The sequence below is a fragment of the Aegilops tauschii genome, chromosome 1 (assembly GCF_002575655.3).
Source record: "Aegilops tauschii subsp. strangulata cultivar AL8/78 chromosome 1, Aet v6.0, whole genome shotgun sequence".
Classification (NCBI taxonomy): Eukaryota; Viridiplantae; Streptophyta; class Magnoliopsida; order Poales; family Poaceae; genus Aegilops; species Aegilops tauschii.
The window spans coordinates 313882152-313954240 of NC_053035.3; the positions used below are offsets into that span (position 1 = coordinate 313882152).

Consider the following 72089-nt stretch of genomic DNA (forward strand, 5'->3'; position numbering starts at 1 on the left):
CCGGAACCCCTTCCAGCACTCTGATAAATACCCGGTACATTCTGAAACCTTTCCGGTGACCAAATAGTATCATCCTATATATATATATATATATATATATATATATATATATATATATTTACCTACGGACCTTTCCGGAGCTCCATGTCATGTTCGTGATCTCATCCGGGACTCCGAACAACATTCGGTCACCAATTCACATAACTCATATAACACTATATCGTCAACGAATGTTAAGCGTGCGGATCCTACGGGTTCGAGAATGATGTAGACATGACCGAGACAACTCTCTTGTCAATAACCAACAGTAGGACCTGAATGCCCATATTGGTTCCTACATATTCTACGAAGATCTTTATCGGCCGAACCTTTATGACAACATACGTAGTTCCCTTTGTCTGTCGGTATGTTAATTGCCCAAGATTCGATCATCGGTATCTCCATACCTAGTTCATTCTCGTTACCGACAAGTCTCTTTACTCGTTTTGTAATACATCATCTTGTAACTAACTCCTTAGTCATTTTGCTTGCAAGCTTCTTGTGATGATGTATTACCGAGTGGGCCCAGAGATACCTCTCCGTCATAAGGAGTGACAAATCCCAATCTCGATTCACGCCAACACAACAGACACCTTCGGAGATACCTGTAGAGCATCTTTATGATCACCCAGTTACGTTGTGACGTTTGATAGCACACAAGGTATTCCTCTGGTATATGGGAGTTGCACGATCTCATGGTCGAAGGAATAAGTATTTGACATTAAGAAAACAGTAGCAATAAACTGAACGATCATATGCTAAGCTAACGGATGGGCTTGTCCATCACATCATTCTCCTAATGACGTGATCCCGTTATCAAGTGACAAATCATGTCTATGGTTAGGAAACCTTAACCATCTTTGATCAACGAGCTAGTCTAGTAGAGCTCACTAGGGACACGGTATTTGTTTATGTATCCACACATGTATTTAAGTTTCCGGACAATACAATTCTAGCATGAATAATAAACAATTATCATGACTAAGGAAATATAATAATAAACAACTTTATTATTGCCTCTAGGGCATATTTCCATCAGTATCATAGCCAAACAAAAACCACAATAGTAAACCACCACAAGAGGTAGGCTCGTGATGAAAGATGAAGGAACATTGGTTGGGGCACCCCTTAGTGTGCTTATTGTGAAGCGGATCTAGTGACATTGCACCAGAAAAACGAACACCTTGTCGGATTGGATGTCTCTAAAGACGAATGCCCACAACCCCCTCACCAACGTTAGCCATGTCGTCCGTTAGACAAAAAATGTTTGGATGACCTTTGTTCATACAAACGTTGGCACCAACTAAGCCCGAGCTCATCATGTAGTAGACAAACCACTAGGTCGGGGGAGCTAAAGGCACATTGCCACGCGCCCCTGTGGGCAGGCTGCTAATGTTGTAATGACAATGCAGAGACATTGCCATGCTGCAATGCTTTCGCTATCAACACCGTTACAAGGGTGACACCGGAATGCTGCAGGAGAAACTAGGTGTCGCAAACCGCCACTCGTTAGCGGAAGCACAGGATGTTGCGTGGCAACTGACTGATGCTGTGAGGCGATGCTGCGATGGTCGTCAATGCTACTTCGAGGGGATATTGTGACGGGTGGCACCGGTACTATGAGTAAATGTTTCAAGGGTGCCGCCATGCTACGAGGCCCTTAGATTTGTTGTGAGTCGTGCGGTGGGCGGTGTCGCCGAGCCGATGCTGCGAAGGGCGCCTTCGCAACAAAATTTACAATGCAATGTGCAGCAACGTTGATACGACTAGGACGATATGCGATGCAGTGGCGGACGACACTTCGCGAGTGAGGCCTAGCGGGATTGGACAACGATACTGCAACGCCACAGGGTTGTGAGGGTGGCAACTGCTGGATGCTGCAAGACGATGCTGCGACAACTGACGGTGATGTGGTGAGGCAATGATGCGAGGGGAGTGGCCGACACACGAGGCGATATTGCAAGGGAAGCAGATGAAGCGTGCGAAGCTGCCGCCGTCAGTGCTCCAGGTCGTGTACTTTGCAAGGTCGGCCTTGGCTCGCCGCCGGGCTATAGATCGCAAGGCATTGCTGCAAGGCGCTTGGAAAAACATGGCTCAAGGGTGTGAGTTTGCGAAGAAGAAGGAGAGGGACGACGAGCCGATCGAACGGCCGAACGCAAGTCAATCAAACGACTATCAAGGCGACTGATATTTCACTCGCTACAGCGGGATGGCGCCTAGTGCCGGCCTTGAAATAAAAGGGGGAATGTCGAGCCACAAGCGGCGATCAAAATCTGAAGAGGAAGAAGCTTTAGTCAACTAGTGTGCCGTGTCCCAAACAATACGGCAACATTTTTTGTTTTTGAATACATGAACTCAAACGCTCTTGGTTGAAAAATAAATTGAGCGGAGAAAGACTTTTTTTAATAGGAAAACCTTCTGACATGTTGTTCGCACACGAAAACGTTACCGTGTACCCTTGACGCCGGGGGTGATGCACCATAGCTCACGTTGAAGGAGACCCGTCCGGAAGCGCGGTACGCAAGCAATCCGGCGGGTGCTTTTGAGGACCCGAAACCCCACACGCCCGGGAGGGACCCCGTCAGGGCGCGCGGAGGCTATGGGCTGCCCTAGGTCGACCTGATCTCCCCTAGGGCCTCGAGGTTCGCCGCCCTGTAACAAGAAGAACAGACGAAGAACGAGGAAGAAGAAGAACTAGGGTTAAGGAGAAAAGATAAAAGATAAAAAGTGGTAGATGATGTGATCGATTGTGTGTTGTTCAATCGGCCGCCACCCCTTAGGTATATAAGAGGCGGCTGGACTTCCCGTGCAAAAAAAGGCTTGGATTCACGTCCAAAACCCTAGTCAAATTCGGATTGGTTTTGTCCGAACTTTCCAAAACTGTTCGGTTTAAACTGGCTGCACCTTGCAGGTAATTTTTGAGGTGGTATACGACCTCGGATGAAAATGAGCCCAAACGCAATCTTGACCGTTTCGACGAGACGAACAACTTTCATGTTGAACGTTTTTTCATGAGAGGTCATCTTGAGGGTCAAATCGCTCGTCCAAAACACCTGTTCCCTCGCGCTACCCATCAGACATGCGTCTGGTAGGGCGCGCCACATCTCGCCTCATGACAGGGCTGCACTTCGATTGCTCTAACTTTTACATACTGATTCGTATTTGGACGATTTTTATATCAAAATCGATAATCTCCACGAGACGAAGACAATTCATGTAGATCATTTTTCCATACGAGGAAGTCTTGGGGACGTAATGACCTGAATAGTGTTCTGAATACAAAATCTCAGCATTTCGAACACAACTTCGGCCTTTGAGATGAGATCGGATGGTGATGGCCCAAACTTTAAAGATGTTCATATCAACAATACGAAACTTTTTTATGTAGACAACTTCTTCATTTGAGGCCATATTAATTAAGTTCTTGATCGTGCCAAAATCTGGTGTCAACACATGCCCCCCTGTTTTTCGGCAAAACTTGCGTGCTGAAAAATAATTTGCAATGTATTTGTTCTAAGAACGATGTCAATAGTCCATCGGCCATTTATATTTCTCAGGGCAATAATTATGTATCGGCCATGTTTATGCTAAGGGCGATAGTTATTTATCGGCCATGTCTTTGCTTAGGACGATAGTCATATATCGGTTGTTGCTTATTTGAACCTCTTGATGCAACTTGGATGAAAACTTCTCAACTTATATAACAATCCGATGACAAGGTTCCATAGATATGTATCTCAAAGCCATCCTCCGAACCATATTATTCACCCTTTCGCTAGGATTTTGCAAACAATCAAGAATGAACTTCCTCCAATCCTTGCTTTGTCCAAGATAAATTATAAGTGATTCGTCAAAACATTGATAACCCTTGGATATTTGTTGCACTACTCATAACGAATCACCGAAAGCCTCAACATGTATAGCACCTATAGCAAGTAAAAGAGTCAATCCGAATAACAATGCATATTCGGCCTTGATTAATCGTGCATAAAAATATTCTAAGCAACATGAGGCTTCAAAAATAGTACCATAAAAAGATATATAAACAACACCAACACTTTGGCCATTGCTATGAATTGAACCATCAAAACATAATCTCCATAGTACTAGAGAGACAAGGCTAATATCAATATTATGCATGACTTTAATCCGATGTTCAGTAATAAAATCAGCTATGATTTGGCCTTTTATAGATCTTAAAGATGCATAAGCCAAATCATATCCAAACAAAGTATAAGCCCACTAACCAATTCTGCAGCTATGAATTGGTCTATGCAGCATATGTTCAATGACATCGGTCATGATGTCTCAACTCCATTCAATCGTAATATAGGCATACATATAAATTTCCAAGAGCACGTACCTTGTCTCGCTCTCCATTTGAACTAAAGACGATGTTAGAATACTACACCGGCCATGCATTGACATACTCTTAGGACAATAGATAAATATCGGCCATTACCATGTAAACTTCGCTCAAAGCACATATGGCCGAAACAAACAAATTAAATGACAAATCAAGTATTTCGGCCCATTGGATCAGCAACAAACTTGTAGCTAATCAAATGTACAGTGACTTGGTAATACCCTTTCATGATGTAAGAAATTATATTGCATCCATGAATTAAAATAAGCCCATTGAGGGTTACCACTCATACCTGATGACGAATTCCATGGCATAGGCATTAATGGCATAGTTGAAGAATATTGATAATGTGTAGACCGAAGATGCTGAAACCTTCGGCTTGGTCCCTCATGGTTTTCACTCTTTTCCTTCTTCACCTTTACCGCACTTCTTATAATGGAAGCTTGAACATAATTCTTATTTTGAGCACTTCTTTGGGAACCCATGCCATGTTCCTTTCTTCAAGTTCTTGTGCACTAAGTTTTTGTAATTTCTTCTTTTGCCAATATTGAAGGAAATATGCCCTAGAGGCAATAATAAAGTTATTATTTATTTCCTTATATCATGATAAATGTTTATTATTCATGCTAGAATTGTATTAACCGGAAACATAATACTTGTGTGAATACATAGACAAACAGAGTGTCACTAGTATGCCTCTACTTGACTAGCCCGTTGATCAAAGATGGTTATGTTTCCTAGCCATTGACATGAGTTGCTATTTGATTAACGGGATCACATCATTAGGAGAATGATGTGATTGACTTGACCCATTCCGTTAGCTTAACACTCGATCGTTTAGTATTCTGCTATTGCTTTCTTCATGACTTATACATGTTCCTATGACTATGAGATTATGCAACTCCCGTTTACCGGAGGAACACTTTGTGTGCTACCAAACGTCACAACGTAACTGGCTGATTATAAAGGTGCTCTACAGGTGTCTCCGAAGGTACTTGTTGGGTTGGCGTATTTCGAGATTAGGATTTGTCACTCCGATTGCCGGAGAGGTATCTCTGGGCCCACTCGGTAATGCACATTGCTATGAGCCTTGCAAGCATTGCAACTAATGATTTAGTTGCGTTTTGATGTATTACAGAATGAGTAAAGAGACTTGCCGGTAACGAGATTGAACTAGGTATTAAGATACTGACGATCGAATCTCGGGCAAGTAACATACCGATGACAAAGGGAACAACGTATGTTGTTATGCGGTTTGACCGATAAAGATCTTCGTAGAATATGTAGGAGCCAATATAAGCATCCAGGTTCCGCTATTGGTTATTGACCGGAGACGTGTCTCGGTCATGTCTACATAGTTCTCGAACCCGTAGGGTCCGCACGCTTAAAGTTCGATGACGGTTATATTATGACTTTATGTGTTTTGATGTACCGAAGATAGTTCGGAGTCCCGGATGTGATCACGGACATGACGAGGAGTCTCAAAATGGTCGAGACATAAAGATTGATATATTGGAAGCCTATATTTGGATATCGGAAGTGTTCCGGGTGAAATCGGGATTTTACCGGAGTACCGGGGGTTACCGGACCCCCCCCCCGGGGGGGTTTAATGGGCCAAGATGGGCCTTAGTGGAGAAGAGGAGGGGCGGCCAGGGCGGGCCGCGTGCCCCCTCCCCTCTAGTCCGAATTGGACAAGGAGGGGGGCGCCCCTTTCCTTCCTCTCTCCCTCCTCCTTCCCCCTTCTCCTACTCCAACTAGGAAAGGAGGGAGTCCTACTCCCGGTGGGAGTAGGACTCCTCCCTGGCGCGCGTCCTCCTGGCCGGCCACCTCTCCCCCCTTGCTCCTTTATATACGGGGGCAGGGGCACCTCTAGACACAACAATTGATATCTTGATCTCTTAGCCATGTGCGGTGCCCCCCTCCACCATAATCCACCTCGATAATATCGTAGCGGTGCTTAGGCGAAGCCCTGCGTCGGTAGAACATCATCATAATCACCACGCCGTCATGCTGACAGAACTCTCCCTCAAAGCTTGGCTGGATCAGAGTTCAAGGGACGTCATTGAGCTGAACGTGTGCTGAACTCGGAGGTGCCGTGCGTTCGGTACTTGATCGGTCGGATCGTGAAGACGTACGACTACATCAACCGCGTTGTGCTAACGCTTCCGCTTTCGGTCTACGAGGGTACGTGGACAACACTCTCCCCTCGCGTTGCTATGCATCACCATGATCCTGTGTGTGCGTAGGATTTTTTTTTAAATTACTACATTCCCCAACGGTGGCATCCGAGCCTGGTTTTATGCGTAGATGTTATATGCACGAGTAGAACACAAGTGAGTTGTGGGCGATATAAGTCATACTGCTTACCAGCATGTCATACTTTGGTTCGGCGGTATTGTTGGATGAAGCGGCCCGGACCGACATTACGCGTACGCTTACGCGGGACTGGCTCTACCGACGTGCTTTGCACACAGGTGGCTGGCGGGTGTCAGTTTCTCCAACTTTAGTTGAACCGAGTGTGGCTATGCCCGGTCCTTGAGAAGGTTAAAACAGCACTAACTTGACAAACTATCGTTGTGGTTTTGATGCGTAGGTAAGAACGGTTCTTGCTCAGCCCGTAGCAGCCACGTAAAACATGCAACAACAAAGTAGAGGACGTCTAACTTGTTTTTGCAGGGCATGTTGTGATGTGATATGGTCAAGGCATGATGCTATATTTTATTGTATGAGATGATCATGTTTTGTAACCGAGTTATCGGCAACTGGCAGGAGCCATATGGTTGTCGCTTTATTGTATGCAATGCAAATGCCCTGTAATGCTTTACTTTATCACTAAGCAGTAGCGATAGTCGTAGAAGCATAAGTTGGCGAGACGACAACGATGCTACGATGGAGATCAAGGTGTCGCGCCGGTGACGATGGTGATCATGACGGTGCTTCGGAGATGGAGATCACAAGCACAAGATGATGATGGCCATATCATATCACTTATATTGATTGCATGTGATGTTTATCTTTTATGCATCTTATCTTGCTTTGATTGACGGTAGCATTATAAGATGATCTCTCACTAAATTATCAAGGTATAAGTGTTCTCCCTGAGTATGCACCATTGCGAAAGTTCTTCGTGCTGAGACACCACGTGATGATCGGGTGTGATAGGCTCTACGTTCAAATACAACGGGTGCAAAACAGTTGCACACGCGGAATACTCAGGTTAAACTTGACGAGCCTAGCATATGCAGATATGGCCTCGGAACACTGAGACCGAAAGGTCGAGCGTGAATCATATAGTAGATATGATCAACATAGTGATGTTCACCATTGAAACTACTCCATCTCACGTGATGATCGGACATGGTTTAGTTGATTTGGATCACGTGATCACTTAGAGGATTAGAGGGATGTCTGTCTAAGTGGGAGTTCTTAAGTAATATGATTAATTGAACTTGAATTTATCATGAACTTAGTACCTGATAGTATTTTGCTTGTCTATGTTGATTGTAGATAGATGGCCCGTGCTGTTGTTCCGTTGAATTTTAATGCGTTCCTTGAGAAAGCAAAGTTGAAAGATGATGGTAGCAATTACACGGACTGGGTCCGTAACTTGAGGATTATCATTATTGCTGCAAAGAAGAATTACGTCCTGGAAGCACCGCTAGGTGCCAGACCTGCTGCAGGAGCAACACCAGATGTTATGAACGTCTGGCAGAGCAAAGCTGATGACTACTCGATAGTTCAGTGTGCCATGCTTTACGGCTTAGAACCGGGACTTCAACGACGTTTTGAACGTCATGGAGCATATGAGATGTTCCAGGAGTTGAAGTTAATATTTCAAGCAAATGCCCGGATTGAGAGATATGAAGTGTCCAATAAGTTCTACAGCTGTAAGATGGAGGAGAATAGTTCTGTCAGTGAACATATACTCATAATGTCTGGGTATAACAATCACTTGATTCAACTAGGAGTTAATCTTCCGGATGATAGCGTCATTGACAGAATTCTTCAATCACTGCCACCAAGCTACAAGAGCTTCGTGATGAACTATAATATGCTAGGGATGGATAAGACGATTCCCGAGCTCTTCGCAATGCTAAAAGCTGCGGAGGTAGAAATCAAGAAGGAGCATCAAGTGTTGATGGTCAACAAGACAACCGGTTTCAAGAAAAAGGGCAAAGGGAAGAAGAAGGGGAACTTCAAGAAGAACAGCAAACAAGTTGCTGCTCAGGAGAAGAAACCCAAGTCTGGACCTAAGCCTGAGACTGAGTGCTTTAGCTACGGACCTTTCCGGAGCTCCTTGTCATGTTCGTGATCTCATCCGGGACTCCGAACAACATTCGGTCACCAATTCACATAACTCATATAACACTATATCGTCAACGAATGTTAAGCGTGCGGATCCTATGGGTTCGAGAATGATGTAGACATGACCGAGACAACTCTCTTGTCAATAACCAATAGTAGGACCGGAATGCCCATATTGGTTCCTACATATTCTACGAAGATCTTTATCGGCCGAACCTTTATGACAACATACGTAGTTCCCTTTGTCTGTCGGTATGTTACTTGCCCAAGATTCGATCATCGGTATCTCCATACCTAGTTCATTCTCGTTACCGACAAGTCTCTTTACTCGTTCTGTAATACATCATCTTGTAACTAACTCCTTAGTCATTTTGCTTGCAAGCTTCTTGTGATGATGTATTACCGAGTGGGCCCAGAGATACCTCTCTGTTATAAGGAGTGACAAATCCCAATCTCGATTCACGCCAACTCAACAGACACCTTCGGAGATACCTGTAGAGCATCTTTATGATCACCCAGTTACGTTGTGAAGTTTGATAGCACACAAGGTATTCCTCTGGTATATGGGAGTTGCACGATCTCATGGTCGAAGGAATAAGTATTTGACATTAAGAAACCAGTAGCAATAAACTGAACGATCATATGCTAAGCTAATGGATGGGTCTTGTCCATCACATCATTCTCCTAATGACGTGATCCCGTTATCAAGTGATAACTCATGTCTATGGTTAGGAAACCTTAACCATCTTTGATCAACGAGCTAGTCTAGTAGAGCTCACTAGGGACACGGTATTTGTTTATGTATCCACACATGTATTTAAGTTTCCGGTCAATACAATTCTAGCATGAATAATAAACAATTATCATGAATAAGGAAATATAATAATAAACAACTTTATTATTGCCTCTAGGGCATATTTCCATCAGTATCATAGCAAAACAAAAACCACAATAGTAAACCGCCACGAGAGGTAGGCTCGTGATGAAAGATGAAGGAACATTGGTTGGGGCACCCCTTAGTGTGCTTATTGTGAAGCGGATCTAGTGACATTGCACAAGAAAAACGAACACCTTGTCGGATTGGATGTCTCTAAAGACGAATGCCCGCAACCCCCTCACCAACGTTAGCCATGTCGTCCATTAGACGAAAAATGTTCAGATGACCTTTGTTCATACAAACGTTGGCACCAACTAAGCCCGAGATCATCATGTAGTAGACAAACCACTAGGTCGGGGGAGCTAAAGGCACATTGCCACGCGCCCCTGTGGGCAGGCTGCTAATATTGTAATGACAATGCAGAGACATTGCCATGCTGCAATGCTTTTGCTATCAACACCGTTACAAGGGTGACACCGGAATGCTGCAGGAGAAACTAGGTGTCGCAAACCGCCACTCGTTAGCGGAAGCACAGGATGTTGCGTGGCAACTGACTGATGCTGTGAGGCGATGCTGCGATGGTCGTCAATGCTACTTCGAGGGGATATTGTGACGGGTGGCACCGGTACTATGAGTAAATGTTTCAAGGGTGCCGCCATGCTACGAGGCCCTTAGATTTGTTGTGAGTCGTGCGGTGGGCGGTGTCGCCGAGCCGATGCTGCGAAGGGCGCCTTCGCAACAAAATTTACAATGCAATGTGCAGCAACGTTGATACGAATAGGACGATATGCGATGCAGTGGCGGACGACACTTCGCGAGTGAGGCCTAGCGGGATTGGACAACGATACTGCAACGCCACAGGGTTGTGAGGGTGGCAACTGCTGGATGCTGCAAGAGGATGCTCCGACAACTGACGGTGATGTGGTGAGGCAATGATGAGAGGGGAGTGGCCGACACACGAGGCGATATTGCAAGGGAAGCAGATGAAGCGTGTGAAGGTGCCGCCGTCAGTGCTCCAGGTCGTGTACTTTGCAAGGTCGGCCTCGGCTCGCCGCCGGGGCTGTAGATCGCAAGGCATTGCTGCAAGGCGCTTGGAAAAACATGGCTCAAGGGTGTGAGTTTGCGAAGAAGAAGGAGAGGGACGACGAGCCGATCGAACGGCCGAACGCAAGTCAATCAAACGACTATCAAGGCGACTGATATTTCACTCGCTACAGCAGGATGGCGCCTAGTGTCAGCCTTGAAATAAAAGGGGGAATGTCGAGCCACAAGCGGCGATCAAAATCTGAAGAGGAAGAAGCTTTAGTCAACTAGTGTGCCGTGTCCCAAACGATAGTGCAACATTTTTTGTTTTTGAATACATGAACTCAAATGCTCTTGGTTGAAAAATAAATTGAGCGGAGAAAGACTTTTTTAATAGGAAAACCTTCTGACATGTTGTTCGCACATGAACACGTCACCGTGTACCCTTGACGCCAGGGGTGATGCACCATAGCTCACGTCGAAGGAGACCGATCCGGAAGCACGGTACGCAAGCAATCCGGCGGGTGCTTTTGAGGACTTGAAACCCCACACGCCCGGGAGGGACCCCGTCAGGGCGCGCGGAGGCTATGGGCTGCCCTAGGTCGACCTGATCGCCCCTAGGGCCTCGAGGTTCGCCGCCCTGTAACAAGAAGAACAGACGAAGAACGAGGAAGAAGAAGAACTAGGGTTAAGGAGAAAATATAAAAGATAAAAAGTGGTAGATGATGTGATCGATTGTGTGTTGTTCAATCGGCCGCCACCCCTTAGGTATATAAGAGGCAGCTGGACTTCCCGTGCAAAGAAAAGGCTTGGATTCACGTCCAAAACCCTAGTCAAATTCGGATTGGTTTTGTCCGAACTTTCCAAAACTGTTCGGTTTAAATTGGCTGCACCTTGCGGGTAATTTTTGAGGTGGTAAACGACCTCGGATGAAAATGAGCCCAAAAGCAATCTTGACCGTTTCGACGAGACGAACAACTTTAATGTTGAACTTTTTTTATGAGAGGTCATCTTGAGGGTCAAATCGGTCCTGCAAACCACCTGTTCCCGCGCGCTACCCATCAGACATGCGTCTGGTAGGGCGCGCCACATCTTGCCTCATGACAGGGCTGCACTCCAATTGCTCTAACTTTTGCATACGGATTCGGATTTGGACGATTTTTATATCAAAATCACAATTCATGTAGATCATTTTTCCATACGAGGAAGTCTTGGGGACGTAATGAGCCGAATAGTGTTCTGAATACAAAATCTCAGCATTTCGAACACAACTTCAGCCTTCGAGATGAGATCGGCTGGTGATGGCCCAAACTTCAAAGATGTTCATGTCGACAATACGAAACTTTTTTATGTAGACAACTTCTTCATTTGAGGCCATATTAATTAAGTTCTTGATCGTGCCAAAATCTGGTGTCAACACATGCCCCCCTGTTTTTCGGCAAAACTTGCATGCCGAAAAATAATTTGCAATGTATTTGTTCTAAGAACGATGTCAATAGTCCATCGGCCATTTATATTTCTCAGGGCAATAATTATGTATCGGCCATGTTTATGCTAAGGGTGATAGTTATTTATCGGCCATGTCTTTGCTTAGGACGATAGTCATATATCGGTTGTTGCTTATTTGAACCTCTTGATGCAACTTGGGTGAAAACTTCTCAACTTATATAACAACCCGATGACAAGGTTCCATAGATATGTATCTCAAAGCCATCCTCCAAACCATATTATTCACCCTTTCGCTAGGATTTTGCAAACAATCAAGAATGAACTTCCTCCAGTCCTTGCTTTGTCTAAGATAAACTATAAGTGATTTGCCAAAACATTGATAACCCTTGGATATTTGTTGCACTACTCATAACGAATCACCGAAAGACTCAATATGTATAGCACCTATAGCAAGTAAAAGAGTCAATCTGAATAACAATGCATATTCGGCCTTGATTAATCGCGCATAAAAATATTCTAAGCAACATGAGGCTTCAAAAATAGTACCATAAAAAGATATATAAACAACACCAACACTTTGGCCATTGCTATGAATTGAACCATCAAAACATAATCTCCATAGTACTAGAGAGACAAGGCTAATATCAATATTATGCATGATATTAATCCGATGTTCAGTAACAAAATCAGCTATGATTTGGCCTTTTATAGATCTCAAAGATGCATAAGCCAAATCATATCCAAACAAAGTATAAGCCCACTAACCAATTCTGCAGCTATGAATTGGTCTATGCAGCATATATTCAATGACATCGGTCATGATGTCTCAACTCCATTCAATCGTAATATAGGCATACATATAAATTTCCATGAGCACGTACCTTGTCTCGCTCTCCAATTGAACTAAGGACGATGTTAGAATACTACACCGACCATGCATTGACATACTCTTAGGACGATAGATAAATATCGGCCATTACCATGTAAACTTCGCTCAAAGCACATATGGCCGAAACAAACAAATTAAATGACAAATCAAGTATTTCGGCCCATTGGATCAGCAACAAACTTGTAGCTAATCAAATGTACAGTGACTTGGTAATACCCTTTCATGATGTAAGAAATTATATTGCATCCATGAATTAAAATAAGCCCATTGAGGGTTACCAATCATACCTGATGACGAATTCCATGGCATAGGCGTTAATGGCATAGTTGAAGAATATTGATAATGTGTAGACCGAAGATGCTGAAACCTTCGGCTTGGTCCCTCATAGTTTTCACTCTTTTCCTTCTTCACCTTTACCGCACTTCGTATAATGGAAGCTTGCACATAATTCTTATTTTGAGCACTTCCTTTGGGAACCCATGCCATGTTCCTTTCTTCAAGTTCTTGTGCACTAAGTTTTTGTAGTTTCTTCTTTTGCCAATATTGAAGGAAATATGCCCTAGAGGCAATAATAAAGTTATTGTTTATTTCCTTATATCATGATAAATGTTTATTATTCATGCTAGAATTGTATTAACTGGAAACATAATACTTGTGTGAATACATAGACAAACAGAGTGTCACTAGTATGCCTCTACTTGACTAGCCCGTTGATCAAAGATGGTTATGTTTCCTAGCCATTGACACGAGTTGCCATTTGATTAACGAGATCACATCATTAGGAGAATGATGTGATTGACTTGACCCATTCCGTTAGCTTAGCACTCGATCGTTTAGTATTCTGTTATTGCTTTCTTCATGACTTATACATGTTCCTATGACTATGAGATTATGCAACTCCCGTTTACCAGAGGAACACTTTGTGTGCTACCAAACGTCATAACGTAATTGGGTGATTATAAAGCTGCTATATAGGTGTCTCCGAAGGTACTTGTTGGGTTGGCGTATTTCGAGATTAGGATTTGTCACTCTGATTGTCGGAGAGGTATCTCTGGGCCCACTCGGTAATGCACATTATGAGCCTTGCAAGCATTGCAACTAATGAGTTAGTTGCGTTTTGATGTATTACGGAACGAGTAAAGAGACTTGCCGGTAACGAGATTGAACTAGGTATTAAGATACCGACGATCGAATCTCGGGCAAGTAACATACCGATGACAAAGGGAACAACGTATGTTGTTATGCGGTTTGACCGATAAAGATCTTCGTAGAATATGTAGGAGCCAATATGAGCATCCAGGTTCCACTATTGGTTATTGACCGGAGACGTGTCTCGGTCATGTCTACATAGTTCTCGAACCCGTAGGGTCCGCACGCTTAAAGTTCGATGACAGTTATATTATGAGTTTATGTGTTTTGATGTACCGAAGATAGTTCGGAGTCCCGGATGTGATCACGGACATGACGAGGAGTCTCGAAATGGTCGAGACATAAAGATTGATATATTGGAAGCCTATATTTGGATATCAGAAGTGTTCCGGGTGAAATCGGGATTTTACCGGAGTACTGGGGGTTACCGGAACCCCCCGGGGGTTTAATGGGCCAAGATGGGCCTTAGTGGAGAAGAGGAGGGGCGGTCAGGGCAGGCCGCGCGCCCCCTCCCCCTCTAGTCCGAATTGGACAAGGAGGGGGGCCTTTCCTTCCTCTCTCCCTCCTCCTTCCCCCTTCTCCTACTCCAACTAGGAAAGGAGGGAGTCCTACTCCCGGTGGGAGTAGGACTCCTCCCTAGCGCGCCTCCTCCTTGCCGGCCGCCTTTCCCCCCTTGCTCCTTTATATACAGGGGCAGGGGGGCACCTCTAGACACAACAATTGATCTCTTGATCTCTTAGCCGTGTGCGGTGCCCCCCTCCACCATAATCCACCTCGATAATATCGTAGCGGTGCTTAGGCGAAGCCCTGCGTCAGTAGAACATCATCATCGTCACCATGCCGTTGTGCTGACGGAACTCTCCCTCAAAGCTTGGCTGGATCGGAGTTCGAGGGACGTCATCGAGCTGAACGTGTGCTGAACTCGGAGGTGTCGTGCGTTCGGTACTTGATCGGTCAGATCGTGAAGACGTACGACTACATCAACCGCGTTGTGCTAACGCTTCCGCTTTCGGTCTATGAGGGTACGTGGACAACACTCTCCCCTCTCGTTGCTATGCATCACCATGATCCTGTGTGTGCGTAGGATTTTTTTTTTGAAATTACTACGTTCCCCAACGGTGGCATCCGAGCCTGGTTTTATGCGTAGATGTTATATGCACGAGTAGAACACAAGTGAGTTGTGGGCGATATAAGTCATACTGCTTACCGGCATGTCATACTTTGGTTTGGCGGTATTGTTGGATGAAGCGGCCCGGACCGACATTACGCGTACACTTACGCGAGACTGGTTCTACCGACGTGCTTTGCACACAGGTGGCTGGCGGGTGTCAGTTTCTCCAACTTTAGTTGAACCGAGTGTGGCTACGCCCGGTCCTTGAGAAGGTTAAAACAACACTAACTTGACAAACTATCGTTGTTGTTTTGATGCGTAGGTAAGAACGGTTCTTGCTCAGGCCGTAGGAGCCACGTAAAACTTGCAACAACAAAGTAGAGGACGTCTAACTTGTTTTTGCAGGGCATGTTGTGATGTGATATGGTCAAGGCATGATGCTATATTTTATTGTATGAGATGATCATGTTTTTTAACCGAGTTATCGGCAACTGGCAGGAGCCATATGGTTGTCGCTTTATTGTATGCAATGCAAACGCCCTGTAATGCTGTACTTTATCACTAAGCGGTAGCGATAGTCGTAGAAGCATAAGTTGGCGAGACGACAACGATGCTACGATGGAGATCAAGGTGTCGCGTCGGTGACGATGGTGATCATGACGGTGCTTCGGAGATGGAGATCACAAGCACAAGATGATGATGGCCATATCATATCACTTATATTGATTGCATGTGATGTTTATCTTTTATGCATCTTATCTTGCTTTGATTGATGGTAGCATTATAAGATGATCTCTCACTAAATTATCAAGGTATAAGTGTTCTCCCTGAGTATGCACCGTTGCCAAAGTTCTTCGTGCTGAGACACCACGTGATGATCGGGTGTGATAGGCTCTACGTTCAAATACAACGGGTGCAAAACAGTTGCACACGCGGAATACTCAGGTTAAACTTGACGAGCCTAGCATATGCAGATATGGCCTCGGAACACTGAGACCGAAAGGTCGAGCGTGAATCATATAGTAGATATGATCAACATAGTGATGTTCACCATTGAAACTACTCCATCTCACGTGATGATCGGACATGGTTTAGTTGATTTGGATCATGTGATCACTTAGAGGATTAGAGGGATGTCTGTCTAAGTGGGAGTTCTTAAGTAATATGATTAATTGAACTTAAATTTATCATGAACTTAGTACGTGATAGTATTTTGCTTGTCTATGTTGATCGTAGATAGATGGCCCGTGTTGTTGTTCCGTTGAATTTTAATGCGTTCCTTGAGAAAGCAAAGTTGAAAGATGATGGTAGCAATTACACGGATTGGGTCCGTAACTTGAGGATTATCCTCATTGCTGCAAAGAAGAATTGCGTCCTGGAAGCACCGCTAGGTGCCAGACCTGCTGCAGGAGCAACACCAGATGTTATGAACGTCTGGCAGAGCAAAGCTGATGACTACTCGATAGTTCAGTGTGCCATGCTTTACGGCTTAGAACCGGGACTTCAACGACGTTTTGAACGTCATGGAGCATATGAGATGTTCCAGGAGTTGAAGTTAATATTTCAAGCAAATGCCCGGATTGAGAGATATGAAGTGTCCAATAAGTTCTACAGCTGTAAGATGGAGGAGAATAGTTCTGTCAGTGAACATATACTCATACTGTCTGGGTATAACAATCACTTGATTCAACTGGGAGTTAATCTTCCGGATGATAGCGTCATTGACAGAATTCTTCAATCACTGCCACCAAGCTACAAGAGCTTCGTGATGAACTATAATATGCAAGGGATGGATAAGACGATTCCCGAGCTCTTCGCAATGCTAAAAGCTGCAGAGGTAGAAATCAAGAAGGAGCATCAAGTGTTGATGGTCAACAAGACAACCGGTTTCAAGAAAAAGGTCAAAGGGAAGAAGAAGGGGAACTTCAAGAAGAACAGCAAACAAGTTGCTGCTCAGGAGAAGAAACCCAAGTCTGGACCTAAGCCTGAGACTGAGTGCTTCTACTGCAAACAGACTGGTCACTGGAAGCGGAACAGCCCCAAGTATTTGGCGGATAAGAAGGATGGCAAGCTGAACAAAGGTATATGTGATATACATGTTATTGATGTGTACCTTACTAATGCTCGCAGTAGCACCTGGGTATTTGATACTGGTTCTGTTGCTAATATTTGCAACTTGAAACAGGGACTACGGATTAAGCGAAGATTGGCTAAGGACAAGGTGACGATGCGCGTGGGAAATGGTTCCAAAGTCGATGTGATCGCGGTCGGCATGCTACCTCTACATCTACCTTCAGGATTAGTTTTAGACCTAAATAATTGTTATTTGGTGCCAGCGTTGAGCATGAACATTATATCTGGATCTTCTTTGATGCGAGACGTTTATTCATTTAAATCAGAGAATAATGGTTGTTCTATTTATATGAGTAATATCTTTTATGGTCATGCACCCTTGAAGAGTGGTCTATTTTTATTGAATCTCGATAGTAGTGATACACATATTCATAATACTGAAGCCAAAATATGTAGAGTTGATAATGATAGTGCAACTTATTTGTGGCACTGCTGTTTAGGTCATATTGGTGTAAAGCGCATGAAGAAACTCCATACTGGTGGACTTTTGGAACCACTTTATTATGAATCACTTGGTACTTGCGAACCGTGCCTCATGGGCAAGATGACTAAAACGCCGTTCTCCGGAACTATGGAGCGAGCAACAAATTTGTTGGAAATCATACATACAGATGTATGTGGTCCGATGAATGTTAAGGCTCGTGGCGGGTATCGTTATTTTCTCACCTTCACAGATGATTTAAGCAGATATGGGTATATCTACTTAATGAAACATAAGTCTGAAACATTTGAAAAGTTCAAAGAATTCCAGAGTGAAGTTGAAAATCATCGTAACAAGAAAATGAAGTTTCTACGATCTGATCATGCAGGAGAATATTTGAGTTACGAGTTTGGTATTCATTTGAAACAATGCGGAATAGTTTCGCAACTCACGCCACCCGGAACACCACAGCGTAATGGTGTGTCCGAATGTCGTAATCGTACTTTACTAGATATGGTGCGATCTATGATGTCTCTTACTGATTTACAGCTATCATTTTGGGGTTATGCTTTAGAGACGGCTGCATTCACGTTAAATAGGGCACCATCGAAATCCGTTGAGACGACGCCTTAAGAACTGTGGTTTGGCAAGAAACCAAAGTTGTCGTTTCTTCAAGTTTGGGGCTGTGATGCTTATGTGAAAAAGCTTCAACTTGATAAGCTCGAACCCAAATCGGAGAAATGTGTCTTCATAGGATACCCAAAGGAAACTGTTGGGTACACCTTCTATCACAGATCTGAAGGCAAGACTTTTGTTGCTAAATTTGGATCCTTTCTAGAGAAGGAGATTATCTCGAAAGAAGTGAGTGGGAGGAAAGTAGAACTTGATAAGGTAACTGTATCTGCTCCCTTATTGGAAAGTAGTTCATGACAGAAACCGGTTCCTGTGACACCTACACCAATTAGTGAGGAAGTTAATGATGATGATCATGAAACTTCAGATCAAGTTGTTACTGAACCTCGTAGGTCAACCGGAGTAAGATCTGCACCAGAGTGGTACGGTAATCCTATTCTGGAGGTTATGTTACTAGACCATGACGAACCTACGAACTATGAAGAAGCGATGGTGAGCCCAGATTCCGAAAATGGCTTCAGGCCATGAAATCTGAGATGGGATCCATGTATGAGAACAAAGTGTGGACTTTGGTTGACTTGCCCGATGATCGGCAAGCCATTGAGAATAAATGGATCTTCAAGAAGAAGACTGACGCTGACGGTAATGTTACTGTCTATAAAGCTCGACTTGTTGCAAAAGGTTTTCGACAAGTTCAAGGGATTGACTACGATGAGACTTTCTCACCCGTAGTGATGCTTAAGTCTGTCCGAATCATGTTAGCAATTGCCGCATTTTATGATTATGAAATTTGGCAAATGGATGTCAAAATTGCATTCCTGAATGGATTTCTGGAAGAAGAGTTGTATATGATGCAACCAGAAGGTTTTGTCGATCCAAAGGGAGCTAACAAAGTGTGCAAGCTCCAGGAATCCATTTATGGACTGGTGCAAGCCTCTCGGAGTTGGAATAAACGCTTTGATAGTGTGATCAAAGCATATGGTTTTATACAGACTTTTGGATAAGCCTGTATTTACAAGAAAGTGAGTGGGAGCTCTGTAGCATTTCTGATATTATATGTGGATGACATATTGCTGATTGGAAATGATATAGAATTTCTGGATAGCATAAATGGATACTTGAATAAGAGTTTTTCAATGAAGGACCTCGGTGAAGCTGCTTATATATTGGGCATCAAGATCTATAGAGATAGATCAAGACACTTAATTGGACTTTCACAAAGCACATACCTTGACAAAGTTTTGAAGAAATTCAAAATGGATCAAGCAAAGAAAGGTTTTTTTTGCCTGTGTTACAAGGTGTGAAGTTGAGTAAGACTCAATGCCCGACCACTTCAGAAGATAGAGAGAAGATGAAAGATGTTCCCTATGCTTCAGCCATAGGCTCTATCATGTATGCAATGCTGTGTACCAGACCTGATGTGTGCCTTGCTATAAGTTTAGCAGGGAGGTACCAAAGTAATCCAGGAGTGGATCACTGGACAGCGGTCAAGAACATCCTGAAATACCTGAAAAGGACTAAGGATATGTTTCTTGTTTATGGAGGTGACAAAGAGCTAATCGTAAATGGTTACGTCGATGCAAGCTTTGACACTGATCCGGACGATTCTAAATCGCAAACCGGATACGTATTTACATTGAACGGTGGAGCTATAGGTTGGTGCAGTTCTAAACAAAGTGTCGTGGTTTTGTCACGGCAGATGTCCTAGTGAAAGGACTTAGTCGTGAGGCCAACACATATATGTAGTAGCTTGAGAGGGGTTGAGTGGAATCGAGAGACGCAACACAGGACAAAGATTTAGACAGCTTCGGGCCCCGGGAAACATCATCCGGTAATAACCCTACATGCTATTTGTGGCTAGGTCTCATTATCATCATGAGGGAGACGCCGTAAACCGGCTCTTTGTGTCTAGCCCTAGAGATTGTTTCTTCTTGTCTTTAGCTTGTCCCTCTTTGGGGAGCCCTGCCCCTCCTTATATATGATGAAGGGGCGGGTTACATGTGGAGTCCTATTAGGATTAGGACTAGTCTATCTCTAATACAAACCGGATACAAGTCCAGGTCTTAACTCCTTGTAAGACAAATATTCCTCACGCCTTTCCTCTTAAAGCGGCCCACCATAATCATGAACCGGCCTTCTGGGCCTTGGGCCTTGTCACCGTCTGTCCCGCCCACCGGGTTACCAGTGAATCATAATGTTCAGTCAGGTTGCTTGTAAACCGTCTGGTTTGTGCGGGTCGCCGATGAATCGCCAAGTATCAGTGGGGTCTCAAATAAACCGCCAAGTCCGGCCGGGTTGTACTCTGCGGCCGGTTTACGCCGCGGGGTATATCCCCGACATTAGCCCCCGGTTTAATTTGGATTTATCCATGTTAAACTGATCCTGCAACATAAACACAAGAACGAATTTGACAGATTATGATCTGGGTTAAGAATTCTTGTAAACCGTCTCCTGATCATCCTTAATTCCTTGTCATTTCCTTCTTCTAGAAAATCCAGGTCAATAAGCTAGCTTCATACTCAATTTGCTAATATTGGTTTCTCACAGAGAAATATTGTGAAGAATAATCCACTTGAGTCGGCTTCCAAAGCGCCGGTTTAAGAAATATTGGTCTTGAAATACTCATCAGATATTCAATCGGTTTGAAGATGTAGAACTTGCCGGTTTATCATTGCCAAAAACTGTCGGGTTATAAAAACTGATAATTCCGGGTCATGATTGTTGCAGACATCGGGTCATAGTTGTTGCAGACACCGGGTCAATCTGGTTAGCTCAAAACTGAAAATTGGAAGATATTTCTCTCTTTTATCCATATTACCTGTAGCCCCCAAGTTTTGAACAGAACAAAGTGATGATTTGAGACTTGTTTTCATATAATTACTGCCACTTTGAAAAAAATCCATGTTGTTCATCTCTAGTAAAAACTGAATACTCCATATATGTAGCCCCCAAGTACCTGGTTGTCATGCTTGCAGCAACCTGAGACTTGTAATTGCTTATAAAAACTTCAATCAGTGTAGCCCCCAAGGGCCGGGTCATTATGCAATAATGAGCAGGGACTTTGTAAATATAATCATGTAGACTTGAGCAGTGATGTGTAGCCCCCAAGGGCCGGCTTAGTAAGATAATACTGAACCGGGACTTGATATATACTTCAATGAAAATAACATCTTAATGTAGCTTCCATCGTAGGGCTTGAACCCACGTCCACAAGGTTAAGAGCTTTGTGCTTTACCAACTGAGCAGTGGATCCTTCAATATAATGGATGAAAACTTGTGTACCTTGAATTGTTGACAGGAGCAATTGGTAGCCCCCAAGGGCCGGCTCATTATGATATGATGAGTCGGGTCTTCAATAAAACTAGTAAAAATGACTTTGCATTAGCCCCCAAGTGTCATGGTGCATGCTTGCAGCGACATTAGACTTGCATGTAATCTCAATTTGAATAATGTAGCCCCCAAGTGCCGGGTTGTAAGCCTGCAGCGACTCGGGACTATTCCTTCCATTGTAGAATAAATCATATCCTTTGATAAAATAATAGCCATTGCGCTAAAGCGACTTTGAAAACCTCAATAATACCTATTATTAATAACCATAAAAATCCAGCCATGTTGGATATTCAAGATAATATAATCCGGTATGAAAACCTTATTCATCAATATCATAATGAAAATTCAGCCAAGTTTGGCTATTTAAATAATATAACCCAATGATTTATAAGCGCATGATTCCAATGGCGCAATCCAAATATATACTGGCGACTTATAGTCCAAAGCCAGGCCGGTTTAATAAACACCGGATAATTTATCATCATGCTTTATTCAACCTGTTTCTGCATACAACAAGTTTAAAGTGTCCTGGCGGTTTACCGCCGGACGGGTCATAATGCCCAACATATATATATATGACCACGGTTTATAACCAAGGTTTGTAAAAGATAACAAAATATGGAAATATATGATACCTGGGACCTTTAGGCATGATGTTGGCTGACCAACTTTGTAGTGAGGGTCATAACCCTACTCTGGAGGATAAGTAACTCCTGTTATATGATACCGATTTAATAAAACCGTTCCGGGTTGTGATAAACACCGGCTTATTCCATACTGGTGACTTTGAGTCAAAACCAGACCGGGCTGATAGTCTCCGAATTATAATTTAATTGTATACTGTCAACTTGTAGTTGATAGCCTAACCGGTTTAAAAACGTCACAAATCTTATGAAAACAAAGAAAACTCAGCAAAAGGCAAATAAATACCGTTGTAGTCGAGGCTTTTCACGGGCTGCTAGGCCCCAAATTCGATCAAGAGGTGTAGCTATGGTTCGGGTTCGACCAAGCCCCCAAGTGATGCTGTGGCATTACGCCGATCAAGAGGTGTAGCTATGGTTCGGGTTCGACCAAGCCCCCAAGTGATGCTGTGGCATTACGCCGATCAAGAGGTGTAGCTATGGTTCGGGTTCGACCAAGCCCCCAAGTGAAGCTGTGGCATTATGCCGATCAAGAGGTGTAGCTATGGTTCGGGTTCGACCAAGCCCCCAAGTGATGTTGTGGCATTGCGTCGATCAAGAGGTGTAGCTATGGTTCGGGTTCGACCAAGCCCCCAAGTGATGCTGTGGCATTACGCTGATCAAGAGGTGTAGCTATGGTTCGGATACGACCAAGCCCCCAAGTGATCAATAATATGACAGGCCAATAAGGCGGGATACCCATGTTTGAACCGCACATCATGGCAACATGCCCTCTTTGGCTACCTTTAACTTTTTGCAAGAGATCAATTCTTCTTGAACCGGGATTTTGAACCGGATATTGAGAGCTTTAATGTTTTATGGGAGACATCTTTCCCTTGAACCGGATTTTAAACCGGAACCTTTATTTTCAGCCGGAAATTCTCTGACGGCCTTTCAGCTCAAACTTGCGAGAGATTAATTCCTCTTGAATCAGAAATTCTTAAACCGGATTTGAGAGCTTCAGAGCTTTGTGGGAGAACAGATTTCCCTTGAACCGGATTTTAAATCGGCATTCTTTATTTTGAACCAGAAATTTTCTGACGGCCTTCAAATTGTCATCAATATGGTAGTAGCCTCCGGGACCGGGTTATCTTTCCCTCCAACGTCCTGGGGTTCTTGACTTCACTGAAAACCGGCATATAGCTGAATCATATCATTGTAGCCCCCGAGTCTCAAGGTGACTCGAGGAGTTGGCTTGAGAATTCTCCGTGTTTGACCATAGCAGAAGGGTATATCATTGATGTTGATAACGCGATGTGAATCCATAGAAAGTTGAGGTGACTGCGGCGGATTATAAATGATCCCGTACGAGCCGTGTAAGCAACTCGGCCAATGGTTCCTTCCATCTGGCGATTTGAAGTTAACCAAACTGTAGTGGCGGCAACTTGTGCGCCTGCCCATTGAGCCACCCAGTGCAGACGGCGGTTGATAGTATATGACAATTTGCCTCCATTTGAAAGAAAATCGGGCTACCCAAGCTGTGACTTGCTCAAACAGCTCATGCAGACAGGTGCGGCCCGGTGTGTTGATGTAGACCAGGCCGCGAGAGACGGACGGTAAAAATGACCGCATCATCAGAGGCAACATAGATGAGTCGGCCACGGCGTTGTACGCCAGTGCGGACAAGCAAGTTGTTCTCCTCGTTGTAAGCCGGCGCGGACGTGTGAACCGGCCGCGAGAGCGGACGGGCGAGTCGTCTGTGGCGTTGTAAACCGGTGCGGACGCGCGAATCAATCACAGGCGCAGTCCCAACTAGTTGATGTAGACCGGGCCGTACGGACGGCGGCTTGTGCGCATCCACTCATCGGGTAATGTGTTACGGACTATCGCCGGGCGGAATACTGTCAGCCCGTGCTCCATACCCATGGTATAAACCATATTTGTAGTGAATGATTGTCCTATATATAAAAATACATAGATCAAAGTAATTGTTTTTTGACAAAAAACAATATGCATTAATAAAATAAATTTAGATGAATATCACCTGATGTTTGTGACCATTGGATGATCTGTACGTGGAATTTTTGCACGTAGTAATAGTAATGCTCCATGCTCCTTTTTTTGACTGATGCAGTACTTGTAGAAGTACTTTAAATAGGAGTACTAATTCATCTTTCTCTTTGCACGACACTCCTTCTATTCCTTTCGTTGGTTTGACCCGCTACTCTTGCAGGCCTGCGGCGCGTGCACACGCAGCTCATCACAGATTAGCAGCATCACTCAGATTTGAAGTATTCCTCCGGATATTATATGCGTATATGGTATTCTCAGCAGTGGCCTTTTGAAAAGACAGAACATCTTCTGAACGAGCATGTATAAGACGCCATTGCGAATATCCATTATACTGTAAGCAAGCCAGCAGGCGGATGGTGAGCCGGACTGCTGTGCACACGCATGCGCGCGGAGCAAACGTGAGACTGGCGACTCAGCAGTAGTGGCCGGCTTGCAGCAGAGGCTGGGGGCGGCTCGGGGTGAAGACGACCGGCGAGGGCAGGCCGCAATGGCCCACGGACGACCGGCTCGAGGTAGAAGGCCGCCCCCGGCTTGCAGCGGCGAGTCAGAGCACGTGGTGGCAGGTCGTGCGGACCGACAGAGGTGTGGCGGGTCGCAGCAATGACCCGGTGGTGCGGAAGCAAAACGGCGGTGCTTCGGAGGCGGAGGATGACGGCGACTCAGTGGAAAAGGGCGACTCAGCATGGTCCCTGCGGACTCAGAGGCGGCCGGCAGCTCAATGCGGAAGGCGAAGGCGCCGCGGCACGAGAAACACCGACGAATTGGGACAGCACATGCGCAGTCGAAAGCGGCTCGGCGCTGCTGTTGTTGAGGCGGAAGCTGGCCAGCGGCTCACGGCGCGAAGCAGCTCAGGCAGGGGTGAGCGACGGCGGCTCACGGGTCCGGCGCCTCCGAGTGGCGAATCGGGCCAAAGTAATCCCGACGCGGCAAGCTGGAGTCAACCGGCGGGGATGAACCGGACCAGAAACCGGGGCGGTTGGCGGAGATGGAGGGGTGGCGGCGGTTTGAGACGGCGGAGGACCGTGGCGGGTCGATGTGGTGGCAGGCCAGTGAAGGCGATCCTTCGGCCGGGCCATGGCCTCGTGGTAGAGGTTGATGCGGTTCTCCGCAGTGGCTCGTTGGCAGGTCGTCGAGGCAGTAGCGACTCGGCATAGAAGAGCTTGTAGGCAGTGCCTCAATGCTAGCCACGGCGGAAGCAGCACGCCTCGAAGCGAAATCGTGGATGATGGAGGATTGTGGCCGGCCCTATCTCCGGATCGCGGCCACCACATCCAGGTAGTAACCCTTGAGGAAAAGACAAAAGTGGAGAGGTGCCGGCTCGTGGGCGGCGGCCGTCGGCGGCTCAATACGCGATCTGAGTGGGGCAGCTCTCCAGCGGCCCGACGCGAGGCAACCCGAAGGGGCGGGATGCGGGCGGTCGAGATCACGGAGGCAAGGCCGACGAAGCGGAGGCCGGCGACGTTGCAGAGCCGGCAGGCGGCTTAGGACCATAGTAGGGTCAGCCTGGTGCTCAGAGAGAACGGCCATAGCCGGTTCTGCACAAGACTTGGGGAAGGACGGCGCGGGGCGCGGAGGTGCGTCGGCGGTGGTGGCTCAGGCGGCGCATTGAGGTCACGTGGCCGGGTCAAGCGCCGTGGAGGAGAGGTCTTGTCGGAGGCCGGCAGAGTGAGGCCGATACAGCTTTCAGTAGAATCAAGTCGCCGCCCACGGCAAGTTGCGGAGGTGATGGCTCGACGGGGATTGGTGAGGCGAAACCGGCTCGATGGCAGAGACCGAGCCTCCTGTCTAATCCACTTACGAGTCGTGGGATGTTTCTTTTTTTGGCATCTGAACTGAATCCAGCTTGGAACAGTACGCAATCATCCTGGCTTTGACTTTTGGTAAAAACAATTTTGAGCCGCCGATAGAACAAATTTGAACAAGTACTTGAATCAATTGAACGTTGATGCACCTGATCCAAAATTGCATCGGTCTCGGCGACTTTTCAACAAAACGGCAGTGGAAAAGCTTGCAACCCTAATTTTCTTGAACCTTGAATGTCACAAATCTTCAAATCTGGACTGATGAACTCGTCACTGATGCAAATCCTTACAAACCATCTTTTCTTCATCCGAAAAATTGTGAGCCCCTCGATCCCTAAGAGAGATCCCTCCAAGAACTCAACACCACCGTGCGCAGGCCCCACGGTGGGCGCCAACTGTCGTGGTTTTGTCACCGCAGATGTCCTAGTGAAAGGACTTAGTCGTGAGGCCAACGCATCTATGTAGTAGCTTGAGAGGGGTTGAGTGGAATCAAGAGACGCAACACAAGAAAAAGATTTAGACAGCTTCGGGCCCCGGGAAACATCATCCGGTAATAACCCTACATGTTGTTTGTGGCTAGGTCTCATTATCATCATGAGGGAGACGCCGTAAACCGGCTCTTTGTATCTAGCCCTAGAGATTGTTTCTTCTTGTCTGTAGCTTGTCCCTCTTTGGGGAGCCCTGCCCCTCCTTATATATGATGAAGGGGCGGGTTACATGTGGAGTCCTATTAGGATTAGGGCTAGTCTATCTCTAATAGAAACCGGATACAAGTCCAGGTCTTAACTCCTTGTAAGGCAAATATTCCTCACGCCTTTCCTCTTAAACCGGCCCACCATAATCATGAACCGGCCTTCTGGGCCTTGGGCCTTGTCACCGTCTGTCCCGCCCGCTGGGTTACCAGTGAATCATAATGTTCAGTCAGGTTGCTTGTAAACCGTCTGGTCTGTGCGGGTCGCCGATGAATCGCCAAGTGTCAGCGGGGTCTCAAATAAACCGCCAAGTCCGGCCGGGTTGTACTCTGCGGCCGGTTTACGCCGCGGGGTATATCCCCGACACAAAGCGTTGTGGCGGGATCTATGTGTGAAGCGGAGTACATAGCTGCTTCAGAAGCAGCAAATGAAGGAGTCTGGATGAAGGAGTTCATATCCGATCTAGGTGTCATACCTAGTGCATCGGGTCCAATGAAAATCTTTTGTGACAATACTGGTGCAATTGCCTTGGCAAAGGAATCCAGATTTCACAAGAGAACAAAGCACATCAAGAGACGCTTCAACTCCATCCGGGATCAAGTCCAGGTGGGAGACATAGAAATTTGCAAGATACATACGGATCTGAATGTTGCAGACCCGTTGACTAAGCCTCTTCCACGAGCAAAACATGATCAGCACCAAGGCTCCATGGGTGTTAGAATCATTACTGTGTAAACTAGATTATTGACTCTAGTGCAAGTGGGAGACTGAAGGAAATATGCCCTAGAGGCAATAAAAAAGTTATTATTTATTTCCTTATATCATGATAAATGTTTATTATTCATGCTAGAATTGCATTAACCGGAAACATAATACTTGTGTGAATACATAGACAAACAGAGTGTCACTAGTATGCCTCTACTTGACTAGCTCGTTGATCAAAGATGGTTATGTTTCCTAGCCATTGACACGAGTTGCCATTTGATTAACGAGATCACATCATTAGGAGAATGATGTGATTGACTTGACCCATTCCGTTAGCTTAGCACTCGATCGTTTAGTATTCTGTTATTGCTTTCTTCATGACTTATACATGTTCCTATGACTATGAGATTATGCAACTCCCGTTTACCAGAGGAACACTTTGTGTGCTACCAAACGTCATAACGTAATTGGGTGATTATAAAGCTGCTATATAGGTGTCTCCGAAGGTACTTGTTGGGTTGGCGTATTTCGAGATTAGGATTTGTCACTCTGATTGTCGGAGAGGTATCTCTGGGCCCACTCGGTAATGCACATTATGAGCCTTGCAAGCATTGCAACTAATGAGTTAGTTGCGTTTTGATGTATTACGGAACGAGTAAAGAGACTTGCCGGTAACGAGATTGAACTAGGTATTAAGATACCGACGATCGAATCTCGGGCAAGTAACATACCGATGACAAAGGGAACAACGTATGTTGTTATGCGGTTTGACCGATAAAGATCTTCGTAGAATATGTAGGAGCCAATATGAGCATCCAGGTTCCCCTATTGGTTATTGACCGGAGACGTGTCTCGGTCATGTCTACATAGTTCTCGAACCCGTAGGGTCCGCACGCTTAAAGTTCGATGACAGTTATATTATGAGTTTATGTGTTTTGATGTACCGAAGATAGTTCGGAGTCCCGGATGTGATCACGGACATGACGAGGAGTCTCGAAATGGTCGAGACATAAAGATTGATATATTGGAAGCCTATATTTGGATATCAGAAGTGTTCCGGGTGAAATCGGGATTTTACCGGAGTACTGGGGGTTACCGGAACCCCCCGGGGGTTTAATGGGCCAAGATGGGCCTTAGTGGAGAAGAGGAGGGGCGGTCAGGGCAGGCCGCGCGCCCCCTCCCCCTCTAGTCCGAATTGGACAAGGAGGGGGGCGGCGCCCCCCTTTCCTTCCTCTCTCCCTCCTCCTTCCCCCTTCTCCTACTCCAACTAGGAAAGGAGGGAGTCCTACTCCCGGTGGGAGTAGGACTAGTAGGACTCCCCCCTGGCGCGCCTCCTCCTGGCCGGCCGCCTCTCCCCCCTTGCTCCTTTATATACGAGGGCAGGGGGGCACCTCTAGACACAACAATTGATCTCTTGATCTCTTAGCCGTGTGCGGTGCCCCCCTCCACCATAATCCACCTCGGTAATATTGTAGCGGTGCTTAGGCGAAGCCCTGCGTCGGTAGAACATCATCATCGTCACCACGCCATCGTGCTGACGGAACTCTCCCTCAAAGCTCGGCTGGATCGGAGTTCGAGGGACATCATCGAGCTGAACGTGTGCTGAACTCGGAGGTGTTGTCCGTTCGGTAGTTGATCGGTCGGATTGTGAAGACGTACGACTACATCAACCGCGTTGTGCTAACGCTTCCGCTTTCGGTCTATGAGGGTACGTGGACAACACTCTCCCTTCTCGTTGCTATGCATCACCATGATCCTGTGTGTGCGTAGGATTTTTTTTTGAAATTACTACGTTCCCCAACAAATATGAAAGCCGAGTGGACATCTCGGCTGTGATTCTTTTTTGACCAATGGCAATTCCTTTTTGGCCTTATGCACTCTCAACTTCTTTTCTTCAGATTTGGCACTTTGAATCTCAATAATTGGTTTCTTTGTCTCATTGCCTTTAATAGCCGATGTCAACACTTTAATTGGCTCTTTTTCACTTGAGATCAAATCTGAAGTTGCACTCTTACGACCATCTCTTTTAACATGGTAAACTTGCTTGACCACCTCTTTCTTCTTCCTTGAGCTCTGGACCGATTCCTTATAATTGAAACGGTCTTTAACATGTGATTGTTCAAATGTTGATCTTCTCGGAGCTGCATAATATTGGTGAGATGGTCTAAAATAAGGTGGAGAATGTGCCCTTGTATCATACCTATCCCATGATGGATATGATTCTATATGAGCATAGGGAGGCATCCACGGCATTGGTATTGGCGGACCAAAATAAGGATATGAATATGCTGCATTAAAATTCTCACTTTGCCAATATCGATCCTCATATTTGCGCCTTGGAGGTGATCTTGGATTCTTTGCATGATTTGGCCGATAAGCATTCTTCTCTTCACTCTTCTTTTGATATTTTTCCAATAGTTCAGCGAAGGTGATTTTTGATCTCTTACACTTGCGCTTATTTCGGCCTTTGTTTTCTTTTGGTTTGCTTTCGTCGATCATTGGATTTGCTTGCTGCCCCCCAATCCTCGGTGTCTGCATTGTAGCTTCGATGGAATTCTCGCCCTCAAGATTATGTTCATTATGCTCTTCAACAACTTGATTACTTGAAAGCTCGATCCCATCATCACCTGTAGTTTTTACCTTCTCTTTAAATGGATCGGCTTGAAGCAGCCGATGCAAAAACCTTTTGCCATCAGGACCAATTGGAATAGACCCGTCATCTGTTGGTGTCTCAACAAATTTTAATCGTCCTTTATCAATGGCCGATTTAACTATTTGACGGAACATGTTGCAATCCTCAAAATTATGCTTGGACGAATCATGCAAATTACAATACATTCGTCCCTGGACAAATGGCTCAACATGGTGATCAAGAATTCTAATATAATTATTTCTCAACAACAAATCAAATATTTGATCACACATGCTTGAATTGAAGGTAAAATTTTTATTCTCTAGTCGATCTTGTTGTGAGAACAGCTTTGGAGTTAAGCAAATGAATGGTTCAGATTTTGCATCACCCATTCGATTATGCATTGTGTTTTGCACTCTATCTCCGATGTCTTTGGATAAGAAACTATACTGGCATCAGCTTGCTCAGAAGATTTTAACCTTGGCTTTAAATTTCTGAAACAAAAATAGTTAGAACATACATGTCTCAATTGAGACCAAGTGTAAGCCAAGTAAGAAATAAGCAAAGCTACCCAATTAGATATGAGCTTTAGATAAAGCAATGGGGAAAGCCTTGGCTGCAATAATTTTTCGCTATCGGTCTTTCTGAATGGCACAATGGGTTGACCGATATGCTCAATAACAATTTTATTTCTAACAAGCAAATAGCCCTTCTTCATTGGTCTTTCAAAATTACTTATGAGGATTTTGCTAATAGATGCATCAACTATGAAGTTGCGACCAAATCTAGAAATAGGAAAATTACTTGCTAGGCATACCTCTTCAAATATGTTGGGAGAGCATGATGGTGGTGTGACTTGAACAATATCTTGATCCATCTTTGTATGGCTCTCCAACGCCTTATCATCATCTTTTTCTTTATTCCATGCATCATTACTTTGAAGATCTTTGTCAGCCAAACTTTGTTCAGCTACTTGCTCTTGTCCTTGAGGCTTTTCAATTTCGACGGCACGGAACTCGTAGGGCAGGAAGTAGGTTCCATTAACTTCAGAAAAATCAAGCATCGCTGCTTTCCTATGCTTGCCATGCCCTTTCTCAATAATGATTGCTTCTTTGGATTTGATGGACTCAGAATATATACTACTTGATTCGGCTTTTTCAATAACTGAATTTTCTTTGTTACCTGAATCAATACCTTTATCTTTTTGAATTTGCAAGGCTTCTCGCTCTTGTCTAATTTTAGCCCACATCTCAGCTTGGCGAGTTTTGAACCTTTTCATCTCAATTTCCATCCACTCCTCATGAGATTGCCCCCCAATACTTCGAGACTCTTTCGGCAATGAGGTGTCAAAACTTTGCAATTGTTTGGGTGGTACACTACATGGTACAACACTGGGCGACTGCATCATTTGCACAACTCTAGCTTTTACTGCAGCAAAATCATGAGGCTTCCCACCTTCTATTAGTTCCTGTCGATGGAGTTGCACAAATCCCAAGAGAATGTAAGCTTGTTCTCAGCCACCCAGTCTGGATATGGTTGCCCCCCGATGCTTTTAGACTCTTTCAGCAATGAGATGTTGCCGAAATTCTGTAATTGTGTAGGGGGTACATGATATGCCACGGTAGTAGGTGAAGGCATTTGTGCTCCTGCAGAAGTTTCACTTATTCGGCCATGACCATGAAGGTGCGGAGCCGAATTATGGACATCAACAGTTGCGTATGGTGCCAAAAAATTAGTAGCATTAGGTGTAGCATATGATGTTTGAGGGTAATTGGCCAAATAACTAGTAGTAGCATGGCCAATTCCCCTATCCACCGGCACGTTTGGATTAACGTACTGCAAGTTATTTGCCGATGAATAAAAACTTGAAACACTTTGTTGCATACCATTGGAAGTTCCTACATAGGGTGTCTCAACTTGATTAACCGAACTCATCATGTTATTCATCGGCATATAAATTTGTGGGGTTGCCGATGCATGGCAGTTGGGATACATATGTTGCATGTTGCTAAAATTATATGAAGTAGAATCATGGAGATTTTGTTGCATCGGCCCTTGCACATAATTAGATGCATGATTAATAAAATTAGGGCTAGCCGATACATTATGCTCATTAGATGATCTAGCAACAACATACGCATTATTTGCATTTACATATGTGAATTGGGTATTCATATTACCTTTGTAGATTGCAAACCCTAGATGACGATCTCTTTGTAGCAAGAACGGGCTGGAGACCGTTCAAAGCTTTGTCCCCAGCTGAGTCTCCAAAAAGTGTATTCGCACACGAACACGTCACCATGTACCCTTGACGCCGGGGGTGATGCACCACAGCTCACGTCGAAGGAGACCCGTCCGGAAGCGCGGTACGCAAGCAATCCGGCGGGTGCTTTTGAGGACCCGAAACCCCACACGCCCGGGAGGGACCCCGTCAGGGTGCGCGGAGGCTATGGGCTGCCCTAGGTCGACCTGATCGCCCCTAGGGCCTCGAGGTTCGCCGCCCTGTAACAAGAAGAACAGACGAAGAACGAGGAAGAAGAAGAACTAGGGTTAAGGAGAAAAGATAAAAGATAAAAAGTGGTAGATGATGTGATCGATTGTGTGTTGTTCAATCGGCCGCCACCCCTTATAGGTATATAAGAGGCGGCTGGACTTCCCGTGCAAAAAAAATGCTTGGATTCACGTCCAAAACCCTAGTCAAATTCGGATTGGTTTTGTCCGAACTTTTCAAAACTGTTCGGTTTAAACTGGCTGCACCTTGCGGGTAATTTTTGAGGTGGTAAACAACCTCGGATGAAAATGAGCCCAAAAGCAATCTTGATCGTTTCGACGAGACGAACAACTTTCATGTTGAACGTTTTTTGATCAGAGGTTATTTTGAGGGTCAAATCGCTCGCGCAAAACACCTGTTCCCTCGCGCTACCCATCAGACATGCGTCTGGTAGGGCGCGCCACATCTCGCCTCATGACAGGGCTGCACTCCGATTGCTCTAACTTTTACATATGGACTTGGATTTAGACGATTTTTATATCAAAATCGATCGTTTTGACGAGACGAAGACAATTCATGTAGATCATTTTTCCATACGAGGAAGTCTTGGGGACGTAATGAGCCGAATAGTGTTTTGAATACAAAATCTCAGTATTTCGAACACAACTTCGGTCTTCGAGATGAGATCGGATGGTGATGGCCCAAACTTCAAAGATGTTCATATCGATAATACGAAACTTTTTTATGTAGATCATTTCTCCATTTGAGGCCATATTAATTAAGTTTTGATCGTGCCAAAATCTGGTGTCAACACATGTTTTATTGAGAACTGAATAAGCTTACATCATTCAAATCTCATAAAAAATAAGGCTGGCAGGAAATCAAGGGCAGTCATCTCGGCAGTGCAGGCCGGCTAACTTTTTTTTTTTTTTGAGATAATGCAGGCCGGCTAACTTTTGTTTTGAGATAATGCAGGCCGGCTAACTAGTCGGGCCTCTCGGAGAGGCCCATTGTTTCATTAATGCTGGGCATGGGCTCTCGGCTCATCGGAAGCCCAATAGCATACCAGTATCTTTAGGGTTTCCCATTCCCCCACCCCTTCCTTTATAAATCAAGGGCACAGGATTCTTTCCTACAGCAGCCGTCTTGAAACAAGAACGCATCTCTCCCTACTCCCTCCTGCTCCATTGGTATCTGATTTTTGATGCAACTTTTCCTTTCCGTAAGCTGTTCTTCGCTTCCTTTTGTTGCGAGTTTTTGAAACACAAATCGCTTGGTTCTTAACACGTTTCGTGAGTCTTTCCCCTGTTGGTTGTCGCCAATTGTTCGCCGGCAATGAGGAATGAAACCTGTGCCGGAGGCGGATGCGCCGATGTCGGTAACACAACCCTCTAAGAAGTTCTGAGCCCCCTTTCGATCCAGTTTTCCGTTGTTTTCTGTATGCTTGTTCCTTCCTAGTGTTGATATGTTGGATTGATTTCGATGCGAGGTGATGATGTTATGTATGATAGTCTGTCAATCCCCTGATGTCACAAAGTGAAGACACGCATACATCCCGACAGGCTCTGATCGCATCCAAGTCTCCAATCCGCGATTCTCTTCTTTTCTTTTAGCCAGCTCTGCAATTTCTTTTGGTTTTCAATATGCTTGTAGCTTCTTTCATCAATCCAATAAAATATGCTCTACATTCGTCGTATTAATCGATGAAACATAGTGCAGCTGCACTGAATGCAAAAAAACCAAATCAGGCGCTTGATTATGTAGCGTTTGGCCGACGCAAGATCTGCGCCATAGCCTTGTACGTGTTGTAAGCTGAAGGCCAAACCGTTGTTGCGAGGGAAGATCGCCAAATCAATGAAAGAGCAGGGAGAACAACGAGAGTGCACCCTCCTCCACATTGTAAACATTGTCGAAAAACAAAATTTCCATGTCTTTGGATAAAGCTGTACATGGACTTTCACGGGACTGTCAAAATATTGTCGAAAACCAAACTGAACAGCTTGCACTCCAGTACATTAAGGATTACTGCCAATGCTCACCCCACAAGATATATGAAATGCAAACTAAGCACAATATTGGTTAACTGCCTATGAAGATATTAAATGCAAACTAAGCACAATATAAGAAAATTCATCAATTAATGTTTCCTTTATCGACATGCACATGCACATATGAATGTTTGTCAACTATACCATCTCAACAGAGATCTGTATCTATGAACAAGCTCTATTAATCGATGCACATGGATAAGAATCTATGAACTGTACTTTTTCGCTGCTCTTTAACATCAACCGGAAGTCCAAAATCATGATGCAGGGATAGAATCTATGAACTGTGTCCTTCTCTGCAGCCAACGCGGCACCCAACAGCAATCAGAAGTCCAAAATCTTGACGCAGGGTAAGAGAGTCTATGAACCGCTTCCTTCTTTGCTGCCAACCCAGTACGTTTTTACAGCAATCAGAAGTTTTTCAGGCACGAGAGGGCCATCTTCGTGATCAAGTAGCTTGGACTTCCATCGCATTCCCGTCACCGTCATCCTGACCTTGTTCAGCACCTCGACATTGTCCCGCAGTATGACAGTGCCCTCTGGACGCAAGATCCTATCCATCTCAAGAAGAATGTCTTCCAGGTCACACCTAACAAGTGCACCAAGTCCATATAAGAAGAGGTCATGGATTTCCTATGTAGTAGTATAATATAGCTCTATCACCAGGAGAGAAGAGATCACCTACTTGTTCTCATACAAACTGAAGACGCCGCTGGCATGTATCAGGTCATATGTCCTAGGGTACGTAGAGAAGGCTTCGCACCTGATAACAGCACAAAGTAATGGTAATTCAGGAATGGTTTCAACACATCAACACATTATTTGCCAAAATGCAAAGAAAAAAACATATTACTTGCCCATTGATACCACAACACAGGGGACTTCCAGAGTCCAGACTCACCAATCATGGTATATGCCAATAAGACCCCGCTCATAGATGATGCCAAGAGTGTTCCTCTCTGATATTGTAGGCACAACGTTCATGACCCAGGAGCCGGGAGAATCCAGCACTGCAGCAAAACTTCCAAGGCCTGCATTCATGTCCATGATATTCCTATACCTTGACTTCCCTATCAACTTGTTTACCCTCTTGTATGTATCAACATGCTTCTTCCACAACTTCTTATCCTCTTCATAGACTTCTTCTGTAACACCTGGGGTACCTTCTAGAATTCTGGGACGGACTGCAAATAGTCTCTGTGGAAACTTCTGTAGCTGCTGTGCTCCCTCTGGGATAGGTGTTATACAGGTTTCCATTTTCTTATACCTATAGTATACAAAAAAGTGATTCAAAAACTGATATAATGAAAGGACATGAAACATAAAAGGCAGAGCTCCTGCCTCTGTTTAACTTAAATAAAAAAGGACAGAAAAAAAATTATAACAATCTCAGACCTTGAAGTAAATACTCCCCCCGTTCCTAAATATTTGTCTTTCTAGACATTTCAAATGGCTACCACATACAGATGTATGTAGACACATTTTAGAGTGTAGATTCACTCATTTTGCTTCGTATGTAGTCACTTGTTGAAATATCTAGAAAGACAAATATTTAGGAACGGAGGGAGTAGATCATTATTTTTATTATGCCACCCAGTTGAGTACTCAAGTTGATGTGCATGTTGGTAGTTTACAGCATGTGTTTGTATATACTACAAACAGAGAACATACCAGATGTCATCTGCATCTTGAACGTTGCACATCTTGCTGGCACGACCATTCTTGTTATGGCATGCATTTGAATTTGCCTTTTTCTGCCAAATAACAGTATCTTCCTTCTCATATATTTTATTCCAGCAAAGCATTTCAGCAATGTTCTCAATTCTATTTTGTTCTTCCTCTGAATCTTGTTTGGATCTTTGCCATGTTTTGTAATATTTCTTCCAATTGATGGGAGGACCAGATAATATCCAATAACCCCCAGGCCTAAGAACCCGATCCACTTCCATCATGTACATTCCATCTGCAGGAAGCAAAAAACTAAAGCTCTTGAAAATAATCCAGTCAACAAGTATTTTCAATATTTATGCACGGTTGACACTACTCACCATTTGATTTCCAGGGGATTAAGCAGCGTGAGCAGTGGGCCATATCAAAAGATCTAGATGGGTATGGGAGCTTCATAGTCCCAAGCACTCCAATTACAGCAGGAACACCTCGCTCCAAAGCAAATTGAACCTGAGCTTCGTGTGAGTCTCGAGGTGCAAATGACATGGTCAATATATTTCTATCCATTAGGTAAGCACCCCAGCTTGCAACCTACACATGGTCAAAATGTTACTCCCAAGTCTTTCGGGCAAGAATGCACCGGCACTACCATAAGTTAAAAACAAGACCTAATCATATATGTGAAAATACCACAAAGTTGGACCAAGAACCAAGATATGTACAAGAAACTAACATTAATGACTTGGTGCTATATGAAGTAGAGCGTAAGCTAAGCAATGATGCAACTAAGAAGAGAATTAAAGAGATTGTGAACAGCAGCTAACTGGTAACACATCTTCAAGGGAGCAAATGATTGAAATAAGGGTTTATTAGACATACCCCGCATCCAGTGTCAAGTGCAGTCCTAATGGTGCCATCAGCAAGTGGAATGACTGATGCAAGTTCATCAATGTAAGAGCTTGCTCCATTTGGAAACATTGTCCCGCCTCCTGGGAAATGGAACACATCTCCCTGGTGCTGGATCCAGTTCTGAACTGCTTTTTCAACTGTCAGACTCTTGTATGGAGCATTTGCATACGGAACATACTCACGGCTCTTGGGCCAAGCAAAAGGGGTGACATAGCCTTTTGGTGCTGGGATAAGACAGTGCAGCTTCTCATTTTCTGCAGGACAATGCCTCTCTCGATAGGTCATATTTTCTCTAGGAAAGGTCATTGCTCGGTTCTGGTCTTGGCAAGGAGTATAGTCCCTGTATCTAATATGGCATGGCTTAAACACTTTATTGTTCATGATCAACGGATTAACACCACCCATGCTATGATGGGTCTCGAAGTGCAAATTTGGCAAGATTGTACAGTCGGTTTCCTTTGTCACCCTCAATGCTATACTGTCACCCCTCCCTGTCCCACTTTTCTGCCAAGCGCCTAGTATATAGAAGAAGCAGCACAAACCCATCACAATTACTACTGACATGATACTCCGTGTCCTACGGTCTGGATTCATTCTCGAACCCCTCATGAACCTGAAATTATTGCAGGAAAATCATAAGGATACACTCTAAACGGATCACATATTTGCAATTTACTGCTCATAGATAGGACATCTACATCGAATCAGTGAGATGTAGATGTATCAAATTAAACCAGATAAAAAGTCATTCAAATCCTAATGGATGGCAATTGCATCAGATGATCACAATTGATAACAGCAACAACAATTGATAATTGTCTACTGACTTCAATTTCACATATCACAAATCTACTTCTAGGTATTAGGATCTGATCCAGATGAAACCAGGCAAGATTTACAAACCCTCATGCATAATTTAAACCACAGAGTTTATCATAGAACTATAATATATCTAATCCGCTCGATAGTCACACTAGCAGGAGCGCTGGCCTTCAATTTAACAGAATAGTGCGACCCAGTTTATTAAGGGGAAAACGAGCCGAAAACAAAAACCATATTAGCCTTTAGATGTCTATTTACAGAAGGTCTGTTCTAACTTCCAAGTCGTGCAGCAGTTTCAGCAGAACGGTCTAGTTTGTGCATATACCGACAGTAGGAGCTAGCGACAACATTCTAGAACGACGCTCTCACAGAAGCACTAGCCAATCGACCCAATGTTTCCTCCATAGCAATCATCAGAACTAAAATAGAAGTACGCAGCACCGATCGCAGATTCTGACGCAGTCAACCCTAATTCCAACGACAGCAACTGAACTCTCAACAAGTTCGACGACCGCAATAAGTTAGGGCTCTCCGGAATTCCGATCCCACCACGGCACGCACGCACGCACGCACGCAAAACCACAGCGCGAGGCGGAACAAAAGCAACACGCGACGAACAGAGAGGCTGGTCGGAATTCCACCAGGCCAGAGCCCAGCCGCGGGTCGAAACCGAAATCAACGGGGGACAGGACACCATCAGGAGCAAGCGAAGCGAGCCGAGGCAATCCGAGGCTTGGGGAACTAGCGCGCGCGGGGATCGAATCCAGAAGGGGGTTTAGGAGTGGAGGAAGCAAGCGAACCTCGCTCTCCGTGTCGTCTCCGCGGGGGGGAGGGTGGTGGCTTCGAGCACGCCTGGGGAGGCGGCGGTGTCGACGGGAGGCGGCCAAATCGGCTCATCGCTCCGAGGACAACGGAAAGGGTACAAAATGAGAGGGGACGACGCGGGAGTGGGAAAGAGCGGCAGGTCGCGCCTGGTGTGTCGTGTTGGTTTGGTTTGTTGGGGCCTTTTTGCTAGAGTCCTAAACCGGACGAAAGCTGTTTACTGTGGCCGAAGAATGTTATCGCCGTATGAATTACTATAAACAGTATAACTCAGCTACTTACGACCCCCCACAGCGTTTTAACGCTCCCAGCCGTTGAATCACTGTCATCTACGCACAAGATTTGATCGGCCGTCCTAGTTGTAACGCTGACTGCTGAAAGGCACCGTTTTCTGGGCTACTGCTCCGGAGAACGAGTTGCGCTAATTGTCCCGAATTGGGCCGTTTGGTAGAAGGCCCACGAGGTCTCTCTAACGGAGCATGTCTCCAATCAGCTAGCTACGAGCCCCCACAGCGTTTTGACACTCCCAGCCGTTGAATCACTGTCATCTACGCACAAGATTTGATCGGCCGTCCCAGTTGTAACGCTGACTGCTGAAAGGCACCGTTTTCTGGGCTGCTGCTCCGGAGAACGAGTTGCGCTAATTGTCCCGAATTGGGCCGTTTGGTAGAAGGCCCACGAGGTCTCTCTAACGGAGCATGTCTCCAATCAGCTAGCTACGAGCCCCCACAGCGTTTTGACACTCCCAGCCATTGAATCACTGTCATCTACGCACAAGATTTGATCGGCCGTCCCAGTTGTAACGCTGACTGCTGAAAGGCACCGTTTTCTGGGCTGCTGCTCCGGAGAACGAGTTGCGCTAATTGTCCCGAATTGGGCCGTTTGATAGAAGGCCCACGAGCTCTCTCTAACGGAGCATGTCTCCAAACCTATCCTTGAGCAGTTTCACAAAAGAAAAACGTATCCTCGAGCTGCTCGCCTCCTCCTCGCAGCTGCGCCGCCGCCGTCTTCCGCCCCGGCAGAGAACTTCTACCTCTTGTTTGCCTCGCGTCGATGCCATGTACTCACCCTCTACTCTTCCTCGGCAGGCCCCCACGGTGGGTCTCTTCTTTCCCATGTCGTGCCCAGCAGAGTTCTTCCATGGTGGCTGTAGGCCAGAGCATGCGCGAGGCGCGACCAGCGACCAAAGAGCGGCAAGGTAACAATCGAGATGGACAGATGGTGGCATAATGGCTAGGCTACGAAGCCGCGTGAACGCAGCTACTCATTCGTCCTCACAACGCAAACAGTCGGAAGGCCAGGTGAGCTCCTCCTTTTGGTGATTTTATTTCTCCACTCCCACTCTGTGGTTATGGTCGAGTTGTTTGGTGCAGGTTTCCCCCAGATTTGAAGTGTTTTATTTTTATTTTTGTACTCTTTGAATTATAGGAAGTTCTGACCTGGAATTTCCAGTTCACGGCTTCCTTCTCATGGGGGACATTTTCTTTCAATAAGTCAAATTTCAGCAATGATGCCCTGAAGTATTTAACCAAACAATTGATGTAGCAATGTCATTCATGTTGCGGAAGGAGACAAATATCCTTCTTATGAGCTGTACCTTCGTTTTTCTCTTCTGATAGATGTCCGTAAAGATAGATTATACCTGAATCTCTGAGTCCACTGGCCAAGCAAGGCAGTTTGAGCAACATGAATCTTTGTAGGCGTTGTTTCATGTTACCCAAGCGATTTGTTAGCATGCAAATCAGATACTTAGCTATATCCTAATCATAGCTACTTAGCAGCATGTCTTTTACATGCATATCAACTGAAGAAGATGCACACAAGGAAGTTCAGGTAACTAGCATACAAGAGCATCCTGAAAACTAATTTGTGGTGGCACTTGTTACAGAGGTGTTAGACAGTAATTTTTGTTGGATCATTCTTTCTAGACTTGTTCATGGCAATATACAATTATTACCTTTTAAATTCTTTTTAAAGTAAAAAATTGTATTGGAAGCTTGGAATGGTTAGAAGATAGCTAATTCCATTTTATTCACCAAAAAAAGCTAATTCCATTGAGATATTCCCCCGAAGAGCTCTTGGAGAGTTCAATTATGTGCAAGAGCAAGCAAGGCAGTTTGAGCAACATGAATCTTTTTTAATTAGCAACATGAATTTATGTGATTAGTCCGATCAATTCTAATTAATGGCTGAGAATTATGCCCTAACATCTATACCGAAACATTGTAATTTGAATCATTTAAAATTATCAAATGTTTCTTTAATTTCTATATTTTTCTTAAGGAATAACGGGCGCGGCAACGCGCGCCTTCATGGTCTAGTACAAACACAAAACAGAGCGCGCACCACACATTTCATGCGGCATTTCTAAGTTTTCGAAAAATAGAAAAAACATGGACACGGATTACCGTATATCTTGTTCACATGTATTTGTAAATCGCACAAAAAAGCAAAGATGTGTGGATAGCATATGAAACCATCTACTTGTGATTTTTTTGCAGGTCACATATAGTTGTATTGTTTAATGAAATTTTACATGGGCACAAGATACGACAACTACTATATATGATTTTTTTAGTTCATTTTTAACTTAGAAAAAAATTGCAATAATGAGTGGGTGCCCCACTGATAGGTATGGCAATGGGTACCCATTACCCACGTACCCTGCGGGTAAAAACCCTATTAGGGTAAGGGTATGAGACAAAACGTTATCCATGGGTATATAAATAGGTAAATCTCAAACCCATCAGGTAGAGCGGGTACGGGTATGGGATCACATAACCCATACCCGCGTACCCATGTACCCTTATAAAATCTAACAAACATGGACAAATTACCTCTAACTTTCTCGTGAGTTTGTCAACTTATGTATGAATATATCCTACTATTTATGACCATGTGTTGATGTTTTGTTTACAAGAAAATGTTTGATTTTTATGAAATGTGTTGCTTTTTAGGATGTGTTGTTGTTTATGAATTATGATTATATGTTGTTTATAATTAAGTGATGCTTAAATTAATGTTATTTAAACGTGGGAATTTTTATTCGTGGTACCCATTTACCCTGTCGGATGACGGGTATGGGAAAAAATTGTACCCACTAGCGGGTATGGGTATGGGTGACGGGTAAGCTCAAATAGGACGGGTAAGGGTATGGGGTGGCTCCACCTGTACCAAAACCTTGCGGGTGCCATCCACACCCACTGACCGTGAAATATACGCATACTTTGTTTTATATTTCCAAGAACCTGGCGAAACTTCACTCTTAACTCCCGTCTCAAATGTCAGAAGCAAGGTCTCTAGTGTCTTTTGCCGAGCTGTCCTCACACTGGAATACAATGGATGGGGTCATGTCACTCCATGAAATTTTGCATGAATCAAATGAGACATCAAGGTGTGCTTTTGAATTTGGACTTTGAAAAGAGTTATGACAAAGTTAACTCGGATTTTCTTTTCCATTGTTGTGTGTGTGTGTGTGAGAGAGAGAGAGGGGGGGATGGGCTGGTTTGATGTTGTTGTGAAAGGAGGGGCACTTCGTTTTAAAGCTAATGATTTTGTGAGGAGAAATGTTGCCAGGTTCAAAGGTGTAAAAAAGTATGAGCCTCTCTTACTTTTTCTGTGCGACATTGCAGCTAACTGCTTGCAGAGAATGGTGCGGCTTGCTCGGAAGTGTGTGTGTGTGTGTGTGTGTGAGAGAGAGAGAGAGAGAGGCTGTGGTGAAGAAGGGCACTCGTTTTAAAATTAATGATTTTGTGGGGAGAAATATTGCCAGGTTCGAAAGTGTGAGATAGTATGAGCCTCTCTCCATTTTTCTATTCAACATTGCAGCTAGAGAATGGTGTGGCTTGCTCGGAATAGTGGGCGAATATAGGCTTGAATCCTCATTTGATTCATAAAGGGGTAGCCATCCTGCAATACGCTGATGACACTATATTGTTTATACAATATGATATTGCTAGTGCAAGAAATTTGAAATTGTTGTTATACCACATCTTTGAGCAAATATATGGTTTGAAAATTTACTTCCAAAAAAGTGAGGCTCTCATGAGAAGGAGCAGATGTGTGCGTATCTTTCCAATTGTCAACCGGGGTCATGACTTATCAGATACTTAGGCGTGTCCATGTGTGGTACCAAATTACATGAGGCTGACTAGGTTCATGTTGAAGAAAAATATATTACAAAACTCGAAGGTTGGGAGGTTCAAACTCTATCCCTTGGTGGTAGAGTAACAAGAATCAAAGCTTGTTTGACCAACGTCCCTATCTACCATTCATTCCATGTATAGATTTCCTAAAATAATGTTGGGGGGGGGGTACTTTTTTCGAGTAAAATTGTAACTAATAAGTATCACATGGTTAGATGGCCTGTTATATGTGTGTCAAAGAAAAAAAGGTGGGCTAGGTATTCATAATCTAGAGAGCTTTACTGCCAGTTTACTGAACAAGTGGTGTGGAATTTGGAGAATATAGAGGGGATGTGGCAAGATATAGGTGGGATAGGTATTCAAAATCTGGAGTGGTTTTAGCTAAAAAATTGAGAGAGAAGTTGAAGACGGTGAACTTTTTACAGATTGATGATTCTCTTATGTGAAAGTTGACTAAGTGTGGAAAGTTTGCTGTAAAATTTCTATATGCTGACTTCTGATGTGGGTCCTAATATATCCTTAAAGCATCTATGAAACGCTAAAGTCCCTTTAAAAATTAAGATTCGGCTATGGCTCATTTTGCATAATGCCATCGCAACACAAAAATTAATACAGAAAAGAGGAATTGGACTGGTGACTCTACATGTCTCTTCCGTCCCAAATCTGACATTAACCATCTCTTTTTTGGTTGTTCAACAACAAAATGCATAAGCTCACGAAGGTCTCAAACTGACGTAGGTAAGCCTGCCACATGAAAATTCCAGCATAGAAGACTTATTCACTACTGCAGGATGGTCCAAACGCGACACTACGATCAGAGACCCTTCGACGAAACTGTGTGCGATGCCATAATCGCAAACGGTGGTGTAAACAACCGTCAAAAAAGGTGCAAAACGTTTGCGATGACAGATGCATCAAACACGGTTCAGAATTTAGTTGCGTGTGCGATGCAGGGCATACGGTTCAGCTCAATTAACTGTTTGGGATGAGGAGGAACAAAAGAAACGGGCAGCTAGATGAAGGCGTGTGCGATATACAGCATACGGTTCACTGGGATGAACTATGTGTGATTAGGCAACACAATGGAAACGGTTCAACTGAACAAGATGTGTGTGATACGCGGCAAACATGTTCGTAATCAGAAATGTGTGTGAAGACCAATAATAACACAGCCGATTGCTGCTAATAAGCCGTGTGAATTGCTCTGTCTATAGTAGAATAATATGTGTGTGTGTGTGTATAACTGAAATAAACATCCAATTACATAAGTAATACAGATCATTCGCACACACCACAATAAACAATTGCATGCATTCTAAAATAGGAGAAACGATCATCTAGTCATCTACTTCTTGTGACGCTCCCGCCACTGCTATGTGGCTCGATCCCTCGTCTGGGTCAGGAAGAAGACAGTTCCTCATGTCAACGATCCGCCTGTACATCTCGTAGCTTGTGTACGCGTCCATGGCCGCGTATTTGACATGTTGTTCATCCAGTCTCTCATGCCACACACTGTGCCAGGTGTTCTTGTCCTTATTGCTCTCTTCCTTCATCTTCGCGTAGTAGGGGTCGATGATGGCTGAGGCGAGGTCAACCAGGGAGTTCAGTTTGTTTTTGTCGCTGCCCCAGACCTTGTAGTGGTGCTGGATGTTGACAAGATTCGGGCATTTCAGCGACGTTGCGCGCTACACCGAGTTCATGCGGGAGGAGGAGGAGCGCCTCATCGAGCACGCAAAGAGCCTTACCGCCGCCGTGGCCGCGGCACACGCCGCCTCAGAGGCGAGGAATCAGGAGATCTACAAGGAGAACCACCGCTTCGAGAGGGGTCGTCTGGAGCGGCGAGGGCGTTCGAGGTGAGCGTCGCTGAAGCTGCAACAGCGGCAGGCACCATATTGCGGTTGCCCAGCTCGTCGGTAGGCTCCTCCTTCTCCGCCTCTTACCGAGTGCGCTCAGTAGAGGAGAGGCAGCCGGAAGTAGTACAAAACCCCTCCGCAGCAGTAGCAGTAGCAGTAGCAGTAGAAGCAGCAGTAGGAGTAGCAGTAGTAGTAGCAGCAGTATCAGTATCAGTAGGAGCAGCAGTAGCAGTAGCAGTAGCAGTAGCAGTAGCAGCAGCAGCAGCATTAGTAGTAGTAGTAGTAGTAGTAGTAGCAGCAGCAGTAGCAGTAGTAGTAGTAGTAGTTTTGGATTTCAGACGAGTTTCATGAATTTCAGACGAGTTTTGGATTTACTAGAATTTAAAAACCAGGCATCTCAATGTTTTGCCGGCAATCAACGATGCCCTGGTGTTTGAAATTCATTCCCATTTCTTGCATGGGACCTAATCATGCACCCAAGGACACAAATTTGATTTTTCAACCAATTTATATGCACTGGAGCATGTGCATGTAGTTCAAATTTGAATTGTGCACATAAATGCATTGAAAACTCAGTTAATGCATAAAAATGTCCAAACGAACCCCGAAAAATCACAAAAATTCACACAACACTTTTGTTGTTCTATGTTGACACGAGAAAAAAATTTGAAAGCAATAAGAGGCAATGGATATCGTTTCGTCCCCAAAGGTGGGACGTTCCCTACCGAAAACCATGATGCTTGTTGTGAGAAGCCCCGGTTTGTTAGAAGCATATACCCAAACCTGCCCCAAATGGGACAAAATTTGTACCACGGCATGTTGATGCCGCTCCATGATAGCATGCCAAGTTTCATGAATTTCAAATGAGTTTTGGATTTACTAGAATTTAAAAACAGACATCTCAATGTTTTGCCGGCAATCGACGGTGCCCTGGTGTTTGAAATTCATTCCCATTTCTTGCATGGGACCTAAGCATGCACCCAAGGACACAGATTTTATTTTTCAACCAATTTGTATGCACTGGAGCATGTGCATGTAGTTCAAATTTGAATTGTGCACATAAATGCATTGAAAACTCAGTTAATGCATAAAAATGTCCAAACGAACCCCGAAATATCACAAAAACTCACGCAACACTCCTGTTGTTCTATGTTGACACGAGAACAAATTTGAAAGCAATAAGAGGCAATGGATATCGTTTCGTCCCCAAAGGTGGGACGTTCCCTACCGAAAACCATCATGCTTGTTGTGAGAAACTCTGGTTTGTGAGAAGCATATACCCAAACCTGCCACAAATGGGACAAAAAATTTACCACGGCATGTTGATGCCGCTCCATGATAGCATGCCAAGTTTCATGAATTTCAGACGAGTTTTGTATTTACTAGAATTTAAAAACCAGGCATCTCAATGCTTTGCCGGCAATCAACGGTGCCCTGGTGTTTGAAATTCATTCCCATTTCTTGCATGGGACCTAAGCATGCACCCAAGGACACATATTTGATTTTTCAACCAATTTATATGCACTGGAGCATGCGCATGTAGTTTAATTTTGAATTGTGCACCTGAAATGTCTAGAAAACCAATTTAATGTATAAAATGTTCAAACAAACCCTGAATAATTCCAATTCTTTTACGACACACATATAGTTGCATGTTCACTCCAGATAAAAGGTCTAGCAATTCAAACACCGTCCATTGCCGCTGTGACCCCATTATGTAATTCAAATCAAGATGAAAAATCAAGTAGACCGCACACAGTTTATTATCAGCAATCGTGTGAGATGCAACACAAAATATCCTGGAGCACCGTCGGTGTATAGTACGCCTATGGCTTACGCGAGAAGGTGCGTCGGCTACAGTCCACAGCCGGCGTCTCAAGCACACTAGCTCGCTCCCCAAATATCATTTCACTGTTCAATCGTCGCCGGTGAAAGATGGGCACGTGGACCCGCGTCGTGAGGGCAACTTCGGTGGCCCACTCCGGCGAGAGCGTGGCCGTAGCCGCCATGCGCGTGCTAACAAGGTGCATGAGCGCGGCCGCAATCTGCGACCAGGCGGCAAAGGCAGCCCAAACGGCCGCTGTTGCTTCTCAGGTGGCGGTAGCAACATCTGCCTCGGGGATAGCAACTGGCGAGAGCGGCACATCAGCTGTCTGTTCTGTAGCGGCGGCCTTAGCCCTTATGGAGGCCACCCAGACCATGTCGAGGCCGCCCACGCCCAGCTCCTGGTGGTCACCGCACAAATCGAATGAAGCTTCTCCGACAACGGTCGACAACCCATGGCTGAAGAGCTGGCAATCGCCGAGAGCGTTCGAGCAGCCGCCCGTCCCTCCGCCGCATACCTTGCGACGATGGAGCCCGCCCAGATCGCGTCCGCCACAAGCCGAGCCCACCCAGATCGCGTCCGCCTGCGCCCAGCTCGTGGCGGCCTTTTTCAAAGAGATGGCAGACGCAGATGGCGAGATGCTTGCCGAGTATGGTGCGATGGATGCCATGGAGCCACTTCCCCAGGAGACCGTCGGGCGCGAGCTGGACATGGAGCCTGATACGTCTCCAACGTATCTATAATTTTTGATTGTTCCATGCTATATTATATTCTGTTTTGGACATTAATGGGCTTTATTATACACTTTTATATTATTTTTGGGACTAACCAATTAACCGGAGGCCCAGCCCAGAATTGCTATTTTTTGCCTATTTCAGAGTTTCACAGAAAAAGAATATCAAACGGAGTCCAAACGGAATGAAACCTTCGGGAACGTGATTTTCGGAACAAACGTGATCCAGAGGACTTGGACCCTATGTCAAGACATCAACCAGGAGGGCACGAGGTAGGGGAGCGCGCCTACCCCCTGGGCGCGCCCTCCGCCCTCATGGGCCCCACGTTGCTCCACCGACGTACTTCTTCCTCCTATATATACCTACGTACCCCCCAAACTACCAGATACAGAGCCAAAAACCTAATTCCACCACCGCAACCTCCTATACCCGTGAGATCCCATCTTGGGGCCTTTTCCGGAGCTCCGCCGGAGGGGGCATCTATGACGCCCCCGATTTGACCGTACACTAATCATGCACGCAAATGTGTGCGATCAAGATCAGGGACTCACGGGAAGATATCACAACACAACTCTACAACATAAATAAGTCATACAAGCATCATAATACAAGCCAGGGGCCTCGAGGGCTCGAATACAAGTGCTCGATCATAGACGACTCAGCGGAAGCAACAATATCTGAGTACAGACATAAGTTAAACAAGTTTGCCTTAAGAAGGCTAGCACAAACTGGGATACAGATCGAAAGAGGCGCAGGCCTCCTGCCTGGGATCCTCCTAACTACTCCTAGTCGTCGTCAGCGGGCTGCACGTAGTAGTAGGCACCTCCAGTGTCGTAGGAGTCGTCGTCGACGGTGGCGTCTGGCTCTTGGACTCCAGCCTCTGGTTGCGACAATCAGGTAGAAAGGAAAGGGGGAAAAGAGGAAGGAAAGCAACCGTGAGTACTCATCCAAAGTACTCGCAAGCAAGGAGCTACACTACATATGCATGGATATATGTGTAAAGGGCCATATCAGTGGACTGAACTGCAGAATGCCAGAATAAGAGGGGGATAGCTAGTCCTGTCGAAGACTACGCTTCTGGCAGCCTCCATCTTGCAGCATGTAGAAGAGAGTAGATTGAAGTCCTCCAAGTAGCATCGCATAGCATAATCCTACCCGGCGATCCCCTCCTCGTCGCCCTGTTAGAGAGCGATCACCGGGTTGTATCTGGCACTTGGAAGGGTGTGTTTTATTAAGTATCCGGTTCTAGTTGTCATAAGGTCAAGGTACAACTCTGGGTCGTCCTTTTACCGAGGGACGCGGCTATTCGAATAGATAAACTTCCCTGCAGGGGTGCACCACATAACCCAACACGCTCGATCCCATTTGGCCGGACACACTTTTCTGGGTCATGCCCGGCCTCGTAAGATCAACACATCGCAGCCCCACCTAGGCACAACAGAGAGGTCAGCACGCCAGTCTAAATCCTATGGCGCAGGGGTCTGGGCCCATCGCCCATTGCACACCTGCACATTCCGAACGCGGCCGGAAGCAGACCTAGCCTAGTGGCGTTCCAGTCCAATCCGGCGCGCGCCACTCAGTCGCTGACGTCACGAAGGCTTCGGCTGATACCACGACTTCGAGTGCCCATAACTGTTCCCGCGTAGTTGGTTAGTGCGTATAGACCAAATGGCCAGACTCAGATCAAATACCAAGAACTCGTTAAGCGTGTTATTTTGAAGTAACCGCGGACGCCGTCCAGGGCTAGGCCCACCTCTCGCCTAGGTGGTCTCAACCTGCCCTGTCGCTCTGCCACAAAGATCCACTTGCGGGTACTCCTACGAGCCGACCCGACTTTAGTCACCACAGGTGTCATGTATAGAGTATATAAGTATATACCCGTGATCACCGCCCAAGTGATCACGGCCCGATAGTATAGCACAGCAGACGGACAAGAATGTAGGGCCACTGATGGAAAACTAGCATCCTATACTAAGCATGTAGGATTGCAGGTAAAGGTAACAACAGTAGTAGCAAGGACAGGCTATGCATCAGGATAGGATTAACGGAAAGCAGTAACATGCTATACTACTCTAATGCAAGCAATATAGTGAAGAATAAGCGATATCTGGTGATCAAGGGGGGGGGGGCTTGCCTGGAAGCTCTGTTGTACAGGGAGAAGGGTCGTCGGTGACGTAGTCGTACTCGGTGGCCTCAGCGCCGGTCTCGGGGTCTACCGGAGAAGAAGAGGGGAGAAGAAACAGTAATTACAGAGCAAACAAAGCATCACAAAACATAACGAGGCAATACGCGGTGCTAGGTAAGCCCTAACGCGGTAGTAAGTGATACCCGCGAAGGGGGAAAACATCCGGGAAAGTATCCCCGGTGTTCCGCGTTTTCGGACAGATGAACCGGAGGGGGAAAGTTGCGTGTCTGCTATGCTAGGGATGTGTGGCGGACGAACGGGCTGCGTATCCGGATTCGTCTCGTCGTCCTGAGCAACTTTCATGTAGAAAGTATATTCATCTGAGCTACGGTTTATTTTATATGATTTTCTAAAGTTTTAATTATGTTTAGAATTTATTTAATCATTTTAAATCAACATTATCCAGAATAGTAAAAGATGACGTCAGCATGACATCATGCTGACGTCAGCAGTCAACTGTGCAGTTGACTGGGTCAACTACGTGTGGCTCCCGCATGTCATACACTGCTTAGTTTAATTAGGGTTTAGCTAATTAATTACTGTTTCATTAAATTAACTAATTAATTTAAACAGGATTAATTAACTTAATTAATTTACTAATTAATTAATTAACTAATTAATAATTTTATTAATTACATTTTCATTTCCTTTTTTATTTTTGTTTTAGGGGTGTGGGGCCCCTGCGTCAGTGGCCCAGGGGCATCGGGTGTTGGAAATATGCCCTAGAGGCAATAATAAATTGGTTATTATTATATTTCCTTGTTCATGATAATCGTTTATTATCCATGCTAGAATTGTATTGATAGGAAACTCAGATATATGTGTGGATACATAGACAACACCATGTCCCTAGTAAGCCTCTAGTTGACTAGCTCGTTGATCAATAGATGGTTACGGTTTCCTGACCATGGACATTGGATGTCGTTGATAACGGGATCACATCATTAGGAGAATGATATGATGGACAAGACCCAATCCTAAGCCTAGCACAAGATCGTGTAGTTCGTTTGCTAAGAGCTTTTCTAATGTCAAGTATCATTTCCTTAGACCATGAGATTGTGCAACTCCCGGATACCGTAGGAATGCTTTGGGTGTACCAAACGTCACAACGTAACTGGGTGGCTATAAAGGTGCACTACAGGTATCTCCGAAAGTGTCTGTTGGGTTGGCACGAATCGAGACTGGGATTTGTCACTCCGTGTAAACGAAGAGGTATCTCTGGGCCCACTCGGTAGGACATCATCATAATGTGCACAATGTGACCAAGGAGTTGATCACGGGATGATGTGTTACGGAACGAGTAAAGAGACTTGCCGGTAACGAGATTGAACAAGGTATCGGGATACCGACGATCGAATCTCGGGCAAGTAACATACTGGTTGACAAAGGGAATTGTATACGGGATTGATTGAATCCTCGACATCATGGTTCATCCGATGAGATCATCGAGGAGCATGTGGGAGCCAACATGGGTATCCAGATCCCGCTGTTGGTTATTGACCGGAGAGTCGTCTCGGTCATGTCTGCGTGTCTCCCGAACCCGTAGGGTCTACACACTTAAGGTTCGGTGACGCTAGGGTTGTAGAGATATTAGTATGCGGTAACCCGAAAGTTGTTCAGAGTCCCGGATGAGATCCCAGACGTCACGAGGAGTTCCGGAATGGTCCGGAGGTAAAGATTTATATATGGGAAGTCTTGTTTTGGTCACCGGAAAAGTTTCGCGCATTATCGGTATTGTACCGGGAGTGCCGAAAGGGGTCCGGGGGTCCACCAAGGGGTCCACCTGCCCCGGGGGGGGCACATGGGCTGTGGGGTGTGCGCCTTGGCCTATATGGGCCAAGGGAACCAGCCCCAAGAGGCCCATGCGCCAAGAGATAAGATAAAGGGAGAGTCCTAAAGGGGGAAGGCACCTCCTAGGTGCCTTGGGGAGGATGGACTCCTCCCTGGCCGCACCCTTCCTTGGAGGAAGGGCCAAGGCTGCGCCCCCTCTCCCTTGGCCCTATATATAGTGGGGGGAAGGGAGGGCAGCAAAACCTAAGCCCTGGCTCTTCCCTCTCCCTCCCGTGACACATCTCCCTCCTCCCGCAGCGCTTGGCGAAGCCCTGTTGGAATCCCGCTACTTCCACCACCACGCCGTCGTGCTGCTGGATCTCCATCAACCTCTCCTCCCCCTTGCTGGATCAAGAAGGAGGAGACGTCACTGCTCCGTATGTGTGTTGAACGCGGAGGTGCCGTCCGTTCGGCGCTAGGATCATCAGTGATTTGGATCACGACGAGTACGACTCCATCAACCCCGTTCTCTTGAACGCTTCCGCTCGCGATCTACAAGGGTATGTAGATGCACTCCTTCCCTCTCTTTGCTAGTAAACTCCATAGATTGATCTTGGTGATGCGTAGAAAATTTTGAATTTCTGCTATGTTCCCCAACAGTGGCATCATGAGCTAGGTCTATGCGTAGTTTCTATGCACGAGTAGAACACAAAGTAGTTGTGGGCGTCGATTTTATCAATTTACTTGCCGTTACTAGTCTTATCTTGATTCGGCGGCATCGTGGGATGAAGCGGCCCGGACCGACCTTACACGTACTCTTACGTGAGACAGGTTCCACCGACTGACATGCACTAGTTGCATAAGGTGGCTAGCGGGTGTCTGTCTCTCCCACTTTAGTCGGATCGGATTCGATGAAAAGGGTCCTTATGAAGGGTAAATAGAAATTGGCATATCACGTTGTGGATTTTGCGTAGGTAAGAAACGTTCTTGCTAGAAACCCATAGCAGCCACGTAAAACATGCAACAACAATTAGAGGACGTCTAACTTGTTTTTGCAGGGTATGCTATGTGATGTGATATGGCCAAAAGGATGTGATGAATGATATATGTGATATATGAGATTGATCATGTGCTTGTAATAGGAATCACGACTTGCATGTCGATGTATGACAACCGGCAGGAGCCATAGGAGTTGTCTTAATTTATTGTATGACCTGCGTGTCAATGAAAACGCCATGTAATTACTTTACTTTATTGCTAATCGTTAGCCATAGTAGTAGAAGTAATAGTTGGCGAGACAACTTCATGAAGACACAATGATGGAGATCATGATGATGGAGATCATGGTGTCATGCCGGTGACAAAGGTGATCATGCCGTGCCTCGAAGATGGAGATCTAAGGCGCAAGATGATATTGGCCATATCACGTCACTTTATGATTTGCATGTGATGTTTGTCATGTTTACATCTTATTTGCTTAGAACGACGGTAGCATAAATAAGATGATCCCTCACTAAAATTTCAAGAGACGTGTTCCCCCTAACTGTGCACCGTTGCGAAGGTTCGTTGTTTCGAAGCACCACGTGATGACCGGGTGTGATAGATTCTAACGTTCGAATACAACGGGTGTTGACGAGCCTAGCATGTACAGACATGGCCTCGGAACACATGCGAAACACTTAGGTTGACTTGACGAGCCTAGCATGTACAGACATGGCCTCGGAACACAAGAGATCGAAAGGTCGAACATGAGTCGTATAGTAGATGCGATCAACATGGAGATGTTCACCGATGATGACTAGTCCGTCTCACGTGATGATCGGACACGGCCTAGTTTGACTCGGATCATGTATCACTTAGATGACTAGAGGGATGTCTATCTGAGTGGGAGTTCATTAATCAGATGAACTTAATTATCATGAACATAGTCAAAAGGTCTTTGCAAATTACGTCATAGCTTACGCTTTAGTTATACTGTTTAAGATATGTTCCTAGAGAAAATTTAGTTGAAAGTTGATAGTAGCAATTATGCGGACTGGGTCCGTAAACTGAGGATTGTCCTCATTGCTGCACAGAAGGCTTATGTCCTTAATGCACCGCTCGGTGTGCTAAACCTCAGCGTCGTCTGTAGATGTTGCGAAACATCTGACAACACGTTTTGATGACTACATGATAGTTCAGTGCGTAATGCTAACGGTTTAGAATTGTGGCACCAAAGACGTTTTGAAACGTCGCAGAACATATGAGATGTTCCGAAGACTGAAATTGGGATTTCAGACTAGTGCCCACGTCAAGAGGTATGAGACCCCTGACAAGTTTCTTAAGCCTGCAAACTAAGGGAGAAAAGCTTAATCGTTGAGCATGTGCTCAGATTGTCTGAGTACCACAATCGCTTGAATCGAGTGGGAGTTAATCTTCCAGATGAGATAGTGATGGTTCTCCATAGTCACTGCCACCAAGCTATTAGAGCTTCGAGATGAACTATAACATATCAGGGATAGAGGTGATGATCCTTAAGCAACTCGCGATGTTTGACACCGCGAAACTAGAAATCAAGAAGGAGCATCAATTGTTGATGGTTAGTAAAAACCACTAGTTTCTAGAAGGGCAAGGGAAGAAGGGATACTTCATGAAACAGCAAATCATTTGCTGCTCTAGTGAAGAATCCCAAGGTTGAACCCAAACCCGAGACTAAGTGCTTCTGTAATGAGGGAAACGGTCACTGAAGCAAAACTGCCCTAGATACTTGGTAGATGAGAAGGCAGGCAAGGTCGACAACAGTATATTGGATATACATTGTATGAATGTGTACTTTACTAGTACTCCTAGCAGCACCAGGGTATTAGATACCGGTTCAGTTGCTAAGTGTTAGTAACTCGAAATAAAAGTTGCGGAATAAACGGAGACTAGCTAAAGGTGAGATGACGATATGTATTGGAAGTGTTTCCAAGGTTGATGTGATCAAGCATCGCATGCTCCCTCTACCATCGAGATTGGTGTTTGCGTTGAGCATAAACATGATTGGATTATGTTTATCGCAATACGGTTATTCATTTAAGGAGAATAATGGTTACTCTGTTTATTTGAATAATACCTTCAATGGTCTTGCACCTAAAATGAATCTCGATCGCAGTAATACACATGTTCGTGCCAAAAGATATAAAATAGTAATGATAGTACCACATACTTGTGGCACTGCCATTTGAGTCATATTGGTATAGAACGCATGAAGAAGCTCCATGTAGATGGATCTTTGGACTCACTCGTTTTTGAAAGGATTGAGACATGCGAACCATGTCTGTTGGTATATATGCGTGAAGAAACTCCATGCAGATGGATCGTTTGGACTCACTTGATTTTGAATCACTTGAGACATGCAAATCATACCACATGGGCAAGATGACTGAAGAGCCTCGGTTTCAGTAAGATGGAACAAGAGAGCAACTTGTTGGAAGTAATACATTTGATGTGTGCAGTCCAATGAGTGCTGAGGCACGCAGTGGATATCGATGTGTTCTTACTTCACAGATGATTTGAGTGGATGCTGAGAATATTTACTTGATGAAACACAAGTCTGAATTATTGAAAGGTTCAAGTAATTTCAGAGTGAAGTTGAAGATCGTCGTGACAAGAGGATAAAATGTCTATGATATGATCATAGAGATATCTGAGTTACGAGTTTGGCACACAATTAAGACATTGTGGAAAGTGTTTCACAATTAATACCGCCTGGAACACCACAGTGTGATGGTGTGTCCGAACATCATAACTGCACCCTATTGGATATGGTGCACACCATGATGTCTCATATTGAATTACCACTATCGTCTATGGGTTAGGCATTAGAGACGACCGCATTCACTTTAAATAGGGCACCACGCAATTCCGTTGAGACGACACCGTTTAAAGAAACCTAAGTTGTTGTTTCTTAAAAGTTTGGGGCTGCGATGCTTATGTGAAAAAAGTTTCAGGCTGATAAGCTCGAACCCAAAGCGGATAAATGCATCTTCATAGAATACCCAAAACAGTTGGGTATACCTCCTATTTCAGATCTGGAAGCAAAAGTAATTGCTTCTAGAAACGAGTCCTTTCTCGAGGAAAAGTTCTCTCGAAAGAATTGAGTGGGAGGATGGTGGAGACTTGATGAGGTTATTGAACCATAACTTCAACTAGTGTGTAGCAGGGCACATGAAGTTATTCCTGTGGCACCTACACCAATTGAAGTGGAAGCTTATGATAGTGATCATGAAACTTCGGATCAAGTCACTACCAAACCTCGTAGGACGACGAGGATGCGTACTACTTCAGAGTAATGCGTAATCCTGTCTTGGAAGTCATGTTGTTGGACAACGATGAACCTATGAGCTGTGGAGAAGCGATGGTGGGCCCGGATTCCGACGAATGGCTCGAGGCCATGAAACCCGAGATAGAATCCATGTATCAGAACAAAGCATGGACTTTGGTGAACTTGCCCGATGATCGGCAAGCCATTGAGATAAATGGATCTTTAAGAAGAAGACGGACGTGGACGGTAATGTTACCGTCTATGAAGCTCGACTTGTGGCAAAGAGTATTTTCACAAGTTCAAGGAGTTGACTACGATGAGATTTTCTCATCCGTAGCGATGCTTAAGTCCGTCGGAATCATGTTAGCATTAGCTGCATTTATGAAATCTGGCAGATGGATGTTAAAACAAGTTTCCTTACCAGTTTTCGTAAGGAAAGGTTGTATGTGATACAATCAGAAAGGTTTTGTCGATCCTAAGGATGCTAAAAGGTATGCTAGCTCCAGCGATCCTTCCATGGACTAGAGCAAGCATCTCGGAGTCAGAATATACGCTTTGATGGAGTGATCAAAGTTTTTGGGTTTATACAAAGTTTGTTAGAAACTTGTATTTACAATAAAGTGAGTGGGAGCGCTACAACATTTCTGATAAGTATATGTGAATGACATATTGTTGATCCGAAATGATGTAAAATTTCTGGAAAGCATAAAGGGTTGTTTGAAAGGAGTTTTTCAAAGGAAGACCTGGATAAAGCTGCTTACGTATTGGGCATCAAGATCTATAGAGATAGATCAAGACGCCTGATGATACTTTCAAAGAACGCACACCTTGACATGATTTTGAAAGAGTTCAAAATAGATCAGCCAAGAAGGACTTCTTGGCTGTGTTACAAGGTGTGAGTATTGAGTAAGACTCAAGACCTGACCACAGCAGAAGAGAGAGAAAGGACGAAGGTCGTCCCCTATGCTTTAGACGTAGGCTCTACAGTATGCTATGCTGTGTACCGCACATGAAGTGTGCCTCGCCATGAGTTGGTCAAGGGGTACAATAGTGATCCGGGAATGGATCACATGACAGCGGTCGAACTTATCCTTAGTATCTAGTGGACTAAGGAATTTTCTCGATTATGGAGGTGAAAAGGAGTTCGTCATAAAGGGTTACGTCGATGCGAACTTTGACACTAATCCGGATGACTCTGAGTAGTAAACCGGATTCGTATAGTAGAGCAGTTATTTGAAATGGCTCCAAATAGCGCGTGGTAGCATCCACAAGATGACATAGATATTCGTAAAGCACACACGGATCTGAAAGGTTCAGACCCGTTGACTAATAACCTCTCTCATAGGCATAACATGATCAAACCAGAACTCATTGAGTGTTAATCACATAGTGATGTGAACTAGATTGTTGACTCTAGTAAACTCTTTGGATGTTGGTCACATGGTGATGTGACCTGTGAGTGTTAATCACATGGTGAAGTGAACTAGATTATTGACCAGTGCAAGTGGGAGACTGTTGGAAATATGCCCTAGAGGCAATAATAAATTGGTTATTATTATATTTCCTTGTTCATGATAATCGTTTATTATCCATGCTAGAATTGTATTGATAGGAAACTCAGATACATGTGTGGATACATAGACAACACCATGTCCCTAGTAAGCCTCTAGTTAACTAGCTCGTTGATCAATAGATGGTTACGGTTTCCTGACCATGGACATTGGATGTCGTTGATAACGGGATCACATCATTAGGAGAATGATGTGATGGACAAGACCCAATCCTAAGCCTAGCACAAGATCGTGTAGTTCGTTTGCTAAGAGCTTTTCTAATGTCAAGTATCATTTCCTTAGACCATGAGATTGTGCAACTCCCGGATACCGTAGGAATGCTTTGGGTGTACCAAACGTCACAACGTAACTGGGTGGCTATAAAGGTGCACTACAGGTATCTCCGAAAGTGTCTGTTGGGTTGGCACGAATCGAGACTGGGATTTGTCACTCCGTGTAAACGGAGAGGTATCTCTGGGCCCACTCGGTAGGACATCATCATAATGTGCACAATGTGACCAAGGAGTTGATCACGGGATGATGTGTTACGGAACGAGTAAAGAGACTTGCCGGTAATGAGATTGAACAAGGTATCGGGATACCGACGATCGAATCTCGGGCAAGTAACATACCGGTTGACAAAGGGAATTGTATACGGGATTGATTGAATCCTCGACATCGTGGTTCATCCGATGAGATCATCGAGGAGCATGTGGGAGCCAACATGGGTATCCAGATCCCGCTGTTGGTTATTGACCGGAGAGTCGTCTCGGTCATGTCTGCGTGTCTCCCGAACCCATAGGGTCTACACACTTAAGGTTCGGTGACGCTAGGGTTGTAGAGATATTAGTATGCGGTAACCCGAAAGTTGTTCGGAGTCCCGGATGAGATCCCAGACGTCACGAGGAGTTCCGTAATGGTCCGGAGGTAAAGATTTATATATGGGAAGTCTTGTTTTGGTCACCGGAAAAGTTTCGCGCATTATCGGTATTGTACCGGGAGTGCCGAAAGGGGTCCGGGGGTCCACCAAGGGGTCCACCTGCCCCGGGGGGGCCACATGGGCTGTGGGGTGTGCGCCTTGGCCTATATGGGCCAAGGGAACCAGCCCCAAGAGGCCCATGCGCCAAGAGATAAGATAAAGGGAGAGTCCTAAAGGGGGAAGGCACCTCTTAGGTGCCCTGGGGAGGATGGACTCCTCCCTGGCCGCACCCTTCCTTGGAGGAAGGGCCAAGGCTGCGCCCCCCTTTCCCTTGGCCCTATATATAGTGGGGGGAAGGGAGGGCAGCAAAACCTAAGCCCTGGCGCCTCCCTCTCCCTCCCGTGACACATCTCCCTCCTCCCGCAGCGCTTGGCGAAGCCCTGTTGGAATCCCGCTACTTCCACCACCACGCCGTCGTGCTGCTGGATCTCCATCAACCTCTCCTCCCCCTTGCTGGATCAAGAAGGAGGAGACGTCGCTGCTCCGTACGTGTGTTGAACGCGGAGGTGCCGCCCGTTCGGCGCTAGGATCATCAGTGATTTGGATCACGACGAGTACGACTCCATCAACCCCGTTCTCTTGAACGCTTCCACTCGCGATCTACAAGGGTATGTAGATGCACTCCTTCCCTCTCGTTGCTAGTAAACTCCATAGATTGATCTTGGTGATGCATAGAAAATTTTGAATTTCTGCTACGTTCCCCAACATCGGGCCCCACCCGGCAGTGGCCCAGGAGGCCGACCGGGGCGGGCGCGTGGTAACGGGCATGGGCACCCGTCGGGGCTGACCCTAGCGCGGCGGGCAGAGCCTCGGGGCGCCGGATCGGGGCGCTGACCGGCCGGGGCCGCGGTTGGCGGCGACGGCGAGCGTGCGGTGTTGTCGGTGCGCGGGGCACGACGAGCATTAGCACTAGCGGGCAAGAGCGGCAGCGGCGAAACGGCGCGGGCGTGCCGGGACGAGCAGGACGCAGGCGTGGCGCGGTGAGCGCGTCCATGGGCGCGACGACGGTGGCACGGAGCAGAGCGGCCAGGGCGCGGCCGGAGCGCGAGGAACCGCGAGCAGGGGAGAGAAGGGGGAGGCCACGACCTCACCTTCCGATGGAGGGGGATGGCAGTGGGCGCGAGGAGGAGGTGGATGACGGCGAGCGATGGGCAGGGCGGCGCTGGCGATGCGTCATGGTGACGGCGAGCGTCGACAGCGCGTCATCAGGGCTCGGGGCACCGCGGGGTCGAGCCCCCGATCCAGTACGGGTCGAGGGGGGGGGGGGCGGGCGCCGTGCGGGAGGAGACGGGAGGCGAGCGCCAACGAGGGGCGACGGCGTCGAGGACGCCCAGATCCAGGGGGCGCGAGGGAGAGAGAAGTGGGGGGGGAGCGAGTGGGGAGTAGTTGGGCTAGGGTTTCTGTCGGGGTAAGGGGATAAGGGAGCGCCGGCTGGGCCGGTTCGGTGGGCCGTGGCCCAGGAGCAGCAGGGGGCCTCTCTCACTTTTCTTCCTTTTTAAAGACTTTTCTGTTTTCTTATTTTTATTATTTTATTTCTTTACCGTTTCCATCTAAACTTCCTTTTATTTTAGTTTTATAAGATGCCAAATGAGCACCTAAATTAGTATTACTAATTAGTCCACTGCCACAATTATTTTGGCACATTATTAAATTAGTTATATTATTATAACTTTATAAAAGGCATTAATTTAATTGTTTTTGCTGCTGTTTTAATTACTTTAGAGCCCTAAAACATTTTATCAAAGTTTGGTCTCTCCACCAATATATCCTATGAATTATTTTCCACAATAAGAACATTTTAGTTTTTTATGTTTGAAAACATTTACTGTTTGCCTATATTTTAAATTTGAATTTGAATCGTTTTGAACTAACGCGAGTTTATCGACAGTAACCGTGGTGACGTGGCATCTTTAACAGAGGTTTACTGTAGCCTAATTATCCAGGCGTTACAACATCGATCATGGAGGGCTTCTACATCAACACCATAGCCTCTCCGATGATGTGTGAGTAGTTTACCTGAGACCTTCGGGTCCATAGTTATTAGCTAGATGGCTTCTTCTCTCTTTTTGGATCTCAATACAATGTTCTCCCCTTCTCTTGTGGAGATCTATTCGATGTAATCTTCTTTTGCGGTGTGTTTGTTGAGACCGATGAATTGTGGGTTTATGATCAAGTTTATCTATGAACAATATTTGAATCTTCTCTGAATTCTTTTATGTATGATTGGTTATCTTTGCAAGTCTCTTCGAATTATCAGTTTGGTTTGGCCTATTAGATTGATCTGTCCTGCAATGGGAGAAGTGCTTAGCTTTGGGTTCAATCTTGCGGTGTCCTTTCCCAGTGACAGTAGGGGCAGCAAGACACGTATTGTATTGTTGCCATCGAGGATAACAAGATGGGGCTTATATCATATTGCATGAGTTTATCCCTCTACATCATGTCATCTTGCTTAAAGCGTTACTCTGTTCTTATGAACTTAATATTCTAGTGCATGCTGGATAGCGGTCGATGTGTGGAGTAATAGTAGTAGATGTAGGCAGGAGTCGGTCTACTTGTCTCGGACGTGATGCCTATATACATGATCATACCTAGATATTCTCATAACTATGCTCAATTCTGTCAATTGCTCCACAGTAATTTGTTCACCCACCGTAATAATTATGCTCATGAGAGAAGCCACTAGTGAAACCTATGGCCCCCGGGTCTATTTTCCATCATATTAATCTCTCGTCAACAAGTTATTTCTAGCGTCGTTTTTATTTTGCTTACTTTACTTTGCATCTTTATCATAAAAATACCAAAAATATTATCTTATCATATCTATCAGATCTCACTCTCGTAAGTGACCGTGAAGGGATTGACAACCCCTTTATTGTGTTGGTTGCGAGGATTTATTTGTTTGTGTAGGTACGAGGGACTTGTGTGTGGCCTCCTACTGGATTGATACCTTGGTTCTCAAAAACTGAGGGAAATACTTACGCTACTTTGCTGAATCACCCTTTCCTCTTCAAGGGAAAACCAACGCAGTGCTCAAGAGGTAGCAAGAAGGATTTCTGGCGCTGTTGCCGGGGAGTCTACGCAAAAGTCAACATACCAAGTACCCATCACAAACCCTTATCTCCCGCATTACATTATTTGCCATTTGCCTCTCGTTTTCCTCTCCCCCACTTCACCTTTGCGTTTTCTTCGCCCTTCTTCCGTTCGATCTTTTGTTTGCTTGTGTTACCATGTACATTCTTTTTGCTTGCATCTTCGCTTGCTAAAAGTTTATGGATCCTCATCCACTTGATAATCTCTTTAAGAAATCCAATTATGATGAACCTATTGCTAGTGAGTTGAGTACACTAGATTATCTTTATGAGGTTTTGCTTGAAATTCGTGAATCTGAAAATTGTGATGAAGAAATTTATGAAGATATTCACGATAGCTCCTTGAAGGAAAAGCATGATTGCAATAATTTTACTATAAATTCTCTTGATGTCAATTGTGCTAATAATATGCAAAACCCTAATAATATGTCCACTACTTGTTGCAATGATCATGATTGGGGAGATTCTTCTTATGATCTTGAAAATTTATTTAAGCCCCATGATGAATATGAGATTGATAATAGTGCTTGCAATAATACTGAAAGTGTGTTTGGAAGAGTGTCAATTTTAGATCCCACATATTTGGAGAATATTCAATCTTATGGTATTTTTGATAAAAGTGGGTTTGGAGAGGTCATGACTTTAGTTAATGTTAATCCCACTATTTTGGAAGAGTGTCAACTTTGCATACATGTGGATCGTGTTAAGAATATGTTTTGTGATAGATATATTGTTGAATTTGCTTATGATCCTACATGTAATTATTATGAGAGAGGAAAATATGGTTGTAGAAATTTTCATGATAATAAATTACCTCTCGTTATGTTGAGATTGCTATTGTTTCTTTCCGCTTCCTTGCATATGCTAGTTTTTGCTTGCTATGATAATTTGTTTGCTTATAAGGTGCCAATGCATAGGAAGTATGTTAGACTTAGATGTGTTTGTCACGTGTTTTATGATGCTCTCTTTGTGCTTCAATTCTTGTCTTTCTTGTGAGCATCATTGAAATCTCAATGCCTAGCTAGGGGCGTTAAACGATAGCGCTTGTTGGGTGGCAACCCAATTTTATTTTTAGTTTTTTGCTTTTTGCTTCTGTTTAGGAATAAATATTTGATCTAGCCTCTTGTTAGATGTGTTTTTATGTTTTAATTTGTGTTTGTGCCAAGTTTAACCTATAGGATCTTCTTGGATGATAGTTATTTGATCTTGCTGAAAATTCCAGAAACTTTCTGTTCACGAAAATAATTGTTAAAAATCACCAGAACGTGATAAAATATTGATTCCAATTGCTTCTGATCAATAAACAAATTGTCTAGGTCGTAATATTTTGGCTGAATTTTTGGAGTTCCAGAAGTTTGCGTTAGTTACAGATTACTACAGACTGTTCTGTCTTTGACAGATTCTGTTTTTCGTGTGTTGTTTGCTTATTTTGATGAATCTATGGATAGTAAAATAGTTTATAAACCATAGTGAAGTTGGAATACAGTAGGTTTAACACCAATATAAATAAAGAATGAGTTAATTACAGTACCTTGAAGTGGTGTTTTGTTTTCTTTCGCTAACGGAGCTCACGAGATTTTCTGCTGAGTTTTGTGTTGTGAAGTTTTCAAGTTTTGGGTGAAAGATTTGATGGATTATAGAACAAGGAGTGGCAAGAGCCTAAGCTTGGGGATGCCCATGGCACCCCAAGATAATCTAAGGACACCAAAAAGCCAAAGCTTGGGGATTCCCCGGAAGGCATCCCCTCTTTTGTCTACTTCCATCGGTAACTTTACTTGGAGCTATATTTTTATTCACCACATGATATGTGTTTTGCTTGGAGAGTCTTGTATTATTTGAGTCTTTATTTGTTAGTTTACCACAATCATCCTTGCTGTACACACCTTTTTAGAGAGACACACTTGGTTCGGAAATTGTTAGAATACTCTATGTGCTTCACTTATATCTTTTGAGTTATATAGTTTTTGCTCTAGTGCTTCACTTATATCTTTTAGAGCACGGCGGTGGATTTGTTCTATAGAAACTATTGTTCTCTCATGCTTCACTTCGATTATTTTGAGAGTCCTACAAAACAGCATGGTAGTTTGCTTTAACAATGATAGGCATTCAAGATTAGTAATTTTTTTTCTTATGAGTGTGTTGAATACTATGAGAAGTTTGATGCTTGATAATTGTTTTGAGATATGGAGATGGTGATATTAGAGTCATGCTAGTTGAGTAGTTTTGAATTTGAGAAATACTTGTGTTAAAGTTTGTGATTCCCGTAGCATGCACGTATGGTGAACCGTTATGTGATGAAGTCGGAGCATGATTTATTTATTGATTGTCTTCCTTATGAGTGGCGGTCGGGGACGAGCGATGGTCTTTTCCTACCAATCTATCCCCCTAGGAGCATGCGCGTAATACTTTGCTTTGATTACTTGTAGATTTTTGCAATAAGTATATGAGCTCTTTATGACTAATGTTGAGTCCATGGATTATACGCACTTTTCTTCCTTCCACCATTGCTAGCCTCTCCAATATCGCGCACTTTTTGCCGGTATCATACACCCACCATATACCTTCCTCAAAACAGCCACTATACCTACCTATCATGGCATTTCCACATTCCGAGATATATTGCCATGCAACTTACCACTGTTTCGTTTACTATGACATGCTCCATCATTGTCATATTGCCTTGCATGATCATGTAGTTGACATTGTATTTGTGGCAAAACCACCGTTCATAATTCTTTCATACATATCACTCTTGATTCATTGCATATCTCGGTATACCGCCAGAGGCATTCACATAGAGTCATATTTTGTTCTAAGTATTGAGTTGTAATTGTTGAGTTGTAAGTAAATAAAAGTGTGATGATCATAATTTTTAGAGCATTGTCCCAATTGAGGAAAGGATGATGGACCCTATGATTCCCCCACAAGTCGGGATGAGACTCCGGACGAAAAAAAGGCCATAGAAAAAGAAGAAGAAAAGGCCCAAATAAAAAAAAGAGAAAAAGAGAGAAGGGACAATGTTACTATCCTTTTACCACACTTGTGCTTCAAAGTAGCACCATGATCTTCATGATAGAGAGTCTCTTATGATATCACTTTCATATACTAGTGGGAAACTTTTCATTATAGAACTTGGCTTGTATATTCCAATCATGGGCTTCCTCAAAATGCCCTAGGTCTTCGTGAGCAAGCGAGTTGGATGCACACCCACTTAGTTTCTTTTGTTGAGCTTTCATAGACTTATAGCTCTAGTGCATCCGTTGCATGGCAATCCTTACTCATTCACATTGATATCTATTAATGGGCATCTCCATAGCTCATTGATACGCCTAGTTGATGTGAGACTATCTTCTCCCTTTTTTGTCTTCTCCACAACCACCATTCTATTCCACATATAGTGCTATGTCCATGGCTCACGCTCATGTATTGCGTGAAAGTTGAAAAAGTTTGAGAACATCAAAAGTATGAAACAATTGCTTGGCTTGTCATCGGGGTTGTGCATGATTTAAATACTTTGTGTGGAGATAGAGCATAGCCAGACTATATGATTTTGTAGGGATAACTTTCTTTGGCCATGTTATTTTGAGAAGACATAATTGCTTAGTTAGTATGCTTGAAGTATTATTATTTTTATGTCAATATTAAACTCTTGTCTTGAATCTTTTGGGTCTGAATATTCATACCACAATTAAGAGAATTACATTGAAATTATGCCAAGTAGCATTCCACATCAAAAATTCTGTTTTTATCATTTACCTACTCGAGGACGAGCAGGAATTAAGCTTGGGATGCTTGATACGTCTCCAACGTGTCTATAATTTTTTATTGTTCCATGCTATATTATATTCTGTTTTGGACATTAATGGGCTTTATTATACACTTTTATATTATTTTTGGAACGAACCTATTAACCGGAGGCCCAGCCCAGAATTGCTGTTTTTTTTGCCTATTTCAGAGTTTCGCAGAAAAAGAATATCAAACGGAGTCCAAACGGAATGAAACCTTCGGGAACGTGATTTTCGGAACGAACGTGATCCAGAGGACTTGGACCCTACGTCAAGACATCAACCAGGAGGGCACGAGGTAGGGGGGCGTGCCTACCCCCTGGGCGCGCCCTCCACCCTCGTGGGCCCCACGTTGCTCCACCGACGTACTTCTTCCTCCTATATATACCTACGTACCCCCAAACTACCAGATACGGAGCCAAAAACCTAATTCCACTGCCGCAACCTTCTGTACCCGTGAGATCCCATCTTGGGGCCTTTTCCGGAGCTCCGCCGGAGGGGGCATCGATCACGGAGGGCTTCTACATCAACACCATAGCCTCTCCGATGATGTGTGAGTAGTTTACCTCAGACCTTCGGGTCCATAGTTATTAGCTAGATGGCTTCTTCTCTCTTTTTGGATCTCAATACAATGTTCTCCCCTTCTCTTGTGGAGATCTATTCGATGTAATCTTCTTTTGCGGTGTGTTTGTTGAGACCGATGAATTGTGGGTTTATGATCAAGTTTATCTATGAACAATATTTGAATCTTCTCTGAATTATTTTATGTATGATTGGTTATCTTTGCAAGTCTCTTCGAATTATCAGTTTGGTTTGGCCTACTAGATTGATCTTTCTTGCAATGGCACGTATTGTATTGTTGCCATCGAGGATAACAAGATGGGGTTTATATCATATTGCATGAGTTTATCCCTCTACATCATGTCATCTTGCTTAAAGCGTTACTCTGTTCTTATGAACTTAATACTCTAGATGCATGCTGGATAGCGGTCGATGTGTGGAGTAATAGTAGTAGATGCAGGCAGGAGTCGGTCTACTTGTCTCGGACGTGATGCCTATATACATGATCATACCTAGATATTCTCATAACTATGCTCAATTCTGTCAATTGCTCAACAGTAATTTGTTCACCCACCGTAATACTTATGCTCATGAGAGAAGCCACTAGTGAAACCTATGGCCCCCGGGTCTATTTTCCATCATATTAATCTCCCGTCAACAAGTTATTTCTAGCGTCGTTTTTATTTTGCTTACTTTACTTTGCATCTTTATCATAAAAATACCAAAAATATTATCTTATCATATCTATCAGATCTCACTCTTGCAAGTGACCGTGATGGGATTGACAACCCCTTTATTGCGTTGGTTGCAAGGATTTATTTGTTTGTGTAGGTACGAGGGACTTGTGTGTGGCCTCCTACTGGATTGATACCTTGGTTCTAAAAAACTGAGGGAAATACTTACGTTACTTTGCTGCATCACCCTTTCCTCTTCAAGGGAAAACCAACGCAGTGCTCAAGTGGTAGCAGAGCCGGCGGCGGAGATCGACGAGCACCAGCCATAGTAGTACTCTTTGTTTTGTTTAATTAAGTGCGCCAGTCTTTAATTTGTTAGAGTAATGTTTAGGTCAGCTAGCTCTGTTTAATTGCTGAACTTACTCGATTAAGAAGTGTGGGTGTGCTGTAGTCTCCTTTGTGTACCCAAACTATGCAATGACGTGGATGACCACTGTAACCATGGAATTTTGAACCAAAACTTTTGACGTTCAAACTCATCACACACGGCTTAAGCTATCTGAATCGTTTGTGATGTCCACATATCGTACACAGTTCTGAATAAGGGACCGTGTCTGATGACACTTTGCGCGCCAATTTTTTGGTTGAAGCGATTCCAAATTTTTGGCTTCGGCAGAAATATCTACCTCCCCGCCCCCTCCGCCTTACCAAAAGCTACATTTCCCCCTCTTTCCGCCTTCCTTTCCAAGTTGAAACCTTCACTCTTTGCTTGCAGCGCCGCCTCCTCGTCGGTGACCCTGCTTCACGAAGCTCGGCCTCGTCTATTCAGGCAGGTAATCCACACCCGACCCCCATCCTTCTCCTCCTTCCACATCCCACATGCCCCGACCATTGGCGCGAGCGCGACACCTTCCACCCAAATCACCGACCTCTCCACCAAATAAGCGCCGGCCTAAGCCATGGTGCACACAGTATAGCCAGGATCTCAAGGAGCATTTGGTAGCGGAGAAGCAAATCGCGGCCGCACGCGCGGATGAGGTCGCGATGGCTGCCATTCGTGCCGCCCCCCAGATCTTGGAAGAGCACCTTGCCATTTGCTAGCTACGCCGGTTTAAGCATGCTCGGTTTACCCGTTGCGTGTGTGCTCTGATACGTCTCCAACGTATCTATAATTTTTGATTGCTGCGTGCTATATTATATTCTGTTTTGGATGATTAATGGGCTTTGTTATACACTTTTATATTATTTTTGGGACTAACCTATTAACCGGAGGCCCAGCCCAAATTGCCGTTTTTGCCTATTTCAGAGTTTCGCAGAAAAAGAATATCAAACGGAGTCCAAACGGAATTAAACCTCCGGGAACGTGATTTTCGGAACAAAACGTGATCCAGAGGACTTGGAGTCTACGTCAAGAAATCAACCAGGAGAGCACGAGGCAGGGGGGCGCGCCTACCCCCCTGGGCGCGCCCTCCACCCTCGTGGGGCCCACATTGCTCCACCGACGTACTTCTTCCTCCTATATATACCTACGTACCCCCAAACCAACAGAGGCATCCACGAAAACCTAATTCCACCGCCGCAACCTTCTGTACCCGTGAGATCCCATCTTGGGGCCTTTTACGGCGTCCTGCCGGAGGGGGCATTGATCACGGAGGGCTTCTATATCAACACCGTAGCCTGTCCGATGATGTGTGAGTAGTTTGCCTCAGACCTTCGGGTCCATATTTATTAGCTATATGGCTTCTTCTCTCTTTTTGGATCTCAATACAAAGTTCTCCATGATTCTCGTGGAGATCTATTTGATGTAATCTTCTTTTGCGGTGTGTTTGTTGAGACCGATGAATTGTGGGTTTATGATCAAGTTTATCTATGAACAATATTTGAATCTCCTCTGAATTCTTTTATGTATGATTGGTTATCTTTGCAAGTCTCTTCGAATTATCAGTTTGGTTTGGCCTACTAGATTGATCTTTCTTGCAATGGGAGAAGTGCTTAGCTTTGGGTTCAATCTTGCAGTGTCCTTTCCCAGTGATAGCAGGGGCAGCAAGGCATGTATTGTATTGTTGCCATCGAGGATAACAAGATGGGGTTTATATCATATTGCATGAGTTTATCCCTCTACATCATGTCATCTTACTTAAAGCGTTACTCTGTTCTTTTGAACTTAATACTCTAGATGCATGCTGGATAGCGGTCGATGTGTGGAGTAATAGTAGTAGATGCAGGCAGGCGCCGGTCTACTTGTCACGGACGTGATGCCTATATACATGATCATACCTAGATATTCTCATAACTATGCTCAATTCTATCAATTGCTCAACAGTAATTTGTTCACCCACCGTAATACTTATGCTCTTGAGAGAAGCCACTAGTGAAACCTATGGCCCCCGGGTCTATTTTCCATCATATTAATCTTCCAACACTTGCTATTTTTATTGCCTTTTATTTTACTTTGCATCTTTATTATAAAAATACCGAAAATATTATCTTATCATATCTATCAGATCTCACTTTCGTAAGTGACCGTGAAGGGATTGACAACCCCTTTATTGCGTTGGTCGCGAGGTTTTTATTTGTTTGTGTAGGTGCGAGGGACTTGAGCGTGGTCTCCTACTGGATTGATACCTTGGTTCTCAAAAACTGAGGGAAATACTTACGCTACTTTACTACATCACCCTTTCCTCTTCAAGGGAAAACCAATGCAGTGCTCAAGAGGTAGCAAGAAGGATTTCTGGCGCCGTTGCCGGGGAATCTACGCAAAAGTCAACATACCAAGTACCCATCACAAACTCTTATCTCCCGCATTACATTATTTGCCATTTGCCTCTCGTTTTCCTCTCCCCCACTTCACCCTTGCCATTTTATTCGCCTTTTCTTCGCCTTCTTCACATATGTCTTTTTGTTTGTGTTTCCATGTGCCTTCTATTTGCTTGCATCTTTGCTTGCTAAAAATCTATTGATATGGATCCACTTAAAGTGTTCTACTTGGATCATCTTCGATCCTTATGCGCTCGTGCTGAAACCCCAACTAGCCTAGTTGATGGGAAATCTTTAGATGAGCATGCTCATTTTGTGCGTCACCGTTTGTCTGGAAAAGGGAGACTCTTATGGAATCAAATAAACAGATTGCTGTGTTATGCTTGGAATCTTTGTGAAATTTATGATTTTACTTGTTGCTCTAAGAACCCTAAAAACACCTTCCCTACCTATGTGAGTTTAATGATAATGAAATCTTATCTTCTTATGCAAAGGGTGTTTATGGTTACTATGATATCGAACAAATTGAAGAATTTGTTGCTTTTAAGGGTGCTTATGAAGTTGCTTCTTTGATTGAAAAGTATGATATTTACTCTCTACGAATCTGAAAATTTTGACATACTTAAATATTGCTATGAAAACTATGCTCATAATGTCTATGTCAAAGAATTTATTGAGAGAATGACCGTTGCTTTGGAAGAAAATAATGATATGCATGAATCCATAGATAATGATGATTCCGATGATTTGATTGAAATATGCCTTGATGAACATGATGCTTGCTATTCTTGTGGCCATGATGCCAATCTTTATGAAGATGAATTTGCTATAGTTCCTTATGTTAAACATGAGATCATTGCTATTGCACCCATACTTGGTAGTTCCTACGATGAAAAGCATGATTGCAATGATGTTATTATAAATTCTATTAATGTCAATTGTGTTAATGATATGCAAAACCCTAAGCTTGGGGATGCTAGTTTTGCTATGTCTACTACTTGTTGCAATGATCATGATTGGGGTGATTCTTTTTATGATCTCGAAAATTTATTTAAGCCCCATGATGAATATGAGATTGATAATAATGTTTGCATTAATATTAAAAGTGGGTTTGGAGAGGTCATGACTTTAGTTAATGATAATCCCACTATTTTGGAAGAGTGTCAACTTTGCATGCATGTGGATTGTGTTGAAAATATTTTATGCGATAGCTATTTTGTTGATTTTTCTTATGATACCACATGTAATTATTATGAGAGAGGAAAATATGGTCGTAGAAATTTTCATGATAATAAATTACCTCTCGTTATGTTGAGATTGCTATTGTTTCTTTCCGCTTCCTTGCATATGCTAGTTTTTTCTTGCTATGATAATTTGTTTGCCTATAAGATGCCTATGCATAGGAAGTATGTTAGACTTAGATGTGTTTGTCATGTGTTTCATGATGCTCTCTTTGCGCTTCAATTCTTGTCTTTCATGCGAGCATCGTTAGAATTATCAATGCCTAGCTAAAAGGCTTTAAAGAAAAGCGCTTGTTGGGAGACAACCCAATATAATTCCTTTCTGTTTAGGAATAAATCTTTGATCTAGCCTCTGGTTATATTTGTTTTTATGTTTTAATTAGTGTTTGTGCCAAGTTAAACCTATAGGATCTTCTTGGATGATAGTTATTTGATCTTGCTGAAAATTCCAGAAACTTTCTGTTCACGAAAACAATTATTAAAAATCACCAGAACGTGATAAAATATTGATTCCAATTTCTGCTGATCAATAAACAAATTTTCTAGGTCGTCCTATTTTGGATGAATTTTTGGAGTTCCAGAAGTTTGCGTTAGTTACAGATTACTACAGACTGTTCTGTTTTTGACAGATTCTGTTTTTCGTGTGTTGTTTGCTTATTTTGATGAATCTATGGCTAGTAAAATAGTTTATAAACCATAGAGAAGTTGGAATACAGTAGGTTTAACACCAATATAAATAAAGAATGAGTTCATTACAGTACCTTGAAGTGGTGTTTTGTTTTCTTTCGCTAACGGAGCTCACGAGATTTTCTGTTAAGTTTTGTGTTGTGAAGTTTTCAAGTTTTGGGTAAAAGATTTGATGGATTATGGAACAAGGAGTGGCAAGAGCCTAAGCTTGGGGATTCCCATGGCACCCCAAGATAATCTAAGGACACCAAAAAGCCAAAGCTTGGGGATGCCCCGGAAGGCATCCCCTCTTTCGTCTACTTCCATCGGTAACTTTACTTGGAGCTATATTTTTATTCACCACATGATATGTGTTTTTCTTGGAGCGTCTTGTATGATTTGAGTCTTTGCTTTTTAGTTTACCACAATCTTCTTTTCTGGACACACCTTTTGAGAGAGACACACATGATTCAGAATTTATTAGAATACTCTATGCGCTTCGCTTATATCTTTTGAGCTATATAGTTTTTGCTCTAGTGCTTCACTTATATCTTTTAAAGCACGGCAGTGGTTTTGTTTTATAGAAACTATTATGCTCTCATACTTCACTTATATTATTTTGAGAATCTTAAACAGCATGGTAATTTGCTTAAATAGGAAAATTAATCCTAATATGCTAAGTATTCAAGACTAATAAAAACTTTCTTATGAGTGTGCTGAATACTAAGAGAAGTTTGATGCTTGATGATTGTTTTGAGATATGGAGGTAGTGATATTAAAGTTGTGCTAGTGGAGTAGTTGTGAAATTGAGAAATACTTGTGTTGAAGTTTGCAAGTCCCGTAGCATGCACGTATGGTAAACGTTATGTAACAAATTTGAAACTTGAGGTGTTCTTTGATTGTCTTCCTTATGAGTGGCGGTCGGGGACGAGCGATGATATTTTCCTACCAATCTATCCCCCTAGGAGCATGCGCGTAGTG

The 72089-nt window shown here is 44.3% G+C and overlaps 1 protein-coding gene and 2 non-coding genes across 3 annotated transcripts; 2 read left to right on the forward strand and 1 right to left on the reverse strand.

The window, feature by feature from the left end:
- Positions 1–34070: 34070 nt before the first annotated feature.
- On the forward strand, positions 34071–34149 carry LOC120973063 (small nucleolar RNA U61). The gene has a single exon (XR_005767186.1). It is a non-coding gene; the product is annotated as a small nucleolar RNA U61 (small nucleolar RNA).
- Positions 34150–34224: 75 nt separating this feature from the next.
- Positions 34225–34313, forward strand: LOC120973087 (small nucleolar RNA snoR14). Its single transcript, XR_005767208.1, has one exon. It is a non-coding gene; the product is annotated as a small nucleolar RNA snoR14 (small nucleolar RNA).
- A 546-nt stretch (positions 34314–34859) lies between these two features.
- On the reverse strand, positions 34860–39105 carry LOC109782810 (probable methyltransferase PMT2). The gene is made up of 7 exons (XM_020341423.4): positions 38988–39105; positions 37336–37978; positions 36837–37047; positions 36460–36751; positions 35690–36055; positions 35474–35551; positions 34860–35377 (listed from the first exon to the last, which is right to left on the reverse strand). Exons 2-7 carry the CDS (start codon positions 37972–37974, stop codon positions 35149–35151), a joined length of 1815 nt encoding a protein of 604 aa, XP_020197012.1. The 5' UTR covers positions 37975–37978; positions 38988–39105; the 3' UTR covers positions 34860–35148.
- Positions 39106–72089: the final 32984 nt, after the last annotated feature.

What these genes read in the sequence shown, in the direction of transcription:
- LOC109782810 (XM_020341423.4), bottom strand. Translation starts at nt 37,974, where the DNA reads ATGAGGGGTTCGAGAATGAATCCAGACCGTAGGACACGGAGTATCATG. An exon ending in CACTTGACACTGGATGCGGG is followed by an intron (nt 37,048 to 37,335) that starts GTATGTCTAATA and finishes GACCATGTGTAG; the next exon opens with GTTGCAAGCTGGGGTGCTTA. An exon ending in CAAGATGCAGATGACATCTG is followed by an intron (nt 36,056 to 36,459) that starts GTATGTTCTCTG and finishes TGTATACTATAG; the next exon opens with GTATAAGAAAATGGAAACCT.